At 37.9% G+C, this 72,089-nt stretch overlaps 3 protein-coding genes and 1 pseudogene across 3 annotated transcripts; 1 reads left to right on the top strand and 3 right to left on the bottom strand.

Annotated features, from left to right (window-relative positions):
* Nucleotides 1-13,396: 13,396 nt before the first annotated feature.
* Nucleotides 13,397-15,143, bottom strand: LOC145063979 (F-box/LRR-repeat protein At4g29420 pseudogene; annotated as a pseudogene).
* Nucleotides 15,144-37,064: 21,921 nt separating this feature from the next.
* Nucleotides 37,065-38,783, top strand: LOC145063090 (F-box/LRR-repeat protein At4g29420-like). Its single transcript, XM_079010680.1, has 2 exons — nucleotides 37,065-37,537; nucleotides 37,732-38,783. The coding sequence occupies exons 1-2, from the start codon at nucleotides 37,069-37,071 to the stop codon at nucleotides 38,622-38,624; spliced, it is 1,362 nt and encodes a 453-aa protein (XP_078866806.1). The 5' UTR covers nucleotides 37,065-37,068; the 3' UTR covers nucleotides 38,625-38,783.
* A 526-nt stretch (nucleotides 38,784-39,309) lies between these two features.
* LOC145061286 (uncharacterized) lies at nucleotides 39,310-43,401 on the bottom strand. Its single transcript, XM_079008721.1, has 7 exons — nucleotides 42,390-43,401; nucleotides 41,156-41,674; nucleotides 40,962-41,072; nucleotides 40,753-40,845; nucleotides 40,609-40,656; nucleotides 40,069-40,499; nucleotides 39,310-39,970 (listed from the first exon to the last, which is right to left on the bottom strand). Exons 1-7 carry the CDS (start codon nucleotides 42,877-42,879, stop codon nucleotides 39,338-39,340), a joined length of 2,325 nt encoding a protein of 774 aa, XP_078864847.1. The 5' UTR covers nucleotides 42,880-43,401; the 3' UTR covers nucleotides 39,310-39,337.
* Nucleotides 43,402-49,836: 6,435 nt separating this feature from the next.
* LOC145062475 (uncharacterized) lies at nucleotides 49,837-51,198 on the bottom strand. The gene is made up of 2 exons (XM_079010075.1): nucleotides 50,671-51,198; nucleotides 49,837-50,339 (listed from the first exon to the last, which is right to left on the bottom strand). Exons 1-2 carry the CDS (start codon nucleotides 51,032-51,034, stop codon nucleotides 50,188-50,190), a joined length of 516 nt encoding a protein of 171 aa, XP_078866201.1. The 5' UTR covers nucleotides 51,035-51,198; the 3' UTR covers nucleotides 49,837-50,187.
* Between the last annotated feature and the right edge of the window lie 20,891 nt (nucleotides 51,199-72,089).

Genomic DNA, 72,089 nt, shown 5'->3' with positions numbered 1-72,089 from the left:
GGTATGTGGTAGGTTGGGGGAGCTTACTAAGCTTCGTGCTTACAGTTTCAGTTTTGGTTTCAGGTACTTCCGCAAGCAGAGGGAAGAGCTCGGGATGATGGCATCGCACACACCATTGCTTCAGCTTTTATCCTGGGAGTTGATTTAGTTTTTGATTTTGATATGACATAGATATGATACAGTTTTCCGCACAGTGTTTTTATTATGTTTGGGATACATCACGTATGGTTTTATGATATGACACTCAGATTATGGTTTTTGGTTATATTGAAAAATGAAATTTTTGGGTCATATTTCTGGGTCGTTTCAATGGGCCCATACTACCTGCCACATCTACCCATACTTTCCACACGGAGTGTCCCAAATTTTCTAAGTAACTACTCAACCTTCTCGATCACCATTCTCATTACATATGCTCTCTCTCTAGCGAAGACTCACCTCTAAACAGTGCACTCATGTGTTTAGGATTACTCTCTAGGTTCTCACACTTCTCTGCCATCAGCTGCTGAAGAACTGCTCGTGATGCCAACCATCTACCTCCTGAATATCATCATATTCATTTAGTAGTTGACCCACATCATTCGAGAGTTCCACAAAGCACAAAGCAAGCAGCATTCGGGCATCAAATAACCAACACATGAAACCTCTCTGGCATACCACTCCACTCGCTGCTCTCATTACTCAAAAGACATCACCGAACTCTGGCAATCTTACCTCTCGTGGATCTCTAGCTACTATGATAGAAGATTTCTCAAATGCTCGTCTAGGTATCTCTCCTAGATAACTCCTCGAATCAAGACTCTCTCTAAAAGATTCCTGCTAGGCACTTCAACTCAGCTCATACAGAGCAAATAGCATATAATATCAATCAATATCATCCCCTAGGTCAAGGCATCAAGAATCAGGAAACTCTAACCCTAAATTCTAAGATACCTAGCCTATCATCTAGCATGCAACTCAAATATCTCATCAGAATCTCATGATACAAACAAATATTGGTATTTTGGGAAATCACCGTTTGGGCTCTGGCTGATTGTACACACTGGTCCATCTCGCTTTATCTTTAAAACTCTTACTTGTTTTTAAAAAAATCATTTCTTTTTAGAAATTTTTTTCTCAAATCCTCAGTTTGAGTTCAGAGATACCCGAGAGCACATCTAAATCCATCAAACCAAGGCTCTGATACCAACTTGTAACACCGTAAATTTTCAAACAAAATTGTCATTTTTAAATCATAAAAATTCTCATAATATATTACACAAAAATCCTTAATTATCAAATTCACAAAACACAAATCCATAATTGTTTAATTAATAATCCAGGATCCTCCAAAACATAACTCTTCATCTCGTGTGTACAATCGAGCCGTCGCCTTCCCGTGATCCTGAGAAGTACCTGAAACACATAACACATAACACGGTAAGCACAAAGCTTAGTGAGTTCCCCAAAATACCACATACAACACTTTAGCCACTCGAGGCTATAACTCTATAACACCCTCCGGTCTATGTGTCTCAGTGGGACTCTCCAGTCCCACGACTTGTTGGACCCTCTGGTCCGGTCTCAGTGATGACCCTCCGGTCTCACAGCTCGTTGGACCCTCCGGTCCGATCTCAATGAGGACCCTCCGGTCTCACAGCTCATTGGACCCTCCGGTCCGGTCTCAGTATCACATAATATAACATATATACCACACAGACACATGCACAACTCAAGTAAGCACATAAGATCAATATATACACAGATTACAACAACAACATAAGTCACAAAGACAATATGCACCTAACACATAACACATATAAACAAGTAAGACCCTCTAGTCGATAATGTATTAAGACCCTCCGGTCAATAATGTAATTAAGACCCTCCGGTCAATAACACGAATAAGACCCACCGGTCACACACAAGTTACCACACAAGTAAGTATAGTGAGAAGACTTACCTCGGGTGGCGAACAGATCCTATAAATGTTGCTGCTGCACTCCGGCTTCTAACACTGAGCCAAACCCACAATTAACCCCATTAGGATTTAAGACTAACCTTCATATATTAGGTCTAAATATGGTCCACCAATTCGATCCATGAATAACTCAAGCCCATTGGGCCCACCAAGGCCCAATACTAAATAGGTCCACAAAAGTCCACTAATGGCCCAATTTTCCAAATTGGGCTCAAACCCTTATATGGGCCCTAACTCAAAGCCCATATAAATACTCTAGTCCACATGAAATGACGATTAGGGTTAAGTGTTCTCACTTAACCCTTTAAGTACTTAACCCATCAAGTCCATTTTTCTCCCTCTAAGTTATCAAACAATAGAATTGACATGAGTCATATCTTCAGTTCACTAGCCCAGACACGGGTCCCAATAGGCCCAAACCAACAAACCAAAAATTAGGGTTTTCAAAACCCTAATTAGGGTTTCTAGCCCAATAACCATCCAATAAGCCCAGATCAAGCTTTTGGGCCGATTAGGGTTCACTATGCAAGCACCACTCACTACCACCCCAGGTAGTGGTGGTCATCGGCGACTCATGGCGGCGGCCACCACCTCACGGTGGTGGTGGTGGGGGTTTTCCGGCCACACAAACACCCATTCAACCTCATAATTTTTGAAAACAATCGCTACATTCAAGCACAAACTCATGAACACACCCGCAACCACCTTCTATGGCGGCTGGTGGTGGTTACTTGGCAGCAGGAGGCGGCATCCACCATGGTTGGCAGCCATAGTGGGTTTTTCTCGCCAAAAACACACACATAATTCCCAAGAACACAACAAACATCAAGTATAATCGAATGCTCAAACATACAGCCGCCGCCTAGGCAGCTAGAGTCGTCGGAAAAACGCACATAGCACCCCCCCCACGGCCACCAACGTCAACATTGACGTTTCCGGCATCGGTACCCACAGAAAGCAGCGAGGGAGAGAACAATAATGGATTGTGGATGGGCTTACCATGCATTTCTGGTGACTCGTGGCCTGCACAACGATTTCTCTCGATCCTCGGCGTTTCTCCGGCAGTAGATGTCGTGATGGCGACGTTCGGTGATCTCGGCAACGGCGTCAGAGCAGCGACGGAAGGATGGGTGGCGGCTGGAGCTATAAGTGGCGGCTGGAGTCTTTATCTAGGTTTAGGGTTACCAATATAACATGATGACGGGTTAAGAGCACCGGTTGTACCCGTGTTTCATTACATTTCTGGACTTTTACAAGATCAGCCGCTCCTCACCATATATTCTTCAACTTTAACCCAATATTTCCCTTTTTACCCCTTGAATCCATAAATTCATTACATTACAGGTCCTACAACTTACCAAATAACCCCTAACCTCAGAAATCTTTACAAATTAAATCCGGAAATTACCATTTAGCCCTTGCTTCCAAAAATATACTCGATTTAAGGTTATTACTCATTTATTAATTTCACATATTGATTTATTTAATAAACGGAATGTTACAATATATTTGATAAAAATCAACGAGCTTTGGTCGTAAAGTTATACCTAAACATTGTAATTAGGGATAAAAGAATTTAACACATAACATAAATGGAAATAAACTTTGATTTTAAATGAAAATTTTTAAGGTTTTTATTTTACATTTTCAATTAAATCAATTAAAAACTGACCATAAATACTTTTCCAAAGAAATGAACGACGTTGAATTAAATAATGTTTTATAAAATTTGGTACAAAAAATATAAGACAATATTATGAATTTTATTGCATTAAATAATGTTTTATAAAATTTGGTACAAAAAATATAAGACAATATTATGATTTTTTTTTTTCATATTTGTATAAACAGCTCCACCAATTATTATTGTAATTAAATATTTGTTTATAAATCTGTCACAAATGTCATGATTGTTTTATCGATCCTTTTTTCTTTAAGTATTGTAACTTTTTTTCCAATTTATTTATCATAGATAAAGATTGAATAAATCTAAGTTTAAAAAAAACAAAAAAAAAAAAAAAATATATGTGTTGTTTAGGTTAGAAGATGTATTAAAAGGTTTGAAGACTCTGGTCCACATCTTTGCAAAGAAGAGAACGTGTAAACCTTTTTAGGTCTGCTGTCTTAAAAAAAAAACTGTCTGCGAAGCCTCATGTCTACACGTGGTCTACATGACGCAGAAATAAGAGGCCAAAAAGATCTGCACAAACAACACCTAAATATGTTTTAGAGTTATCTCTCTATTATGTGTTTGTATCTAATTATAAACGTTGAAAATATTTTCTGTAATATCTTTCAATAGATCGGTATATTAAATCACAACTTTTTTTTGCTAGAACTCATTACTAAATTTGTTAAATCAAACTCACATGCGGATAATGCATGTCACTATAAGAAACATGGCCTTTACCTTTTAACGATGATATGCATTCACATGGGGTGTTATCGGCCATCTTCACATGTACCTGACCTTAATGACATATTTGTTTTACAGGGAAGTAGATGGAAATGATGGAACTAGACTGAAGATGAGAATAGATGTTTTACTGTGACATTGTGCAGGAAACTATTGGATGACAATTTCTAGAGATATTACTGTAAATATATGTGGAGCCCAAGATTGTCTCTCCAGAAGTGCTATTGTGAAGAGAAGGGTACTCCAACATATATAGTCACTTATAAGATCATGTCGCATCGATATGGGATACATTAACTCTTCTGTTGGTTGACAACAAAACAAGTTAAGAACTTCAGACAAATATCAAAACAAGTTATCCATAAGGAGGTTGTGTCTATTTTCTGGGGGCAGATACCGGAGCTTTTTGGGTCTCTCAATACCACGATGATGATGTTAGAGTAAATAGGGTTTATGTAGGAGATCTGGACACAACTTAGATCCTGTGAACACTTTCTGAACTGATATTTCTACCCTATGCTTGGGTTACAAGAAATTCAGCCTAGGATAACCCAATAGGACACCTACGATATTAGGCACTGAAATCGTAAGCCAAATTACTATAAAGATTCTCTGTTTGGTTGAAGAAAATGAGAACTAAAAATTTTGTTTGTCTTTTCTCAAAGAGAAGAGTCATCTATATAATAAACAAGATTAGGGTTTCTCCTAGGGTGGGCCGTCATGGGTTGCTTTGGAAGCAAGCTAGGGAAATCCAGATTTTTAATGGGCATGACCCTAGCCAGGGGCTCTGCCCCTTGGACCCCGCTAAGGGTGCTGCCCCTAGACCCTGCCAAAGGGGCACTGCCCCTTTGGAAACCCCATACCTAGGGGCATTTCCCCCAGACCCCCGACTTGTCGTCAGACCGACTTCTAATACGATCTTATACATGTGTGCACTCCGCACAAACCCGAACATATATTAGAATACAAATTATGAAGCCCCTTAGCTCACATGTTAGTTCCAATTACATAAAATGACATGGTGACACTAAAATCACCAACAACAGATACGCAGCCATTGCTGAGACTGCTGCTATTGTAGCCTCCATGGCCGTTGCAACTGCTGGGGTCGCTACAGGTCGAGTTTTTCAGTATCAGGACTTCGATAATATGAAGCCCCCGTATTTTGATGGATTTCAGGACCCGATTATAGCTATAAGATTGTTTTCTGATGTTGAGGGATGCTTTTTCACCTGCTCTTGCCCAGCTAACCAGAAGGTTAGGTGCGCTCTAAACCTTCTGAGGTCCGGAGCGAAGGAATGGTGGAGACTTGCTACTAGTTCGTTTTCTTCTAAGAAGAGGGCTACTGTTTCATGGGAGCAGTTCTCAGAGATGTTTTACTCCATATATGTGCTGCTAGTGGAGCGTGAAAGGTTGGCCCAGGAGTCCCTAGATTTGAGGCAGTAGATATGAACCAAAATTATATTGCTTCTCATTTCAACTGATCATTGTATGTACACTACTAGAAAACAAGGGGTTTTGCTACAGAAAATAGCTACAGAAAAGTTCTGTAGGTGATTACCTACATAATACCTACAGAATGGGATGCACTGATTTAGTAACGAAATAGCTACAGAATAGCAACATACGTAAATCCGTAGGTATTCTGCTGGTAATTAGCTACGGAATAGCGACATAAGTAGATCCGTTGGTAATTAGCAATAGAATAGTTACGGACAACCGGCGGAAGAGAATAGCTACAAAATTGCGGTGGATTTATTATTATTATTATTATTATTATTATTATTATTATCATTATTATTATTATTATTTATTTTTTTCATTATTCAAGTCTTAAAACTTTTTTTGAATCGTTTTTTTTTTACATATTTAAAACACAAACAAGTAAAAATCATACTAATAGTACTAATACTACTAATAATATTTCTAAACATAATGATAATGTAAAATAATGGTAACGAATGTGTTTAACACAGAAACCAACATAAAAACTATGTTTAACACATCAATAAGGTGAAATAATGTACGTTTAATGTATAAATAATGAAAAATGATGATAATTAGGGGAAATATGTATATTTGTATAAGTATGTATGTGTATGTATGTATGTCTATGAGTATATGTATGTATATTTATGTATGTGTGTGCTTATGTATATGTATATGTATGTGTGTATGTATATGTATGTGTGTATTTGAATGTGTATGTGTATGTGTAGGTTTATGTGTGTATGTGTATGTTTATGTATATGTGTATGTGTTTGTGCATGTATGTGTGTATGTGTATGTATATGTATTTTAAAAAAACAAAGTAGCTTGTTAGTGAAAGTGTAAGCATTACTGTAACATTCAAATGTTGAAGTATTTTCACTTTTAACCTTGAATGAATAAATATTGCATTTTAGCCCTTGAGTATAACAAAGAGTGCAAAATGGCCCATAATGGCATTTTGGTAATTTTGGATATTTGGGGAGTACGCTAAGCGTACGTTGTGTATGTTGAGCGTACTGGGGCACACCCTAGTATGCTGGGTACACACCTCGTACGTGGGGCGTACATGAATGAAGTGCAAACCCAAAGCTTTAGGGTTTGGTCCATATATATATATATATATATATATATATATATATATATATATATATATACACACACACACACACACCATTATAACCTCATTTCCGATTACTTCATTAGCCTCCCTTTATGAAAAACGACCCCAAGCAAACCCTAAGTGAGAAGAGTGCATTTTTAGCTAGTGGAGTGTTTTGGAGGTGTTCATGAAGGTGGTGGGAAGAGCTTGGAGATTGGAAGCATTTTGGATATGAGATTATCTTCTTGTTAGCAACCTCCAAGAGTATAAAGTTCACAACTTGATCACTCCATATTGTAGATCTAGACATTCGTTGCTTTAAGACACTTTTTGTCCCAAATATGGTGATTCTTAAGCATATGGCATGTTCTTGACCCAATAAGTCGTCCTTGCAGACCTTTGGAGGGGTCTTAAGTCATAAAATGTGGTATTTATGGTTAGTTTTTCTCCATGCATGTTATAGAAGGTCTTATGGCATTTAGATGTTGAGATTTTGTGTATTAAGTACTTAATGGACATGCAAAGTCATAAAGTTGGAAACTTTATGACTCTTGAGGATATTTTGGCTTTGGATCTGACTTTGGACGTGAAGATTTGGAGTATTAAGCTCCTAATGGGGAGAAGGATGAACAGGGCGCGTACGCTGAGTGTATGCGGTTAGCGTCACGTAATCCGGACAACCACTGAGTACATCCCGCATACTGAAGAGTACGCCCATATCTAGTCGAGGGAGTGGATGCAGGCACCGGTGTAGTTACAACCTACATCGAAGCGGTTCAAGGCCACTTATTCGAGACCTGGGAGTCAGAGGGGCCGCACTTGTGGCAAGTACGATAGGGTTCATCAGGGGTCTTGTTGATCTTCATCTCGTTGCCACAAATGTGGCAAGGATAGGCATTATGCCAAGGACTGCCGTTAACAGGTTGCAATATCGAGCACTACCATTGTAATCAGGTTGGCCATGTGAAAGCCAACTGTCCTTTACTCACGATGGGACTGGCACAGGCTCCAAAGCCAGCCAATTTGACGATCAGCGATGGGCGACAGGGTCTGGCGGAGCCCCCGAAAGCTCGTGGTCGCATTTTTAAGCTTACAACAAAGGAGGCCAGGGCAGTGCCAGATGTCGTGATGGGTATGTTTCTTATTTTTTTGTCGATTATTTTATGGTATGCTTATATATATATATATATATATATATATATATATATATATATATACACGTATGGTTCTGTTAGGTACCTTCCTAGTGAACTCTGCCTGCTCTTGTGCTTTTTGACTCGGATGTGAGTCAGTCTTTTGTATCCCAGACGTTCAGTAGGGAGTTTGATATGCCTATTTAGGAGTTAGAGTGTCCGTTGCAGGTTTATATCACCAACGAACACGAGGTTTCTGAATACATAGTGTATTAGGTTGTGTATTAGAGATCTTTGAGGTGCCTTATCCGATAAATTTGATCCCCATCCCCATAGGGTATGTATGGATGATAGTGGGGATGAATTGGCTGAGCAGGTTTGGTGTCATGATGGATTGCGAGGGTCAGCAAGTTGTAGTTCGAACCCCAAGTGGGGGAGAATTGGTTATCTATGGAGAGGGTACCTGGGTTGGTTCAAGGTTTTGTTCAAAATCTAGGGCTCAAATATATATTCAGCATGGGTTTGCGGGTTACCTTGCTTATGTGGTTGATACTCAGGTGGGGGAGCGGGTCTCGGTTTCAAATGTGCCAGTTATTAGGGAGTTTGCGGATGTATTTCTAGAGGAGTTACCTGGTGTGCCTCCCGAGAAGCAGGTTGAGTTCAAGTTTGATCTAGTGTCAGGTGCGACTCTGATTTCCAAGGCGCCATACCGCTTGGCACCGCCCGAGTTGCCCAATCTGCTGCAGGAGTTGTTAAGAGAGCAGTTCATCACACCGAGTATTTCGCCATAAGGAGTGATTATAATGTTCGTAAAGAAGAATGATGGTTTACATCGGATTTGCATCTTGGTTCTCCAAGATCGACTTGAGGTCGGGGTATCACCAGGTGAGGGTGAGAGAGGAGGACATGGAGAAGACTATGTTTCGTATTTCTTATGGGCATTACAAGTTCATGGTGATGCCATTTGGGCTCACCAATATGTCTGTAGTGTTTATGGATTTGATGAATCGGGTGTGCAGGCCGAGGCTCGACCGATTTGTTATTGTGTTCATGGATATTATCTTGGTGTATTCCTAGACTAGAGAGCAGAACGAGGAGCATCTTTGAGAGCTTTTAGGAGTATTGAGGCGGGAAAAATTGTATGCCAAGTTCTCGAATTCTGAGGTTTGGTTGTGAGAGGTCCATTTCTCAGGACATCTCGTTAACCAAGATGGGATTTTTGTCAATCCAGCCAAGATCGAGGTCGTGATGCGGTGGGAGGTTCCGAAATCTCCCTCAGATATCAAGAGTTTCTTGGGTTTGGCAGGATATTATCGGAGATTTATCTGGGATTTCTCCATGATCGTTGTATCCCCACTCGTCTGACGAGGAAGGGAGTGAATTTCCGATGGGTCCCTAAGCAGCATGTTGCTTTTGAGATGTTGCGATAAAGGTTATGTGAGGCCTCAGTGTACGGAGGGTGTTGAGGATTTCATGGTGTTTTGTGATGTATCCATCATTTGTTTAGGGGCGGTTCTTATGAAGAGAGGGCGAGTTATTGCATATGCTTCACGAAAGTTGAAGCTACATGAGGCGTGGTATCCTACTCATGACCTGGAGTTGGGGGAAGTGGTGTTTGCCCTCATGATTTGGAGACATTATCTATACGGGGTCCGTTATACCGTCTACATGGATCATAATAGTTTTCGGTATCTTATGGACTAGCTGAACCTGACCATGAGGTAGTGCATGTGGCTAGACATGGTCAAGGATTATGACTGCAAGATCCTTTACCATCAGGGTAAAGCGAATGTGGTAGCAGCTGCCTTGAGCCACAAGTCAGTTGGATCTTCAGCGGGAGAGATGTGTATGAGGATATCCATGATTCCCCACATTTATATTTGATCATGTTCGTTACCGATAGCCTGGGGTTGTTGACCCGGTGTGGTTGGGATTGGGTTCCAGTTTCGGGTGGGATCAGGCAGATAGTGGTAAAGAAGGCTCATAATTATCGCTTTTCTATACACCCGAAATGTTGGTCAATGTGTATGTTCGGGAGATTGTTGCTCGTCACGGGGTTCCGGTCTCCATTGTATCAAACCGAGATGTTTGATTCACTTCCCGATTCTGGAATAAATTCCACGAGGAACTGGGTAGGAGACTACATTTCAACACTGTTTATCATCCGTAGACCGATGTACAAAGTGAGCGGACCATCTAGACACTTGAAGACATGTTCCAGGCGTGTGTCATAGATTTTGGTGGGAGTTGGGATTCCTACCTACCCCTTGCAAAGTTTTCCTACAACAACAATTATCACTCCAGAATTGGTGCACCGCCTTATGAGCTTTTATATGGTCGGAGATGGCGTACCCCAGTTTGTTAGGGGGAGGTTAGTCACAGAGTCATGGGAAGGACTGAAGTAGTCCTTTATACCATGGAGCTTATTCGACAGATCAGGCAGAGACTGCAGACAACTCAGAGTCGGCATAAGAGTTATGTCGACCTTCACCGATCGGAGTTGGAGTTTCAGGTTGGTGGTATGGTGATACTAAATGTCTCACCCTGGAAGGGTGTGATACGCTTCAAGAAAAGGGGAAAATTGGCTCCCCGGACCTTTCCATGTGATCGCTAGGGTAGGCAGGGTAGCCTACCAGTTGGATTCGCCGAGTGATCTCAGTTAGATCCACAACACCTTCCATGTTTTGAAGTTATGTAAGTGCATGTTGGACAATGAGGTGGTGGTCCCATTGGATGTTATTCATGTCAATGAATGTCTGAATTATATTGAGAGGCCGGTTGTGATAGTGAAGAGGAAGATGAAGATTATGCGTAACAAGGAGATACCTTTGGTAAAGGTTCAGTGACAACATCGTAAAGGCTTCGAGTGGACCTGCGAGCCGTAAGTAGAGATGCGGGAGCAATATCTTGAGTTTTTTGCGACGCCCGACTTTGAGGACAAAGTCTAGTTAAAGTGGGGTAGATTTGTAACATTTCAATGTTGAGGTATTTTCAATTTTAACATTGAATAATTAAATATTGAATTTTAGTCCCTGAGTATTACAAAGAGTGCAAAATGGCCCATGGTGTCATTTTGGTAATTTTGGACATTTGGGTAGTACGTTGGGCATACACCTCGTACGCGGAGCGTATGTGAAGGAAGTGAAAACCCTAAATTTTAGGTTTTGGTCCATATTTTTACACCATAGCCTCATTCCTCATTACTTCATCAGCCTCCCTCTGTGAAAAACGACCCCAAGCAACCCCTAAGTGAGAAGAGTGCATTTTGAGCCATTGGAGTGTTTTGGAGGTGTTCTGGAAGAAGAAGAAGGTAGTGGGAAGAGCTTTGAGCTTGGAAGCATTTTGGATCTGATATTATCTTCCTGTTGGTAACCTTTAGGAGGTATAAAGTTCACAACGTGACCACTACATATTGTAGATCTAGACATTCCTTCCTTTAAGAAACTTTTTGTCCCAAATATGGTGATTCTTGAGCATAACATGTTCCTGACCCAAAAAGTTGTCCTTTCAAACCTTAGGAAGGGTCTTAAGTCATAAAAATGTGGTCTTGATGGTTAGTTTTGCTCCATGCATGTTATAGAAGATCTTAAGGCATTTAGATGTTGAGATTTTGTGTATCAAGCACTTAATGGTCATGTAAAGTCATAAACGGTCTTCTTCTCGTTCCAAACATTTTTATCTTCTATCTCCTTCCAAGAATGCACTAGAACAAAAGATCTTTAGCCTCTCTCTCTCTCTCTCTCTCTCTCTCACAACGATTACAGCTCGTCTAGGGTTTCTCTTAATGTGTCTAAATGATCATGGAGGCGGAAATGAGGGCTTAAGGTCCTTTAAATATGACACAAACCCGAAAAATTAGGGTTTCACTACATATACTCAACTTGTTGAATCCAGCCCTTCGACTCGACGAGTAGGCTTCATATCCCGATTAGCCAGCTCAGCTGCTACACGACGAGTCCGGACCAACCAACTCGTCGAGTAGGTGCTACAATGTGCATTATAACTCTCAAGTTTCACATCTAGGATTCGGGGTGTTACAAATGTCAGCACATGGTTTGTTATTTAGGGTGCTAGATGTCCGTGTGACTCTTGCATGTGTATGTGCTTGTATGCTTACTAGGCGGGGCCCAATGGTTATTCTGTATGTTAGTATCTGACTATGTGTATATGATTTGTATCTGGGCGGGGCCCGTTATACTCATTGGGTGGGGCCCGTTATGCGAGGTAGGGCGGGGCCTGTGATACTCATTGGGTCGGGCCCGTTATGCGAGTTAGAGCGGGACCCGTTATGTGTTATATATATATATATATATATATATATATATATATATATATATATATATATATATATATATATATATATGGTATGTGGTATATTGAGAAACTCACTAAGCTTTGTGTTTACGGTTTTCAATTTATGTTTCAGGTACTTCGATTTGCAATTGGAAGAGCTCGGGATGATTGCAGAGCACATACAACCTCGTTCCGCATTTTCTTGATAAGAAATGGGGATTGATACACTTGTTTTGTTTGGATTTATATAACGATCTTTTGGAAATTCTGGTTTTATAAATTTAAAAATAAACTTTTTGGGTCTTATATTTTTTTGGGACATTACATAGTGAAACAAATTTGAATTTTAGTAAGTTCTATATGATTCTGAATAAACAAAAAAAATAATTTGACATTAAAAATTCACCATAAAAAGTTGTATATTTATTTTAAGCCTATGCGCTTTTTTTCTAAATAATGCTGATGTTAATGAAAAAAAGGAAAACCTCGCATTAGAAGAAACTAAATAACAAATTCATTGGATCTTTTCGTTAAGAAATAGACGTCAAATGAAATACTACGAAATGCCAAATATGAGAAAATGTGTAGACATAATAGTAGCATTTAACAAAACTATACACATCTTAAGCATAAACATCCGCATTCGATTCATAACATTATATTTAAATCCTATCTATATAAGCATAATACCATAACAAGCAACATCATTCTAAAAGACACAACACCATAAAAGCTTTTTATATAAAAACATAAACACAATAAAAACTCTTATATGGAGACCATGGCTCCTGATGAAGCCACTTTCACTTCATTCAGTATCCATATCAATCTTTCCTTAAGAATGACTTCGGAGACCACCCATTGCTTTCCTACCCCTTAATAGATGTATATTTGATCGATCATACATTCACCCCTCTACAACTCTTGGTTCTTCTACTTCCTCTATATATTTCTGGTATCTTTGTTTCTTTATGTAAAAAATATAAGCCATCCCCAACTGCTTTTTAATTGATTTGTGCATTGGGTATACCATTGGTTATCCATGTATCTTCGGTTCCTTCCTCCCATGCCCCCCATCTCCAGTTTAGTCTAGGCCACCGAGCCACGCACCAATCCATAAAACATCTCGATACATGAGCAGCAGCATGATCACGATGGATGAGTAAAGAAACATCTACCAAGTTTTTGCATTGGTCTAACACACAAGCAACCAAGGAGAAAGTCAATGCAGGGTCAACCCTCAACAGATACCCACGAAAGGTTGTCAATCCTAACCTCCCGTCCAAACAAACCCGGTCAAATGATTCATAAAGCACCTCAAATGACAACCAAGCGCTTGTCTTAAAACATAAAGAAGTGACGGTAGGGAAATAAGTCAACATTTTCTTTAGGGTAAATTTGGAATCATCAACTTCCCCTACAGCCAAATCTCCTGAATTCAACGTCAGATTTTCTATAGTTTTTAAATGCGGAAAGTTTTTAATTAAGGAACAAATATAAGAAGACTTGAGGGATAATGATTTCAGATTTTCAAAAGTTTTAATTGAGACTGCGCCCAAATGGTCAATGGCAAGATGTAAATCACTCAACAAAGGAGCTTCAATATAGAGTGCAACAACCTTTCTACACTCGAGGCTGAGCGTGGTGAGGTTGGGTGTGATTAGAATCAAACATGATTGTGCATCAGTTATGGTCCACTGACAGGTTTTTAGGTGGAGAAGGTGGATTGTGGGTAGTTTAAGTCCTCTAACATCTATCAAGTTAAGAACTTGAAGATTAGGGAAGCTTTTGTTCAACTCGGTTAGGTTCTTGTCTTCTAATCGTATGAACTCCAGTGTCAAACTTGTTAGCATTGGCATTGGATTCATATTCTCTACAGAAAGCCATGCATGCTTCAGCTCTAATTCAAGCAAATTGTGACCTGAATCAACCAAAACAACCAAGTTAAAGCAAACTCAACTACTAACAATAGAGAAAATAACTAAAATAGAACATCAATTTTATCCATTTTTATTTATCCCAACATGAGGGTTGTTCCTGACAAACCATCTCCATATTCATCCAGACAGTAATAAGTAAGTAATAACATATATAGTAAGACCAAAATTTTATATATAATTTGATAAGTAACACCAGTTGAAATTAAGAATCCTCGAAAGATACATGATTTCCGTCATAGGACATTAGATCAATGGCATGGATCTTATCATTTCACAAAATATATAGCAACAACATCACTAGCAAATACAGAAATGAACAATTTCAGCATATAATGAACTTACAGCATGTGGAGACGAGGGGTAAAACTTCTGATCGACGCCAACCTGAATGGACCCAAAAATCTGATATAGAAAGGGATTTCAATGTTCCTGAAACCCTAGGGAGCCACTCCTTGACGAAAGCCCCATCTGTGAGGTACATATCATCGCCATAATCTTCAACGTCAGCGTGAGACACGTCTAGGGGCAGATTCTCAGCGCCGATATGCACCGATTCAAGAGATCTTGAGTTGGATATAAGATGGAGGATAATTTTCTTGAGAGGGGAAGGTAATGAGGAAGAACTAGAAGAATCTGAACCCCTACACCTTAATTCGATGTACCTTTTTAATGGGTACTGGAGATTGATCCATGGAAGGTCTGGAGCGACAGTATCAAAAGTCTTCCATGCTGCTCTGCAGCGCGCAACGTCCGCCGAGTCGTTGAGTCGACTCAGTATTTGGAACACTAGAGTTGCAGGAAGATTGTCCATGCAAGCGCCAAGCGGTGAATGAAGTACAAAGGAGACTGGAGTTGATGGGAGTTGATGTAGATATTTATGCCTGAATAGTTTATGTTTACCCCTTCATAGTTTGACTGGTGTTTATTATTGCCACATTAGGTACAACGATTTACACAAAAACACTCTTAAGACTTTTTTTTTCTTCTTTCGTGATTTTAATTTTAAAAAGTTAAGGCCCATTATTTTTTGCCAAGATGGTTTAGCATTATACGACATAAGTCTTTTGATATTTCCTTCTCTTAAAGTCTTTCTAAATTTATTTTTTGTTTTTAAACTCGATTTATATAACTCAAAGGTTAACAATCTTAAGTGTTGCGATATTTTCCTTTCATGAAAGTCTTAGCAAATTTGTTTTTTTGTTTTTTAAAGTAATAATAAAGTCAAGTCAGTCAAGTCGATTCAGTTTTTTTAAGGACGTCAAACACACACACTCTTTACCTTATTCCTAAGTCTATACATTTTGTTTCCAAGACTAGAATCCTCAACCTTTGATGACACATTTTCATCGACTTCTATTACCGCTACGCTATAAACTCTTTGGTAAAAGATATTTGATCATCTTTTATTATTTTTGTCAAGTATTTTGAACTTTTATTTTTATTCCATAAATCTAAGGATATCGATTAGTTTAATGCGGCTAGGTTCTAAAGCCATTACCAAAAAGTAGGTTCCTATAAAAGAGCAATATGTCCTTTCTTTACATTATGGATGTTTTTGTTATAACCGGATTCTAATGGATTGTATCAAACTCACATACCCATTAATGCATGCTATTATAAAAAACTTGGCATTGGCATTGACTATATCTCATTATAGTAATGTACTTTCTACTGACGAAATATAGTTCTTGAAAGACGACACATAAAACTATGGAAAAATTAGAATTTTTAACAAACATATGTCGTTACTATAGGGTTTGCCATAAATTTACCATAAAAAATATTTAATCGTTTAATTCAAACTAACATCAATGATAATGTGTCTCTAAAAGTTAATTTTTGTTATAACAATGATCAACAAAATAATTTTCTATACAAATTAGATTCTGATTACCACATGTTATCACATGTTATCATTAGGTATTACTTGTACGGAACTATTTAGTGGTGACATGTCAGCAAAAAGGTTACGCTCGACCTAAATTAGGTTATATATTTGCGCTTGATCTCCATTATCACAAAAATAGAAACAAATCAAGTATAACCCTCTACGGTGCATGATCTTTTCATTGTGTACTCTCTCCTTATTGGTGTATGCCCCATCTACAATATGTACCCTTATGATATCCTTTATCCAGCTATATGTATACCCTCATCTACCACTACTAGTAAAGCTTCACTACTTGTGGGCGATAAGTTTTTATTATTTCCATCTTGTTGTTATACATGATATAAGTCTTGATGTGGTTTTTAGGTTTTTCCTTCAAATTTCACATGTTTATATCAGTTTATAATTGAAAGTTGTTTTAGAGGAAATAAATTAGAAATATAAGTGTTATGGACAATGTTGGTTTATGAATAAATAAACTAGAAATGAATAAGACTTGTTGTTATTATATATATATATATATATATATATATATATATATATATATATATATATATATATATATATATATATATTGTTATTTTGTGTCAATTAACTTTAAGTAAAAATAAATGTAAGTATGTTGTTATTTTGTGTAAAGTAGTTGTAATTTATTGGGTACTATCATATAACCATTTTTTTGTTAAAACTTATGCATATATTTATCATATACATAATCTAACTTTAACAAAACAGTTATAATTATTGACATGAGTGTAACTCTATTATGAAATCGTAACTCCCAGGATTATTTGAATGGTGTTAAAGATTGTGAAAGAACATGTTAATAGTTACCATTGGTAACAGTCATTTAGGGATGCAACATGATAACTTAACCTATAATCAACAGGTGATAAATTCTTATGAAATAATATAATTTCATTAAAAATGATTTTGTTATGTATTCCCACACATATTATTTATAGTTGTCTATAAATGTTATGTTTGTTTTTGTTTTCACATGGTAGAATTGACAACATTCATGACATAACATATTGAGTGTGGAATATGATTATGTTTGGAAAGAGTGATTGTTATATGATCAGGCATAGAATGCAAAATGCATATAGTAGTGTATTAGTTTAAAAACCTAGAAGAACTACTATGATGGTACCTTCGGTCGTGAAGTAGTCATCTCCAACCTCCATTTTCTATATGACCATTAAAGTGTCCTAACATGGATATGTCTATTAGTATGTGTTCAATGCGGGATAGAGTAAATAATACACAATTTAGTCAAGATAGGCCCACTAGAGATAATTTCCTTTTGATTTCACCTAAAAGTAGGGTGGAATTGGTACGGTACCAATCATTTTTTCACTAAACTATATATCATACCAATTATAGTTGGTACAAAAATTTTGCTACCACTACCGTACCAAGTATAGTTGGTACCAATTTTTTTGACTACTATGAGTTTATAAGTTAAAGCGGTAGAGAAAATTTGGACACGCCAACATAAGTTTAAAACTTTAAACTTTACTAATATGGTAACTGTTAATATCAAGGCTCGTCAATCATAAACATCAAACCTAAGAACATTATATATATATATATATATATATATATATATATATATATATATATATATATATATATATATATATCAATTATGTAAAAATCGTTTAGCTCTAGCTTGGCGATTGACTGAGGTCAAACGATTAATTGTTTCGGTGCGTGGACCCTAAATTACTAATAAAACTACTTTAAAACTTAATATATCATAAGAAAATTAGTATTTAGAAATTCAAAATTTTGAAATTTTGAAAAATTGTTTATAATATTTGAAAATTTGAATACTTAAAAATTTAAAATTTTGAAATTTTGTAAATTTTGGTGTAGTATTTGAAATTTTGAAAATTTGAATTTTTTTAAAACGTTCATGCATAGAAGCGCCAAGGACCACTGAGAAGCGCTTAGGACCACATTCTGATTTGGACCGATATTGACCAATTTCTATAAAGCACCTGTAATCGTAATCAGTTGCAGACCGTCTAACGCTTAGGCCGATTTTTACAACATATATATATATATATATATATATATATATATATATATATATATGTATATATATATATATATATATATATATATATATATATTGAATTGGTTGGTATGGTACTACTGTGGTATTGAAAACTTTGTACAACTATCGTACCATGATAAACCCTAAATATTCATAATTTAATCATAATTTCATGAAAATCTTTATTAAAATAATAAAGTTTAGTGGGTAAAGTACAAGGAGGTGGAGTGTTGACTTATCTTTAACTTATGACACAAGCAACCTCCCATACCCACTCCATGACTAACCCACACACCTCCCCACCATCCCTAGCCACATCATAGTCCTTTTCCCACTCAAATTCAACCTCTCCCTCATTTAAAGAGCTGGAACAACTCATCCTCTCTCATCACTTCTCTCATTTGCTCTCATTTCACTAAGGATCCAACTCCACTTTTCTTTCAAGCTTATTCTCTCTATTTCGAGACTCCAAGACTGATCACCAAGCTTTATTACATTCTTGGTAAGTATAATTCATCCTCCTTGTGTTAATTACACTCCATTCTACTTCAATCATAGATTGCTTACTCAAATTCCATCATTTTGGTGTTAGATTCTCGAAAATCTTCAAGGCATCTTCAAGTGTTCTTGAGTTGAACATTTCCCTACTCCGACTTTCACCCATTGAAATCACTCAAGGTGAGTTCATACCCCAACATTTTCATGTTTTTCTTAAGTTTTAAGGGGGAGAATACAGGATAAATCATCAAGAACATAACTAAATTCTTCTAACAGCTTTCATCAGAAAAGTTACACCCCATTCACGGACTATTTTGGGCAACTTAAGCATTTTAGTTTCAAAACTGTTTTAAGTGCATGTAGTTCAAGTTTTTAGCTTTAAAATTACTACTTACACATCTCCATACAATTTTTCTATGATTTATGGTGATTTTTACAAAACAGCCTATCATTTCAAGAACAAATCGGGACCAGTCTGTGAATATGAACATTTTATCACAAGTTAAAGACTTCTAAAAATCATAATAAAAATTACGGATAAACTAGACCGAGTTTATGAACTCTCAGAATTTATGGATTCAGTTTTCTACTTCGTATGATTTTTCTATGATTTTTCTAAAACAGTGCAGAAAGGTTAAAAACTAGTTAACAGCTTATAACTTTCATAACACTTTGTATTATGTTGAGCAAAGTGTATAACAATAAGTTCTAAATATCGAATGTGTTTCCTGGTTAGTTTATCATGACAAACTGAAATTTAGTCATTCATGATAAGATTTTTCATTCATTTAAAACACATATTTTAAGCTATGATAAACATAGTTTTTGAATTCATAACACTAGTGTGTTTTCATAAAAGAGTTCTTGTACATTACAAATGTTTTGGGATAAACTATAATAGGTATAGTTTATGTATCATTTACTTTCAAACTTATTTATCAAAGGTTCTCAGTTTAGTTCACGTAAATCTGTTAATGAATAAATTTGTGAGTCATTCCCTTCGGGTTACCTTCATGGTAACAAAGTCAAAAAGTCCTATAAATTGTAACCAGAGTCTCTTGTAGGGAGAACGTGATAGTTGTGTATAGATCTATATTGGGTTTGACAAACCCACACCAGAGCTGCTTGCAACAGCTAGACCGGCAGGTCTGTGGTGACAAGTGTCATTTAACGGCGACGCCTGAAGAACGTCGTGTTACGAGGCCGTCTATGTCAAGTATGGTTATAATAGCTCACATGTGGTATTAACAAATCATAATATTTACGGGTTCTACTTTTAAATTAGCGAGTTATGTCGATTTAGCTCACAGAAATTACTTCGAGTATGGAAAAATACTTGTACGCCTTCATATCAAAAAGGGTTTTATGTCGATTTAAAACCACGTTTATATCATTAAGTATGGAAAATACTTGTTCATTCTCGGTCCTGGTATTTAGGATCACATAAATTATATAACGAAAATACTGGATTTTTCTTGGTAACATACAACTCATTACAAAGATCGATTTTCAAACTCTTACTATCAAAAGCTTATGAACTCACCAACCTTTGTGTTGACACTTTTTCAAACAACTTGTATTATCAGGTAATCACTAAACAGTAACCTTAATAGTTTTACTATAAAGGGAGCTGAGACTTTTAGATGGTACATAAGCACTGGGGAATGCTTAATGGCATTCAAACTTACAGGAAAAACACCAGTTCTTATCAATATTCCTTCCTAGGGAAACAGCCCAAGAGCATACTTATCAATTGGCTTGTTATAACCTGCTTTCCTAAGATGGAGGGCGTGCTTCCCCTCTTTAACAGTCGAGCTCTTTCTTTCCTCTCAAGGAGCATGAGCGGAACGGAACGGTATCAAGTCTATTAGTTGGAGAGGTCGTACCATCGAGTGAGTTGGGGAGCTCGACTAAAGCCGACCTGAGGGAGGCCTACAACCGTCGGTCTAGAAAGCTAGTAACTCAGATCTAGGACTAGGAAGGGAAGGCAACTACCCGAGTTCAGGGTCTGTTGGTTTAGAAGTTCTATATTGAAGTTTCGTAGTGAGATATTTCAGTTAGGTAGTGCTCCTTCTCGAATACCAGACTGAGAGTGGGAGATTGACATCCTTTCAATCTTGGCTAAGAGGACTATTCTAACCAAGTGCTTTTGAGGATGGGACGTTAAGGCGTCAAACATTTCATATTTTGTCAACATATTGTAATTGATTTTGAAACATGTAATTCATACAATGATGTAACTCTTTCAATTATATATATGTTGGTTGTGTTTACTTTCATCACTATTGCCATTGTTGGTATGATACTATACATGAAGTCCTCCACCCCCGGACGTTTCTGCCATCCTTGGTTTGGGGGTGTGACAAGAAACCAGGTACTATTTTGGCCTGTTATGGTCCTTGGTATTAGGACACCGTGGCCTAAACACGAGATCGCTAGGGTGAGGGCCCAGACCTAGCATTTGTGCCAGGTAACGACCGTCAAATAGGTCGTCTAATGGATAATCATCATGTTATCTTTGGCGTATTCTCGGAGGTATTCACTAACAAGACCCCTAGACTAGTAGACGCCACTGTTAGTCTTGGGTAGTTGGGTTGGTGTAGCTTAGATCAAGACATGTGTTCGGCGGGGATGGTTTCGACGTCTATTAATGTGACGGAATTAGCTGCCCAGAAAGTTTTCATCATTGTAATTGTTCGAATTTCCTGCCTCTCATTTAAATCTTTTTCTATTGGGGACGATATCATTTTTTCTTCACTCTACTGATATTCAACCATCTCTTCTTTTTTCTTTGTTTCCTTTCTCTTTCGTGTTGCATCTATTATCGGTAAGCAATGGAGATACTGATCACTGGAATCCAACCTTCAACAAAAGAATTTGAGTCCCTATAGGCCCGATTTGGGTTTCTTCCTGAGCACGGGGTGCAATATCCTCAAACGGAAGCACACATTTCCCGGCTGCCTGAAGAGAAGGTTGGAGTCCCAATCCCAATATTCGAGGCGGGTCTCCGGCTACCAATTTACCGACTTTTTTATGAGATCATACGTCAGTATGGCTTGTATGTTGAAGATCTGACCCCTAACACTCTCAACAAGATAGTTGGTTTCGAGATGGCCCGACGGGCTTTGGGCATGCTCCCTCAATTCTAGGCTTTCAAGTACTTCTTCAACTCCTTTAATCAATATGACGTACACGCGTTCTATCAATGGCGGGGTGTGCATGCGTTCATCATAAACCAGAAGGCCCTTAGAAAGAACTAGTAGGACAAATGGTTGTGGGAGTACCGCAATTTGGTTGGCTTTGGATATCCTCGCCGGACTGCTTTCACTGGGCGGATGCCCCAACTCTCGGGGGGGTAGCAAGATTGTGGCATAGGTGTTAAGAACTATTTCCTTTAATTGGGAGGATTAAGATGACTAAATGTTGGCTGTCGTCGGGATGAGCGCCGCCTGGAAGGCACACATGATGATGCCCCAGTTCTTCATGGAGAAGTATGTTAAGTGTGAATCTTCCCCCTCCCTTCCCTTTATTTTTTATGTGAATCTTGGTAGGGAGATGGCTTTTCCAATCCTTAAATGTGTGATTTGTTCCTTGTTGTAGGTCGTGAGAGGATCATTCCTTTTGAGATGGTCCTATGGGGTAGGTTCCAGGGCAATTTGCAATGCAGGGAAGTGCCTCTAGTGGAGATCCTTCCTCCACCAGTCAGCATTGATCGTGCTCTTGCTCTTGATAGACCTGGCGGTGCTATCGCACAAGGGTCAGGTGTGCATGCTGACCCGGAGTTGATCGGCGTATTTGTTGACGCTTTTTCTCCCGACGATCCTCTGCCTCTTTATCTAGAGGACGAGACGTTGGGGGAGTTGGCGACTGGAGGGAGTCGTTCATCTATCAAGCGACGATTGGATTGGTTAGACTCCCGAATTACTGAGAGTGTTCGTGCTAGCACTATTGGCATGCCTCTTTGTAATAAATGCAACATTGATTTTCTGTTGGGGGATTCATATGTGGTGGTGGAAATTCCCGATGATTACAATTCGAAACAGTCAGAGGGAATGGATGAAGAGGCGATGGGGCAACCTCACCTTGAGTGGATTTTGTGGATAGTTTGAAGTGATGAGATAAAGATTTCGAGCCTAGGATCTTAGATGGAGACGATAAACTTTCTTGGAGATGTTAGTATCCTAAAGATTTAACACATGATAATGTGTGTGAGCATGGTAAAACTATAAAAAAAAATTGTATAAAACACTAGGGTATTATGCTATACTTACCCAAAAACCCGAGAATCACTTGAAGAAGGGGAGTTCTTGGAGACCTTGGCTCGTTTTTGAGAGAAAGAGATGAAGAGTGAAAGAAAAGTGATTTTTTTGGAGGTAATGAATGCCTCTCGACCGAGGGTTTAAATGGAGAGGGAGGAGATGCTTTTCTAGTTATTTGTTGGTTATTTACATGCCTTGCATGGAGACTTGGGGGGGGGGGGGGTATGGAGGTATAGTGGCTAAAAGGATGCAAAGATGAGGTGTAGTTGTCACAACATCTAGCATTCTACCTAAAAAAATAATGGGCCGACATTGGTGCCTTCGACCCACGGATACAGTGAGGAGACTTGCCTCTAACTGAAGATAACTGAATCGCACACTCGAGTTGTTGTCCATACGGCTCCTCACACTAAAATATCCCAATGATAACCCTAATTAATAATCGGGATTAACCCATAAACAAAAGTTTATTTAATCCTTTGCCTATATAAGGGCAAAAGAGCATTTTTCCCTTCCTATTCATGATTTAACTAGTCAAAACCCAAAACCCCTAAAGACCTAAGGCTCAAAAATGGCCCAAGAGAATTTCCAGGTAGTACGTCCAACATACCACCTACTATGCTCTGCATACAATGCTCGATACATAAGGATTACGGGGCAACGATCACGTACGCGCAGCGTACGCAAAGTTACGCCTGATGTACACATCAGAAATCTAGACTTCCTAATAAGGTCTTAAAGCACTAAGACCTAACATCCAAATTTCAGATCTAGCATCCAACAAACATCTAGGATCATAAAGTTATAAACTTTATGACTTTGCATGGAGCAAAGAGGCTAAAAATACACCCCTAATTTAAATTATCAACTAAACTCCCCTAGCTCTTGCATGGATGAAAACCAAGGTCCAAGCTTGCATTTTTCTGACACTAAACAACCCAAAACGACTAAAAGGACAATTTAAAGGCCCTGGAGTATTCCATACTCACAAGGATCAAGATTTTGGGACAAAAGGGCTATAAATCTAAGCTTGATCAAGATCTAGAGGAATATGCATTAAAGTTGGAGCTTTATACCTCCAGAAGATGCACAAGGGAGAGTGATTGCTAAATCCAAAGGCTTGAGTAAACCCCACAACTTCAAGAGTCTTCCTTCACCACGAAGAACACCCAAAGTGACCTTCTAAGGATTCAAAACACATACACACACTCAATTAGGGTTTCAAAACGGAGGCTAAGAGAGGTGGAGGCTGGAGGTAGGGAAAAGTTAGAGTCTATAATTTCCTTTAAATAGGGACGGAATCCTAGAAATTAGGGTTTGTCCTCTGCTTACATAACCCCAGCGTAAACACACATATGCTCAACATAGATGAGGGGGATCCACGATCATCACTTTAGGTCCTACACCAAGCGTACCCAACATGTATGCCCAACGTATGGACCAATTTTGCGACTTTTAAGGAAATTAGGCCATTACTGAAATTACCTGGAACACTGGTGTTACAGAATTACCTTTTACAACCTACTTATATGTGAAAGAAATAGATGGAGAAGAAAAACCAACTCAAAGTTTAATAAAAGTTTGTATTTCCTAGCTTTGAACACAAGAAATGTCAGTGACTCTTGAACATTATTGATGTAAAGATACGATGAATGGTCTGCTTTGATCTAGGGTACATGGTTGGGCCAACCCACCTGATGAAGAGCACTTCGATCCAAGAAATGAGCAATCATAGAACTGTCGCTTGGATTCTTTTATGTCCATGATGCAACGAATGTTGTACGACGACCATGTGCACAAAACACCAACTTCAAGTTTCTTCAATGACAGAGATGATATGATGGAAATTAGAGTCATTTGGTGTAAACAAGAGAGTCATACTTATATATATATATATATATATATATATATATATATATATATATATATAGTAACATCTTGACGCTCATGTACTTCTAAATTTATCTCTTTAAGTTTATTATATTGCGTTTTGGTCCTTAAGTCCAAGGAATTGTGCATTGGAGCCCTAGTGGCATTTTCATAATTTTGGCAGGGAGGAGTACATCATGCGTACTAGTGGGTACGCTTAGCGTACTAGGTCGCACCCTAATACGTTGGGCGTACATCTATTTACGCATGAGCGTACTCGCTAAGTGAGGAAACCCAAATTTTAGGGTTTGGTTCGTATTTAAGCATTCTTATGGCCTCATTTCCCATCACCTTAACAACCTTCATCCTCTCTTTCATGAGTGTAACCCTAGAAGCATCTTGTGAGGTTGTTTCAAACATTAAAGAGTGTGTTTGTGTGATTAGAAGAGGAAGGAAGAAGATCAAGCTCAACTTGGAGAAAGAGGCACCTTAGATCTGGGATTCATCTTTCATTTTCAAGCCTTTCAAGGTATAAATCTTTCACCTTTTTCTCTTAATCTTGTAGATTTAGTTGTGGAGTTTTATGTCATCTTTTTGGTCCCAAAGGTATCATCGTGAGCATGGCATGTTCTGGGCGTTTTGAGTTGTCCTTTCAGACCCTAGGAGGGGTCCTTAGCCATAAAAATGAAATCCCTTTGGTTAGAATCACTCCATGCAACTTGTGGAAGGTCTTAATGGATTAAGACCTTATATTAAACACTTTTTGGACTTGTAAAGTCAAAAAGGTGGAAAATTTATGACTCTAGGGCGTGATTGAACCTTAGATCTGAAATATGGACTTAAGTGCTTAAGCCATTAAGCACTTACTTGAGTTTGGAGTTTGCAATGGTACGCCACGCGTAGTTAGTAGAAACGCCTCGCGTACGAGGTCAACTACCCCGATGGTGGTCGACTGCGAGGGTTGGAGTACGCCTAGCGTATCTTAGGAGTACGCCTCACATATACGTCCTGAGTTGACTCGGTTGAGTTAACTCGACTGGGTTGACTCAGTTGACTTAGTAGGTTTGACTAGTTGACTGACCAAGTCTGAGCTTGAGGATATTTTGGGTATTTTGGGATTTTAATGGAAATTAGTCATTGGTGGGAATAGGTGTGGATTAAAGAGATGAGATTCAGAGTCAGGCCTCACCAGTTCTGTTCAGTTTGCGAGGTGAGTTTTCCTCCGTGTACTTATGAGTCGAAGGCACCAAGGCCGGCTATTTGTATACTTGTCATATGATTGTGTGCTGTAGCGATCGTATGACTGTGTATTGTAGTGATATGTTAGATATGTATCCTGATAGATAGGATGATGTTATGCTTAGTGATCTGTAAGATCTGTCTATTTGTTATTGGTTGGTTATTTGTATGCTTGTTTGTTATATATGTGCGTCGACACGGTGTATGTGTGATTGGGTTGACGCGGTCCTGCTTTGTGATGAAGGCCAATAGACCCAGGGCTTCCCAGATAGACTAAAGGCCAGTGGGGCGTACCAGTCAGGCCGAAGGCCCGGAGAATAGTCCAGATAGGCTGAAGGCCCGATGTGGCGTACTAGTCATGTTGTAGGTTTTGTGAGCCTACCGGGTAGACTATAGGCCGGCGGGGCGTTCCAGTTAGACTGAAGGCTATGTATGCATGTTGTTTGCTGTTGTGATTATGTGATGTGTTGATATTTTGGGGGAACTCACTGTGCTTTGAGTTTAGAGTTTTGGGTTATGTGTCAGGTACCTCAGATGATCGCGGGAAGGCAAAGGCGTGATCGTGCACCTCATCGTGTTTTGTTTCATAATTTTAGGAAAACTCTGATATTAAACATGTTTTGAAAACTAATTTGTAAACAATTTGTGGATTGGTTTTAAAAGTTTTAAATTTTTATGAATTTTATGGATGTTATATATATATATATATATATATATATATATATATATATATATATATAGACACACACACACACACCGACCACATCCACAAAACACCAACTTCAAGTTTCTTCAATGACAGAGAAGATATGATGGAAATTAGAGTCATTTGGTGTGAAGAAGATATATATATATATATATATATATATATATATATATATATATATATATATATATATATATATATATATATAAAAGAACACACACCTTGGGAGAGTGAAGCACAAATGGGTTACTAGGTTGGGCTCACATTGCAAAAATTGGAAAGCACATGGACTCAGTCGACACTAATTGAAAACTTGGATTGAAATTATGATATTCACAAAACCATAGGGACCGTTTGTGAAATGTAATCTAAGAATATGAAAAAAAAATAGTCTTAAGAGAAACTAACCATATTAAAAAAAATTACAAAGTATTACCATAAAATAACCACAAATTGGAAAATGAACAAATCTACCACAATTTTTTCATGTCATTATGTGCAAAAATGTGGACGGCCTGGCAAAACATTTATTTTCTTTTGGAATTTTCATAGGTGAAACATTTCTTTTCTTATAGAATTTTCGTAGGTCTTCACCTGCGAATTCTATGTGGCACGCGGAAAAGTTTTTGTTCTTTTTTATTTTTTTTCACATTGTTGTAGGTTACGTTTATGATTGGGAGAACTCAAATCATATAAGAACTATGTTGAAGTTCTTATGTGAAAACGTTTTTTAGGTCACTTTAGATTGGGAGAACCCAAAATAGTACGATGATTGTTATGAAGTTCGTATGATTTGAGGATAACTCACCTTGCAGATGTCGACTCGGAAGATACACTCCAACTCTCGGATCACTTGACACAGACTCCACCACCTATGATCATAGTACAATATACTCATAAGTCCTTAACATTATAAAGTACCCCATAACCCACCAGTCAACCCCTGGTCAAAGTCAAAGTCCTCAGTCGAGGTCAACAGTCCATGTTAACCCCAACTCGCCGAATAACCTCAGCTACTTTCCGAGTTCCTTGAAGTACAATCCAACTCGCCGAGTCATCGAGGTGACTTCGCTGAGTTCCTTCGATTCTCGATTAAACTTTAAGGTCACCCGTCGAGTTCCCTCCTTGCAACTCGACGGATACACACGCATACATATTCTAGGGAAAACTCATCCGACACCCCGAGTTGTTCTTCAACTCGTCGAGTCTCATGGTAATCTTCATCGGACTCGCCGAGTTGTTCATTCAACTCGTCGAGTTCACGGCCATCTTCATGTGACTCACCGAGTCCATTCAGTCCTCTTTCCATACAGACTTGTTTTGAGCCATGCAGCGGCTCCAAATCACAGATCCAAGCTTCTAGGGCGTGCTTATCACGTAAAGTTGCAAACTTTACGTGCATGCATGGCTTTAAAGGCTCTAAATGCCTATTTTAAGTTCTTAATGGAACTTCATGCTCAAGAGGGACCTTAATCATGACCAAAACTGAAACTTTATGCTTCTAGAATCCAAGGAGGGTCCAAATCTAAAGTTACAACCTCAGATCTAGCCCATAGCTCATCTTTCCAACTTAATATCTCACCAAAAACCCTAAAGCTCAACCAGTAGAAGATATTCATTAGGAAAAAGGCGATATGGTTACCTCCAGAAGATGATAATTGAGATAAAAGTTGATTCCCACACTCTACTTGCTCCAATCTCCTTCTCCTTCAAGCCTTCTCCCTCCACAGATCCTCTTTTCAAGCCTAAAACACACAATGGGCACACATACATGCGTATTAGGGTTTTAAGGAGCTCTCAAAGACAGCAAAGAAGCTAAAGGAGGCTGAGGTTCCTTTAAACAAAGGTGCAAACCCTGGGATTTAGGGTTTCATCTGCCAGCTCCTACTCGCCGAGTCCTAACATGGACTCGTCGAGTAGGTCACTTAACACGCGATCCCACCCCGCTGCTACTCGACAAGTAGGTCAACCAACTCGTCGAGTAGATCGTAACCCAAAAAATCTTATTTAAGCAAGAGCTGAGAATCGGGGCGTTACAACTCTCCCCCACTTGAACTAGACTTCGTCCTCGAAGTCCGTTGGAGTAAACAATGCGGGGTAATGCTCGCGCATCTCCGCCTCCGGCTCCCATGTCCACTCGGATCCCCTCCGATGTTCCCATTGTACCTTTACTAAAGGTATTTCCTTGTTCCGTAGAATCTTCTTCTTCCTTTCCAAAATAGCCGCAAATCTCCACATAGTTCAGGCGCTCATCAACCTGAATGCCATCCAACGATACCACTACCCCCTGGTCCATAATGCATTTTCGCAATTGTGAAACATGAAATGTGTTATGGATCTGGCTAAGCTTCTCCGGAAGCTCTAGCCTATAAGCCACCATGCCAACCCTGGCCATAATCCTGGCGACCCAATGTAATGGGGACCCAATTTTCCCCTCTTCCTGAAGCAGATCACTCCTTTCCAGGGTGAGACCTTCAGGAGAACCATGTCACCCACCTGAAATTCCAGCTCAGATCGGCGTCGGTCGATATAACTTTTTTGTCGACTCTGAGTGGTCTGCAGTCGCTGTCTAATCTGTTGTATCGTCTCGGTAGTTTGCAAGACTACCTTTGTCAGACCCATCGCCCTGTGCCCAACCTTGCCCCAGCAGACTGGGGTCCTACACTTCCGCCCATACAACAACTCGAAAGGCGGGGCGCCAATACTGGAATGATAGTTGTTGTTGTAGGCGAACTCTACAAGTGGTAGGTGGGAATCCCAACTCCCACCGAAATCTATGATGTACGCCCTCAATATATCCTCGAGGGTCTAGATGGTCCGCTCACTCTTCCCATCAGTCTGCGGATGGAACGTCGTACTAAAATGTAGTCTCGTACCTAGTTCCTCGTGGAACTTCTGCCAAAATCGGGAAGTAAATCGGACATCCCGATCGGAAACAATGGAAACTGGAACCCCATAGCGAGAGACAATCTCGAGGACGTACAGGTCGGCCAACTTCTCTACCGACGAACTCTCCCGTATGGCTAGGAAATGGGAACTCTTGGTCAATCGAATCACGATTACCCATATAGCACCGAACCCCTTTGTCGTCTTCGGCAACTTCGTAATGAAATCCATCTTGATCTGCTCCCATTTCCACATGGGAATCTCCAGATGCTGCAGCTTGCCATGCGGCCTCTGATGATCGGCCTTGACCATCCTATAGGTCAAGCACCTCTCAACATACCCAACGATTTCTCGCTTCATGCACGGCCACCAGTAACTCAAACTCAGATCCCGGTACATCTTGGTGGCCCCCGGGTGTATAGACAAGCAAGACTTATGAGCCTCCTCCATCCCCGTCTGTCGGACCCCTCTGGACATCGGAACCCAAACCCGACCGTAACGAGTCCACAATCCGCGGCTATCCTGAACAAACCGGGCACTTTCGCCCTTAATCCTCTCCAACTTCCAGTTCTCTGGTCTCATACCCTCAATCTGAGCATCCTTGACCAAACCCACCAACGGGGAATCCACCGCTATCCTCATACACCTTGCCGGGGTTGAAGACCCAGCTGACTTGCGGCTCAAGGTGTCCGCAATCACATTCGCTTTACCAGGATGGTAAAGGATCTTACAATCATAGTCCTTGACTACATCCAGCCACCTGCACTGCCTCATGTTCAGGTTCGGCTGATCCATGATGTGTCTCAAACTCTTGTGATCCGTGTATATAGTACACCGGACCCCGTACAAATAATGCCTCCAAATCTTGAGGGCGAAAACCACCGCTCCCAACTCAAAATCGTGCGTAGGGTATCTCATCTCATGCGGCTTCAGCTGCCGCGATGCATAGGCTATCACCCGTCCCCTCTGCATGAGGACCACCCCAAACCTGTGATGGATGCATCACAAAATACCACAAAATCCTCGACTCCATCGTGGAGCGTCAACACGGGCGCCTCACACAAACATCGCCGGAGGGTCTCAAATGCCCTTTGCTGCTCAGAGCCCCACCGGAAATCCACCCCCTTCCTCGTAAGACGAGTGAGGTGTATTGCAATCTTGGAGAAATCTCGAATAAATATCCGGTAGTACTCTGCTAAACTCAAGAAACTCCTAATGTCCGAGGGAGACTTCGGAGTCTCCCACTGCATAATTGCCTCCACCTTGGCCGGATCGACCAAAATCCCCTCCTGGTTAACGAGATGTCCGAGGAACTGGACCTCTCGTAACCAAAACTCACACTTCGAGAACTTGGCATACATCCATTCTCGCCGCAGAACCTCCAACAGCTCCCTGAGATGCTCCTCATGCTGCTCTCGGGTCTTGGAATATACCAAGATATCATCTATGAACACAATGACCGAGCGATCGAGCATCAGTCTGCAGACTCGGTTCATCAGATCCATTAACACCGCTGGCGCATTGGTGAGCCCAAACGGCATCACCACGAACTCATAATGACCATAACGAGTCCGAAACGTGGTTTTCTCCACGTCTTCCTCCCTCACCCCGACCTGGTGGTATCCTGATCTCAAATCAATCTTGGAAAACCAAGATGCACGCTGCAGCTGATCTAAAAGATCGTCTATCCTCGGGAGTGGATAACGGTTCATCACCGTTAACTTGTTCAACTCCCTATAGTCAATGCACATCCTAAGCGAACCGTCCTTCTTCCTGACGAAAAGAATTGGTGCTCCCCAGGGTGAACTACTCATACGAATAAACTGCTTACCCAGCAGATCCTGCAACTGAGATGATAGCTCCTGCATCTCCGACGGTGCCAAACGTACGACGCCTTGGCGATAGGGGCCGCACCTGGCACTAGATCAATCCTAAACTCAACCTGCCTCACCGGAGGCACTCCGGGTAACTCCTCCGGAAACACATCAACAAACTCTCTAACCACCGAGACCTCTGAAACTGAGAGTTGCTCTCTAACCTGCATATCTACCACATACGCCAAATAACCAGCACACCCATGCTGAATATACTGTCGAGCCCTGGCCGCCGAACAAAACCCTGATCCCGACCTAGTTCCCTCACCATATACTACCAGTTCTCCCCCACTTGGGGTTCGAACCACCACCCGCTGTCCCTCACAGTCGATCATGGTGCCAAAATGGTTAAGCCAATCCATCCCTACAATCACACATACATCCCCCATGGGGATAGGAAGCAAATCTATCGGGAAGGACACCTCGAAAATCTCCAACTCGCATCCCCGGTAGACCGAAGAAGCAGAAACCCCGTGCTCGTTGGCGATCGAAACTCGCAATGGACACTCAAGATCATCTATTGGCACACTGAACCCTCTAGAGAAGGTCTGAGATGCAAACGAACGACTCGCTCCCAAGTCAAATAATACCAAAGTGGGCAAAGAATACACTAAAAACATACCTAACCACAGGTACAATCAATAAGCATAACACCAATACAATAATTGAGACAGAGAAAAGAAACGTACCAGCAACCACGTTCGGTGCTGCCTTGGCTTCCTCGGCCGCAAGCTGGAAGGCGCGACCCCGAGCCTTCGGAGGCTCCACCTTCACTGGCCTCCCATCTCCAATCCTCACAGTAGTTGGCGCGGAACCCAGCGCCGGCTTGACGGCGAACTATAGACAGTTGGTCTTCACATGACCAACCTGATGACAATGGTAACAAATCATCATATCTGCTGGAGGGGCGGACTGATGGCAGTCCCTGACATAGTGCCCCTCCTTGCCACATTTGTGGTACCCACCTCCCGTTCGACAAACTCTCGAATGACACCTGCCACCACTTTCCACAAGTGCGGCTCTACTGACTCCCAGATCGAGTATCAGCGGTCTTAGACCGCTTAGGCGCCGACTGAGACTGTGTTAGTGCCTAACGATGCTCCTTCAGCTGCAGCTCTATCTCCAACTCACGCCACCTCGCGGCTTCCTGTAGATCCAGGAGGGTCTCACAACACTGTGTAGCCACAAACTGTCGTATATCCGTCTTGAGCATAATCAGATAACGAGTCATCTGAGACTACTCTGATGCAAACTCCGGGCAACACATAGCCCTCTCAATGAACATCTGGGTAATCTCCATCACATACTCCCCATCCTGTCTCAATGTCAAAAACTCCTAAGCAAGCCACTCCCGTTCCACGCGTGGAACGTAGCGGGTGCGAAACATATCCCGGAACTGCTCCCAAGTAATAGCAGCCCGCTGATCATCAGAATATGAACATGTTGTCACTCTCCACCAGTTCTTTGCCCCGAGCCTAAGCAGGTTCAGAGCACACCTGACCTTCTGGTCAGCAGGACATGAGCACGTGAAGAAACAGCCCTCCACGTCAGACAACCACCGCATAGCTCTGATCGCATCCTGTGTACCATCAAATGTTGGGGGCTTCGTATTATCGAAGCCCCGGTACTGGAAATCCCTGCCGGCTCCTCCTCCAGCCCCCGCTGCAGTTACAGCCAAAGTGGCTGTAGTGGCTGCTGTCTCTACCAGAGCTGCATATCGCTCATCAAAATACTCAACCATCTCGGTCTTGATCGACCCAAACATCTCTGGTAGTTGCGCTCGGAAAGCTACAACGACCTCATCGTGCATGATCTCCCGGATCCTGGCATCCAACTCCTCGATCCTTATCTGTACCACGGGCTCAGGTGCTACTGGCACCTCCAACCCTCTGTCTCCCGACCCCGATCCTGATCGTGATTTGGATCCAGAAGCAACACGTCTCATCACTACCATACTGAAATATATAAATCATCAGATAAATAACATAATATCGGGAGACCAAAACCCACAAATCCTAGGGGTTGTGACTTCCTTACTACGCGTATGGGTCCTGTGCTTCCAGTAGTACGGGCCCATACTACCTTCCACACCTACCCATATTTGTCTCAAGTATCCCCACAACGCCCTAATACTATACTCAACATAATGTACGCTCAACCCTCACTACTAGGGGACATCGCTTATCTTACAACTGATCCCACAGCTCTGCACAACTCACACCTCCATGGAACTTCCATCAGCCACTGCAGCGCTAGTGTATGCTAGCCGCACATAACGTTGGACCCGATAGACTTTCGAATATCCAATCCTACTCTAAGGTCGAATCAGACATTCTCAGGCTATAAGATCTTGACTATATACAGCCGTGATGCATATACTAAACATCTACAATTATGATGTTAATTCTATATACAAGAAACCCTAGGCTAATAGGTATCATATAATCAGACAAATCTATCATGCGATTCCTGAAGATCCCTAGCCTAACACTAGCATGCTGTTCTAACATATCAGAATATCAAATAACTGTATGGTATTTTGGGGTTTACTTACAGGCTCCGGCTGATCGTACCCTCTGCATCCTCCATCCTTTATTTTGAAAACCATTTTTAAAACTTACTTTCCGAAAATCTACTTGATTTGAGACTGGATTCACACGAGTGTTCCTCCAATTTACTCAAAACAAGGCTATGGTACCAACTTGTAACATTCATAAATTTTACGCCAAATTTAAACTTTTTTTTATCATAAATAAAAATCAAATAGCATCGTTTACAGAATGTTTTCAAATCAATATCCATCAGAGTGTCCCAAAATTATAACATAAGGATGAGGAGCGGTACGGTCACGCCTTCGCCTTGCCATGATCTCCTGAAGTACCTGAAACAATAAACTGAAAACTGTTAGCCGAGGGCTTAGTGAGCTACCCCCAAAATACCAATACCACACAGACAATGACATATCACCAACAATCAATCAATCAACATGCATACTGGGCCATCGGCCTGACTGGACCGCCCTGATGGGCCTACAGTCTATCTGAATCTATCCCGAGCCTTTGGCATGACTGGTCCGCCACGTGGGCCTGCAGTCTCCCCGGACCGCTCATAGGGTATGATGACCTACAACACAAAGCAGGACCGCCTCAACCCAACCCACAAGCAAATAACCAAGTGCGCATAACTATTATATACTGGCATATACAAGCATCAAACATATCTATCACACTGAACATCAATCATAGAATTCTCTCGTAACTAGAGTACCCACCTAGCAGGTCACTAACATACCAATCCTTACGGATCATAATAGCATAAAATACTGTCTACCCTGATTCCGATCTAGCAGATCATAATCACATGCAACATACCACAACAATAACAACTAAAGGGTCGGCCTTGGTGCCGTAGACCCTATCGATATAGTGAGGATAACTCTCCTTGCAGATGTCGACTCGGAAGATACACTCCAACTCTCGAATCACTTGACACAGGCTCCACCACATATGATCATAGTACAATATACTCATAAGTCCTTAACCTTATAAGGTACCCCATAACCCACGAGTCAACCCCTGGTCAAAGTCAAAGTCCTCAGTCAAGGTCAACAGTCCATGTTGACCCCAACTCGCCGAGTACCCTCGGCTACTCGTCGAGTTCCTTGAAGTAAAATCCAACTCACCGAGTCATCGGGGTGACTTCACCGAGTTCCTTCGATTCCCGATTAAACTTTAAGGCCACCCGTCGAGTTCCCTCCTTGCAACTCGACGGATACACACGCATACATATTCTAGGGAAAACTCATCCGACACCCCGAGTTGTTCTTCAACTCGTCGAGTCTCATGGTAATCTTCGTCGGACTCGCCGAGTTGTTCATTCAACTCGTCGAGTTCACGGCCATCTTCATGTGACTCGCCGAGTCAACCTTACGACTCGTCGAGTCCATTCAGTCCTCTTTCCATACAGACTTGTTTTGAGCCATGCAGCGGCTCCAAATCACAGATCCAAGCTTCTAGGGCGTGCTTATCACGTAAAGTTGCAAACTTTACGTGCATGCATGGCTTTAAAGGCTCTAAATGCCTATTTTAAGTTCTTAATGGAACTTCATGCTCAAGAGGGACCTTAATCATGACCAAAACTGAAACTTTATGCTTCTAGAATCCAAGGAGGGTCCAAATCTAAAGTTACAACCTCAGATCTAGCCCATAGCTCATCTTTCCAACTTAATATCTCACCAAAAACCCTAAAACTCAACCAATAGAAGAGATTCATAAGGAAAAAGGCAATATGGTTACCTCCAGAAGATGATAACTAAGATAGGAGTTGATTCCCACAATCTACTTGCTCCAATCTCCTTGTCCTCCAAGCCTTCTCCCTCCAAAGATCCTCATTTCAAGCTTAAAACACACAATGGCACACACACACACACGCATGTATTAGGGTTTTAAGGAGCTCTCAGAGACTGCAAAGAGGCCAAAGGAGGCCGAGGTTCCTTTAAATAGAGGTGCAAACCCCGAGATTTAGGGTTTCATCTGCCAGCTCCTACTCGCCGAGTCCCAACATGGACTCGTCGAGTAGGTCACTTAACACGCGATCCCACCCCACTGCTACTCGACGAGTAGGTCAACCAACTCGTCGAGTAGAGCTTAACCCAATAAATCTTATTTAAAAGCAATACCTGAGAATCAGGGCGTTACAACATACATAAGGTTAGGGACCAAACATGCAACTTTGACCAAACCATAGGGACGAAAAACGCAAGAAAATCAAACTACAGGGACGATTCGAGTGCAAAAAAAAGTTAGGTACCAAACATGCAATTTTAACCAAACTATATAGACAATTTCAGTAATTTACTAATTTTTTTTAGCGTTTTTCAATTTCTTAACTATTTTATGGAAACTTTTCTTGGAAAGACTTTGAAAAAAGAAAAGATTATGATCAATTTCTCTAGTCTTAATTGATAATTTTTTTTAGGTAAAATAAAAAAATTATTAAGTTTATATATATATATATGTATATATATATATATATATATATATATATATATATATATATATATATATATATATATATATATATATATATATATATATATATATATATATATATATGAAAAGTTCAATAGAAAACCATAATTATTATTGGTTATTGAAGGAACCAAATATTTTTTTTAATTTCTAAAGCTTATTATTTATCAAAAAATAAATCTAAAAATATCTAAATTCATATATTAACATTATGAATGTGAAAAATATATTTCGGATTCACCGTGTGAATGTGAAAAATATATTTCGGATTCACCGTGTGAATCCGAATTCACGTTACGTATTTTCAAAGATTCATACTGTGAATTTGAAAAAAAAAAAAAAAAAAAAAAAAAAAAAAAAAAGAAAGGGACATAAGTATTTCTAACCCCTTTTTTTCTCTTTTCTTGTGTATCTCTCAGTCCATGGACAAACTTCCCGATGATATAGCCCTCTATATACTGAGTCGACTCGACGACTCGGCCGATGTAGCTCGCTGCCGACTAGCTTGGAAGACGTTCAATACTGTCTCTCCAGAACTTCGATCAATCAATATTCAATGTTCATTGGAAAGGTACATCAAATCAAGGTCTAAGTTATCGAATTCTTCAAGTTCGTCACAATCTGTTACTCCCTTCAAGACAATTTTCCTCAATCTTGTATCGAATTTGAGGGTTGTCGATTCGGTCTGTATAGGCACCGAGAAACCACTCCGAAATGTGTCGTACGATGACGTTGAGGACGAGGATGATGATCTGTACCTCACCCATGGAGATTTTGTTAAGGAGTGGCTACCTAGGGTTTGCGGAAGGTTGAAATCGCTTTCAATTTCTGACTTTTGGATTCAATCTTGTTGGCGTCGATCGGACCTGTTGCCTCTAGTTTCTGCGTATTGTAAGTTCATCATATATGCAAGAATTCTTATTCATGTTCTTCATCCTCTGCTGATGCTGTTCTTATATTGTAAAATTCAATTCTCTACTGATGCGAAATGATAAAACCCCCCTCTATAATCTGACAATCAATTAGGAAGATCATGTACCTTCAGTTCTCTAATTAATCGATGCACTCAATTTTGATTGATGCAGGTCATAATCTTCTTGAATTAGAGGTGAAGAACGCATGGCTATCAGTAGAAAACATGAACCCAATGCCAATGCTAACAACTTTAACACTTGAATTCATAAGATTAGACGATGAAGACCTAAACATGTTGAACAAATCCTTCCCAAATCTTCAAGTTCTTAACTTGGTAGGTGTCGGTGGTCTCAAACTCCCCAAAATCAACCTTCTTAACCTCAAAACCTGTCACTGGACTGTATCAAATGCCCCATTATCTTTAACCCTAATCACACCCACACTCATCACACTAAGACTCGAATGCATAAGACCCACTTCACTTTACATCGAAGCTCCCATGTTATCTCATCTCCATCTTGCCCTTGATCATGCCGACTCATTTACAATCAAAAAGTTCCAAAATTTAAAAACCCTTTGGCTCGAGTCTTTATACATCAGATCCTTACTCTTAAAATTCCCATTTACAAAAACAGTCGAAAATCTAACAGTGGATTCACGAAAGTGGGAGAGAGGGGCAGTTGGGTTTTCCAAATTTACCCTTGAGAAGGTGTTCACGGTTTTCTCGAATGTGAATTCTTTATGTATTAACTCAAGTCTGTGGTCGGAATTAGAGGCGTGTTATGATGTGGATAGTTGGGAGACATGGGATAGGAGAAAAGGGTTGAAAACATTTTGTGCATATTTGTTGTTGGTTGACCCTTTGTTGACTTTTTCATCGGTTGCTTCTTTGTTGGATCAATGTGTGGGGTTGGTTGATGTTTCATTGCTTATACATCATGATGTTGTTGCTAATGTATCGAAAAGCTTTATCTTAAGGTGTACATCTCGGTGGCCGGAAGTGAATTGGAAATGGGGAATTTGGAGAGAAGGAATGGAAGTTTCTTGGATAACCAATTGGTAATTTTTTTAATAATCTTCTCATGGTTGTTGGATCATAAAAAATGATTTTTTGCTTGTCTTTGTGTTATATTTAGATAAGTATTTTGTAAATACGATCATATGTATGTTATATCTTTGGTTTTACTAGATAATATAGTAGCTGGTATCTATGTTTATGGTTTATTGGTTGCAATAGATAGTAGTTGATCTGTATTGGGGTGGACTACCTTTCTAGGGCTATTTTTATTAGGAGGATGAGAAGGGTCTTTATGTCTTTTTGCACAAATGGACGATTGGGAGTAAGTCTTTATCACCACATTATTCGACTTCTTTCGATGAGACAAGAAATTGCATTTTTTTTTGTTCGATTGATATGGTTGTTTCTTTTATTACTTAATTTGAACAAACTATACATGGTTGTTTATTTGGACTTAATTTAGACAAAATGACATAATTTGTTCCATTGAAAAGGTTGTTTCATTTCTATATTATTGACAAACTTTTTTTTTTTTTTGTGAAATTATTATTTTCTGAAAAATTAAGAGGACTTACTATCATTTTTAAGGTAAAGTATCATAAAAAAAAGGGTACGAAGATTTATTTCATAAAGTACGTTGTTATTTTTGCGAAGAGATTATTATGGACATTATTGATGGAGGGAGATAACTAGATTAAAGTTACAATGCATTCCACAACTTCCACTATCATTTCGATCTCTAATTTCCCAATTTATTATCAAATCAATATTTGTCTCCTCAAGTAAGAAAAACTTCTGTTCACACCAAAAATACTACGACCATATGTGGCACTCATCAACTCTAGGACTAGTGGGAACTGTAGGGTCACAAAAGAAGTAATTGGGAGGCATGTCAAGACAGCTATTGGAATCAGAATCTTTGAGTTTCGTTGGCCAAACACAAGATACAATGTTGCACCAAATGCTACTATCATAGCTGTGGTTGAGATAAACAATGTGGCTAAACCAATTATCAACTTTGTAGGCAACTTGAAGAGAAAGTCTTGTTCAGCAAAACGTGCAGTGAGGATCGACAAAAACATTAACAATGAAGTAACAGCTGCAAACAATGATACGGCATCTGATATTGCAAACACTGTGAAGGCGGTGTTGTTGGTAAAAATTGGTATCCCCTTGTTCTGATCGCTTCCTCCTGGCACTGTAATTGCTGCTGCAAAGACGATGGTGATGATTAATGCAGCTGTAATCGTGTAGGATTCCGCAGTGGACTTCATCCATTTTTCTCCTTCAATCACTAACTCCTTGTGTTCTCTAGTAAATACCGTTTGTGGTGTTTCGTTGAAAGAGTTCTTTTGTACGATGCTTAAAGGACAAATGAATCTTTCCACTTCCTATAAGATTACAATATGTTAATTGTTACATATGATTGAAAAATACTTATGGTGTTTAAATATCAGGTATGCCAATTTTGAATCATCAAGATTCATACCTTAAACCATTGTAGTTCGCGTTGTATTTGTAAAGCTGCTCCCGATATAAGATTAAGTTTGTTCTTAGGTGCCAATCTTGCAGCTAGATGCAACAGGTTATTCCCATGAGAGTCTCTAATTGTGCGATATATATTCCTATCTTCGCTCATCTGAAAAAGTAGGTTGTAAACCTTTTCTGAGCGATTTATCACAGCATACTGGATAATGTTGTGACCATCTTCGTTAGCACTCCAAATTGCATTTGGGAACCAATTCAGAATTTCTTCTACAACTTCGTATGCATTTTGTCTGGTGGCTTCAAGAATCGGATTTGTATAATAGTGATGGTAAGAGGTGGGAGTGTTTTCACTCTTTATCAATCCAGATACACGCCACAATAGTCTCCTAGCATCTTGATGAGTTTCAACTCTCTCTTTAATTAATAACCACACTGCAACATATATAGATCCAAATGAGCATCTCAAATAAAAAAATACATCTTTTTTTTTTCTCTCTTTTGTTTTTAGTAGTAATATCACGGTACTTGTTGATCATCTTACCTAACATTCCAGGGATAAACAGCAAAAGCATAGGCATGAAGCCAGTCACTGCATCATGTGATAAAATGTTTGTTAGAATGATGGGGTTATAGAATGTTCAACCAACAAGTTAAGAGTCTAAAAAAAGATAAAATCTGGACCTACCATTAATGATCAACCTGAAAACCCGTCTGCTATTAATAATATTGCAAATGGTTCCACAAAAGCCATATGCACACCGAACTAAATCACCACTCCCTACAATTAATATAAAAAGTGGTGTGCAGGAAGTTTGGTGATGAAGTGATAAATAGTTTGATAATGTAAAGGAGCATACAGATCAATTAATTAACGATAAAAATAAAACGACAAACCTATAAAATTTTCAAATAGGTTGAGTTCACGTGGGAAATTTTGAGCTATAGCCATCAGCACAACATCACTATTCAATGTTTTGTAATGCTCCAACAGTTTTATTGCAAAGCCTACATATATATTCCAAGATCAACCATATCAATTAAGTGTGTAGGTTTTCCACTACTGGAATTTGTGTCCAGTTGACACTTACGGAAATCTTTAGAGGAAATAAGGGTAACTAGAAGGCCATCACCAGTTGTGCCAGAAAACAGAGCCTCCTTTTGTCTATCATCATTAGTATCATTGATGTGTTGCAGCAGATGTCGGGCTGTTTGGGTGTTCATATTTGAAAGAGCCAAGGCCAGTGGTGTCTGACCTTCATTGTCTTTTGCGAACAACAACTCTGGGTTTCTTGCAACCAAGATGTCAGCAGCTTCAGTGTTGCCAATAATGGCAGCCACATGAAGTAGCGTGCTTCCATCTGAATTTCTTAGATCCAGTAGTTGTGTGTTCTCCGGTGTCATTCCCAACAATTTCTCTAAGAGTTTTGAGTTCTTGGAAATACCGACTGCTACATGGAGCAAAGTGTTGCCATTATTCGTGATTTTGTCCATCACTGTAACCCTTCCCCGACTCAATATTTGTTCGACCCAAACCCAAATTCCAATGCGAGTGTAATTGTACAATCTCTGGAGCTCCTCTGCTATGTCTTTATCTTGTAGTAGTGTATCTATATTTGCATAATTTTGTTATCAAGATAAAAACTACGAGATACAAAATATGTGCTCTGATGTAATCCAATCTAATCTAAACCTTAGGAATTTTAAAGGATGATGAAAAAAAAACACCTTGTTTGTATATAATACACTTTTATCCATTTTGTATATTGTGTTTCTTGTTTGAACGAGTGCTTGGGCGACTCATCTTTTTAACGACTATACAGTAAAAGCTTGTTACTGGTTTACCCGTTATGTCTGTATAAAATTTTCTTTTTTATTTAAATTTAATTCAAATGTCTTGGCTTAAAAAAAAAAGTAAAAGCTATATAGCCATATTTTACTGTACAAGTAGTGGTATGCTTTATATTATCTGGATTTGCTTTTCTCTGTCTCGATCTTGTAGTGTATCTATATTTGCATAATACGTGAAAAAACTACAAGATATAAAATATATGCTCTTATGTAGTCTAGTATATTATGGATTTTAAAGGAGGATGAAAAAAAAAATCTTGTTTTTAGGCAGACTTTTTTTATCCGTTAAATTTGTATACTTTGCATCTCTTTTAGCTTGTTTGTTAAAACAAGTGCTTGCTTGACTCACCTTTTGGGTTACTATACAGTAAAGGCTATACATTTTCACTATATAAATAGTGGTATGCTTTCGTTTATCTAAATGATCACCAACCCAAAATAATGATAGAATAGCAAACAAGAGATAGGATGAACCTTCAACAACAGGTGACACTCGCGGAAGAACAACAGGACCATACATAGTCTGCAGTTCATGCCAAACATCTTTTGCACTGAAATCATGATCTGCATTTCTCTCTTGATGGGATTTTTCTGTGAGGCGATTCAGAACATACCTGAGTGTTTCTTCGGATAAAGAACCAAGAATCCAACCCTTCACAAGGGCATCTGATCTTGTCCACAGCTTCTGATGAGTCTGATGCTCACCCACTTTCTCCTTCCCGGAATTACTACTACTACTACTACTGGCTTCATGATCAGGGCTTATGAATGTTCCATCAATGAAACCAAACATATCATGACTCTTTAAGAGACATATCATCTGTGTTTTCCACATACTATAGTTATCCCTACCACTAAGCCTCAAGCTAATAAAACTTGGGGTATAAACATTTGATGGGTATGGGTATGTGTTTTCTTCTCCAATTTCCACTGTCACATATTCATTAGAGCTTGAGCTTGCCATTTCTTTTTCTATCTTTTTTTTTTCTTTCTTTCCGTGAATACTCCTTCCAACTTATTACATTTTTAAAATAGAAAGATAAGATGAAGTTGATTTGTGAGGTCCACCAAAGCCACTATAGGATCGCATCATTCCAAAGTAATCACCACATATAAAAAAGTTTCACGAGGTAAAGAATATTAATTACAAAAGTTATTTACCTGAAGATTTTACTATGACATTTATTCATCAAAATATAATAAAAGCATCGTGAACTCATTCTTTTATCCTAAAGGTCAGATCTGTGGTGCCCACAAAAACCACTTTAAAGACCTCATTCTTTCATAGCAAAGAAGAGATTTGTTGTGCACCACAAGATCAACATTATTGACGCTAGATCGGAATTTTTTTGCAGATGAAGCACTTTAGTCAAGAATAAAATGTTTAAATAATTCAATATTCGCAAACTACTGGACCACTAACGTTATCTGCCATATAGGGCAGTCTCGTTCAATGACACTATTTCTAATAATGTGCTTCAATAAAGACTATTATTTAAATAAGAAGAAATATGGTGGGGTAATTTGCATGTTTGCTCCCTAACTTATTTTTTTAAGTCGGATTTTGTTATGCGCTTGGTCTCTACTATCTGTTTTAATTACGTGTTTGGTAAGAAGAAATATGGTGGGGTAATTTGCATGTTTGCTCCCTAACTTATTTTTTTAAGTCGGATTTTGTTATGCGCTTGGTCTCTACTATCTGTTTTAATTACGTGTTTGGTTCCTGTCTTACCTAAAAAGACTATTATTTAAATAGGAAAAATGGCGGGGTGTGAGAGGGGTGGGGTTGGGGGTGTTTATTTAAATAAATAAAAAAAATTAAGGGCAAAATTGTCTTTATAGGTATGACATGGACCAAACGTGTAACAAAAACAAACAGTAAGAACTTTTCGAGTTAAAAATTAAGTTAGAGACCAAATGTATAAATTATCCTAAACCTTAGGGACCACTTGTGTAATTTACTCTTTTTTTATTGTGTAAACTAACATGGGAGTATTCTAATAATCTGCATTCCAGCCATCTAGGTCTTAAGAGATGCCAACTTTAGCAGGTTTTGCTAGATTGAGATATAGGTGTCGGTTTTGAGGCACATGAGGATGTTGAAAATTTGATTGCTTGGATTGTGATCAAATTAGGTTTATCAGTTTCCTTGAAAAATATTTATACGTCCGAGTTTCAAAGACATTTTCTCATGATAAAAATAATGACGCACAAGGAACGTCGCAGGAGTTGTATCAAATTCTTTAATCCAAAAAACCAGAGTATCTCTTATAATTAAACTCACAAAATGGATAAGGACAACAAAATACGGCTTTAGAAAGTTATTTTTGGTTATCAACAAGTTGAAACTTTTTTCTAGAAATTTTGTACTGTTGTACGTACAGTCAACAGGTTTTTGAACAATCCCATTAGCTGTTGGAGAACTTAGTATCGCAGGTCCGTATTAGGCTTTGCGTTACATTACAAGATCATATGATCTTTTACTATAACTCCATACTTTTGAAAATGTTTTTCTACTGCATTCTAACCAAGTTAAATTGGGAAAATGACTTACAAGTCCAACCAAGTCCAACGGAGTTGTATCAAATTCTTTAATCCAAAAAACCAGAGTATCTCTTATAATTAAACTCACAAAATGGATAAGGAAAACAAAATACGGCTTTAGAAAGTTATTTTTTGTTATCAACAAGTTGAAATTTTTTTCCAAAAATTTTGTACTGTTGTATTTACAGTCAACAGGTTTTTGAACAATCCCATTAGCTATTTGAGAACTTAGTATCGCAGGTCCATATTAGGCAACTCTTTGCGTTACATTACAAGATCATATGATCTTTTACTATAACTCGATACTTCTGAAAATGTTTTTCTACTGCATTCTAACCAAGTTAAATTGGGAAAATAACTTACAAGCCCAACAGAGTTTCCAAAGCATTCAAAAAACTTCATTCATGTTTTGTCTGTTCAAGAAAAACCCAAGGAACTTAACCTTTTGTCTAAAAAACTCAATGAAGTTTTCAAACCGTAAAAAAACCACAATCATGTTTTGTATGTTCAAAAAGGTTAAGTTTGTTGGGTTTTTTTTGAATAGACAAAACATGATTGAGAGTTTTTTGAACGGCTTGAAAACTTCGTTGGTCTAACAAATCATTTTCCCGATATGGTAATAAGCAAAGTCATGTGTTTCTCTTCTTTGACTTCCATAGAATTGAACAAAAGTGTAACTTAGTTGAACTTTTTTAGACAAAAGGTTAAGATTGTTGGGGTTTCTTGAACAAACAAAATATGATTGGGGTTTTTTGAACGGGTTGAAAACTTCGTTGGACTCGTAAGTCATTTTCCAAAGTTAAAATCCATCTTTTACATTAACTCGCCAGGGTCTTACCCCCACAGTTTAAACGTCAGGGATCAAATTCGCCACTAAAAGTGTGCCTTTGGCAGCACCAGACTTGTATTAGATCATAACTTTGATCCCAGTTCAAACTAGCTAGTAAAAATTTCTGTTACACTTTAGTTAATCTCATCATCCATTCCTTCCAACTATTCATAAGTACCAATGAAAAAGTGACGAAAAGGTCAACCAACAAGAAATATATGCACATAGTGATTTCAATTTTTTCCTCTCCTTCCTTGTCTCCCAACTTTTTGGATCATAAGTCATAACACGGCTCTATTTCCGACCAGGTATTTGAGTTAATAAAGAATTCCAACTTCAGAAAATAGTAAACACGTCCTCAAGGGTAAGTTGGAAAACCCAACTGCCCCTCTCGCCCACTTTAATGAATTGATTCTAAGATTTTCAGTGATGTACTTTGTTAGACGTAAGACATATCTTTTGTTATATAGTTCTAATACATTTGGTTAATATATTGAAATGATAAAAGTATCCAATAAAAATAAAAGTAAAAAGAAAAGCGGTGTAACTAGAACGTAAAACTAAAATATTCTGTGTTCTGATGGGGAATATTATATTTTTATAAAATTCTTTTAATAAAAAGTTACTTTTCTATATGAAATCATACAAAAACATTGTTAATAATTTTTTGTGATAAAAGTAATTAAATATCAAATATATTCTATATTGGTATAGTTTTTAAAGTATTTATGATATCTTTTTATAATTTGTGACAAGATATAAACATTTGTTATATACTTTCAATAGAATAAGTTGATACATTGAAATGCAAATATATATATATATATATATATATATATATATATATATATATATATATATATATATATATATATATCAGGTTCATTTGAGACCATTCTAATTTTGTGAGACCATGAGACCAAATCTAAAAATAATTTTAAAATGCAAAATAAATGGAAAAATCCAAAATTCTTTTTTTAAATATTATTTTCGGAACTTGAATTAAAAAAAAATAAAAAAAAATTAAAAAAAAAATAAAAAAAAGTTCCGTTTTTTTTAAAATACGTGAAATATTCTAAATAGAATATTACACTGACATATTCTAAAACATAATTTTAAAATGCAAAATAAATGGAAAAATCTAAAAATTCTTTTTTTAAATATTATTTTCGGAACTTGAATTAACTAAAAATAAATAAAAAAAAAATTCTATTTTTTTTGAAAAATACGTGAAATATTCTAAATAGAATATTACACTGTATGTATTCTCAAAATAATTTTAAAATGCAAAATAAATGGAAAAATCAAAAAATTCTTTTTTTAAATATTATTTTCGTAACTTGAATTAACTAAAAAAAATAAAAAAAATGCGTCTCACGGTCTCACAAAATATAGGTGGTCTCAAATGAACCTAACCCTATATATATATATATATATATATATATATATATATATATATATATATATATATATATATATATATATATATATATATATATATATATATATATATATATATATATATATATATACTAAATAATAAGAACGTGAGGAACTAACTAGAAATCTTTATGTAAATAGAAGGGGAACACCAAAAAGACCTTTTGGTTTATTATTGAACCTGGTGGGACCATCGATAACACTGGAATGGATTTAGGCATTTAGCACATAAGGTAGTGAATGCCCTCTAGAAAAACAAGAAATTAAAAAAAAAAAATTGTTTCTCATTTTTTTTTTCTAAATGCAATGCAATACATAAAATGTATAAAAGAATCTCGAAACATTTAATTGAAAAACTAAAAAATTTAAATTTTTTAACAAAAATGCAAATTTTGACTACTAACCTCTTCCCAAGCATGAAATGAAGCATTGTTCTCAATGCTTTGAGTGAAATGCAGAACTTAATAAATCATATAAAAGAAAAAGGTGACAACTAAGAAAGAATGTACTTGATATTAGAGATGCACAAACCTAAGATCCGATCCGATCAACAATCCGATCCGGTAAAATCCGATCAAGTCAACAATCCGATCTGGTCAAATCCGATCTGGATTGGTCAAAATCCGATCCGAGTCTAGTCAACAATCCGAATATGATTTGAAACCGGTTTTATCCAAAATTTGTGAGCTTTTTACCAGATTTTTTGACGATTTAAGAACCGGTTTTTGTAGAATCCAGTTCGTGATCTGGGGGTCAATCCGATTTCGATTTCGAAAAGTCAAATCGATTTGAATCCGATAACCGGTTTAATCCAATCCGATTTGGTCAAAACCAGTTTTGACCGAAACTGGTTTTCGGATTGGATCGGTTTCATTTCGAGGATCCGAATTTTGTGTGCATCTCTACCTAATATGTTTTGATATGTTTGAAGAAATTTCTGATTTTAATGAAGGTGTTGGCGAAAATCGAAATTTCAGCAAATTAGAAGATCCTATAATTTTCCCAAGATTACTTTGAGTTGCGATCGACTCTTATTCAAACGGAAAATTAAACTCAACATCGGGTTGCCTCCCAGAAAGCAGCCTAAAGTCATTGGATCGACTTTACCCAACAATATTTATAACCGGTGAAAATAGGGTTCTCTATCAACACATCTTTTTTTTTCTTTGACTCTTAATCCCTTCATATATGCTAGAATTGTTGGATCCGGTACTTGCACACAAGGCTGGAAAATCCTCAGATTTTTATTGGATAAATATTTCTTCAAATTTTTTAGTCCTTTTCTTTTTATGATATTCATTCCTTCTAAAAAATCTTCTTTGCTTCCTCCCCAAACTCGTTTCTTTTCAGCTCCTTTGATGCGTCATTACCTAATTTTCTTTCTAAAAATACTTCTTGCAAAACACAATTAGACAACTCACAACAGTCTTTAGGCAAAAGGCTTATGGTATCCATAATATTAACAGGAAAATCATCAAAAGGAATATCAACATATTTTATTTTAAAATTGACAATATCCCCGTTAAACTACAAAGAGAGTGTACTAGCAAAAACATCAATTTTGGGTCTAGCAGTTTTCATAAAAGTTCTTCTTAAAATAATTGAGTTTTTATCTGATACGTCAAAATTGCTCATGTCCAGAATGTAAAAATCAGCAGGAAAAATAAGTACTCTTAGACTAAAACATCCCACAATACACCTTTTGAATATACTATCGAATGATCAGCCAACTGAATAATGATCCTAGTCTTTTTTAAAAGTCCCCATTTTAATTTTTCAAAAACGAAAAATGGAAAGACATTGACTGATGCACCTAAATAAGCATGACTTTTGGAACACTTAGGTTACACACTTTACTCACATACATGTGTTAAATGTATGCCGTAATTGGTGTTAACTAGCTTTATTTAAGTAGAATAAGATTGTTAGAGTTAATATAATAGTATAATACACATCCTATCCCTATGCATACTCAAATGCAATGATTTTAAAAGGCTAAATACAAAACCTCATATAGACATAGATAATATATTATCCGGTGGATCTACTTATTGACATCCGATAACATTGCTTACATTTACAACTTACTTAAGTGAACATTACAGCATAACAATAGAGAGTCACTTTGTATGATGCCAAAAAAGTGAAACAATTAAGAAAAACTTGGAAATTTATATATATATATATATATATATATATATATATATATATATATATATATATATATATATATATATATATATATATATATATATTTAAGTTCAAATGTTTTTCACATCTATTGTATGCTACAATGCACCAATAGGAATTTAGTATTAATTATATGTATATTAAATGTTATCCATACTTATAACTCATTTTTATGGAAACTAATTAAATTCGTCATTAATGTCAACAATAATATTCTTTCAGAATAAATTTATATCTAGAAGAATGAGGGTGTATTACAGTAGAATGAGAGTGTATTCTAGTAGAATACACTTTCGTTCTTCGTATTCCATACAACTTTATTGTATTTTAAGTGATTGAGTCTTGAAACAAAGTACAAACTCATATATAAAAACCTAGATGCAAATTCATTCTGAAAAGTATGTTATTGCGGCATTAACGACGGATTTAATTAGTTTTCATAAAAAGATAATTATAATTATGGATATCATTTAATAATAAATATTATTATGGAAATCATTTAATATCTATATTTATTTAATTAAATAATTATTTAATTTACGAAATTTCTATTGATGCATTCTAGCACACAATAAATATAAAAAACAAAATAACCTCTATATATATATATATATATATATATATATATATATATATATATATATATATATATATATATATATATATATATATATATATATATATATATATATATAACATCTCCCGCTCAAAGCAAATTTCTAAAACAAAATGAAAATTGGGTCAAAGTTATAATAATGAAAGTTGGGGAAATATATAAAAAAAAAAAAAAAAAATTGTACAAAATTTGTAAAAATGATTTAAAGTCGGGCCAACATTATAAACTGGAAGTGGTGGTGAGCATTACCAAAAAAAAAAAAAAAAAAAATCAAACATGGAGATAACATTTAGTGACAAGTCTAGAACATAAAATCATGTGGTTCACTATTTAAGTGAAACGTAAAAAAAATATTATTTGCGGGTTTGGGACTGGTTGTATAAGCAAAAAAAAAAAATATTACAATTGTGTCTGATGAGGTCTTATATCTTGATATCAACGGTGGCGGTGGTTCGGTGCCCGACAGATGACGTTGTGCAATTGACGGTATATCAACGGTGGGAGAAGAACAACGTGCAATTGACGGTATCTCAACGGTGGGTGAAGAACAACATGTTGAGAACGATTTTTTTATTGTTTTTTTTTTTCTTTTTTTCTTTTATTTATTTAATTATATTGTACTTTTATTGGGCTATTTTGTATCCGATTAGACCTTAAATAAATTGGGTGCCATTATTGCTGATTTTGTCTATCACTGTAACCCTTCCCCTTCTCAATACTCTTTCGACTGAATTCCATATTCCAGCTTGACTAAAATCATACAGCATGTGGAGCTCGATTGCTCTCTCTAGATCGTGTACTGTATCTATATTTGCATAATTTTGTTATGAAGGTAAAAAACTACAAGATGGAAAACATATGCTCTGATGTGATGTAATCTAATATAATCATTAGTGATTTTAAAGGAGTATGAAAAAACAACCTTGTTCACTTTTATACGTTTTGGATGCTACTTTTTAGTGACTATACAGTAAAAACTATATATATATATATATATATATATATATATATATATATATATATATATATATATATATACATATTTTACTGTATAAGTAGTGGTATCCTTTAGTTTATCTAAATCATAAACCCAAATAAATGATAGATTAGATTAGCAAACAAGAGATAGATTGTACCTTCAACAACAGGAGACAGTTGTGGTTGTGGAAAAACAGCAAGACCATACATAGTCTGTAGTTCAACCCATGCATCTTTTCCACTGAAATCATCTGCATTTCTCCCTTGATGATGGAGTCTTTCTGAGAGACGATTCAAAACACGCCCGAGTGTTTCTTCAGATAAAGAACCAAGAATCCAACCCTTCACAAGGGCATCTGATCTTGTCCACAGCTTCTGATGAGTGTGATGCTCACCCACTTTCTCCTTCCCGGAAACACTACTACTACTACTGGCTTCATGATCAGGGCTTATGAATGTTCCATCAATGAAACCAAACATATCATGACTCTTTAAGAGACATATCATCTGTGTTTTCCACATACTATAGTTTTCCCTACCACTAAGCTTCAAGCTAATAAAACTGGGGGTATAAACATGTGATGGTATGGAGATGTGTATTCTTCTCCAACTTCCAGTGTGACATGTGGATTAGAGCTAGAGCTTGTATTTGCCATCTTTGTATATTTTTATTTTCCTTTCTTCAGTCCTCCTGCTTCCATCTCTTAGATATTTAAATAGAAACATGGAGTGGATTTATTGTGGACTGTGGTGCCCACAAAAGCCACTTTAGGAATAAATCCTCCCAAGTAATTCCCTCACGTAATAAAGATTCAAGCAAAGAATATTATAATTGCAAATTTTATTTACTAACTATTATACTTATTTATCAAATCAAAATATATAATACAATATAGTGAGCGTTATTTATTTATTACAAAAGAAAATAAAGAACAAGTAATTAAAACCCATCTTAATTTGCATTTGCTTCCGTTGCATCACCAGTCTGTCTTCTCAGTCCTTCATACATTCATAGGCAAAGGGAATCATAACAAGACCTCTTTATAACTATCCAAGAATACACTCGAAACTGGAAGGAAACTAGGATAGGAACATATTTTTTGGTTATCTGGTCTTTCAACAGAGTCATCGTTGCAAACGTCTAGCCTACTGTACAAACAGCATCAATACTTGCCTTCTGGTGTAAATATTAACTACCAACTTTTTATTTATCAATATTCCCACCATCTTCTTACATATCTTAAAAAGAAAGATGTAGCTGATTTGTGGTGCCCACAGGCCACAAAAGCCACTTAGTGTGTGTATATATATATACACACAATAAAAGCTTCAAACAAAGAATATTAATTACAAAAGTTATTTACCTAATGATTTTACTATCAACTGTATTTATTAAAATACATATAAGTATGTACCGAGCATAATTTTATTAATTACAAAAAATTAAAATAAAAGAACAATATGTGCGTCATATGTATGCAGCTCAAACTCCCACCACTAAGATTTGAATTAGAGCTTATTGCCCAAACAAACTGAATACCAGTGTAAAATCTTAATTTGGTTTAGACAAAATTGCAAAAATGGTCCCTGTTGTATGCATTTTTTGGGGGTCTTAGTCAAAACCTCAATTGTTTTGGATTAGTGGTCCTTTTGAGCTAGTTTCATTGCGGATTAGGTCCCTCGGTAAACTGAATGACTATAATGCCCTTCTGATTTATTTTTTATGTTTTTTTCTATTTAATTTAAATGAAAAAAATTAATTAATTAATTTGGGCCTACATCTCTCTCTCTCTCTCTCTCTCTCTCTCTCTCTCTCTCTCTAAGAAAAAATCCACGTATCTTTTTCTCCCCACCTCACCTATAACTCAAAGTCATTAAAAATCAGATTAGTAAAAAGGATGATATTAGAGAAACTAGAGTGGTGGTGTGTTGGGGTTTATCAAAAGGAAAGAGATAAGTTTTGGGGCTCGATTCAGTTTTTTTATTGATAGAGCTAAAGGGGGAGATGGAGGATCTGTGTGATCTACAGGTGACGAATAAAAGTACTGAGGGTTCTTGATGGGTGATTTCAGAAGGAGACGACGAGAGGGGATTTAAGTCAAAGATGAAGAACGAGATTACGACAACGGAGAGGGTCGTTGATTTAGACTGGAAGATGAGAAAGATACGAGAGGAGTGGAGAAAAGACAATAAAAAACATCATTCCTCAATTACTAGCACCTGCTTCATCTTCATCCAGTGGCAACCTCTCCGATGAGATCTAAAAAGTTTTTCTGGTGATCTGCTCCGATTGATTCAGGGGTAAAAGGATAAATCGAGATGCAACTATTATGTGTTAAAGAACTGATCATAACCCAAATCAAAAATCGAAGTTGTAGGTGTTTGAGGAAGATGATGATGGACCACGAAAAGAACCAAATTAGCTAATGGGAACGATTCTGATGATGCTAAAGCTTTTGCTAATTTAGGTATTAGTGATGTTGGCACTGGACTAGAAGATTTGGGGAAAGTAGGTGAAGCTTCTTATTTTATTGATGGGGATACCAAACATGCGTCAATCCACAATCATTACAACACCAGATTGAATCGTTTTCTTCGTTTGAGTCAACCAATTTGATAATCAAATTCACATGCCAATCACTTTGACGATATCATTACATGTGAAACATAAATTTTGACTATCCAAAAACTTCTTTAACTAATTAGTATTCAATTTTGACTATCGCTTCATCACATCATCAATTTTGATAACCAAATCCACATATCAATCTTTTTCTTTAAATGTTTGTATCTGATGTCAACAATCGGAGGTTTAGAGTATGTTGATGTTGTTCTTCATTAAAAGGTTTTGTTTTTCTTGGTGAGCAACATGGAATTGGGTTCTAATGGTGACAGGATGATGAAGGTGAACGTCAATGGTGATGACGATGCTAGTGTTGATGGGTTTTTGGTGAGGAAAAGACGAAAGGAATCGTGAAAGAGTGTTTTAACCAATTCATGAGTTTTTATCTAGAGAGAGAGAGAGAGAGAGACAAGGTGGGCCCCTTCTTAATTTATTAACCCAAGGGTATTATAGTCATTTCACTATTCAGAGGGACCAAAAACGCAACAAAACTAGCTCAAAAGGACCACGAATCCAAAAAAGTTGTGGTTTGGACTAAAACCCAAAAAAAAATGCATACCACAGGGACTATTTTTGCAGTTTTGTCTTTGGTTTAGTAAAATTTATATGGTGGATATGAAAGTCCACAGCCACAAGCAGGTTATGGTCAATATGCCACTAGTTTAAGTTTTAACTACTTCTAGCCACAAACAGGTTATGGTAAATATGCCAATATTCTAAGTTTTAACTGACGTCTATTCACAAATAGGTGGTGTGTTTTTTAAGTTTTACCATCTCAATTAATTATGACTTCTGTCTCATACATAAAGGGTCTTCTTTAACTTAATTCTGCAATGCAAGTTTTGTTTAAATGTCATGAATAGGGTGCTTTCCTAAAATAACAAATCTTGACAAACTTCTAATGTGATGGTGTGTTTTCACTAGCCTAACCCACATGATCCTTAAGGGTCACACATTTTTTTTAAACAAACGACTCTCATTTACGTTGCAGAAGTATGTATGTTTTTGTTATACTTTCTTTATAAAATTTGTTTCTATTAAACACAAATACTTCTTGTTTTACATATGATAGGGTAAGGATAAAAAAAAAGGTGACTCTAGATACTTATGGAAGGGTTTCATCATTATTTTTGTTAATTAATATCGACAATACATTCTAGTTAATATGTTGATTTTGGGCATGTATGTTATAGACAGTCGGGTCCATTGCTTTTTTACCCGGAGAGAGATAAGAATTTTATGTCCTTATATATAAAAACTTCATAAAATAATAAAATGCAGTAAATTTTATAATCAAACTGAAACCTACAAAAATCACCTAAAATGATTATGTACAAAAACATTATTTCAAAAGTATAGTTCATAAATCAGTGTATCCTAAAATCCAATAACATAAAATCTGAAGGATGTGCATGATCATGCCTTCTCCTTACCACGATCATCTGAAGTACCTGAAACCATAATTAAAACAATAAGCATGAAGCTTAGTGAGTTCTCCCAAAGTACCAACACACACAACATATATTGGGTCCACATGTAAAAGACTGGATTACCCCAAAGCCCACAATATGAGTCTAGCTTGCCTATCGGGCCCACAACTCATATCTGGTTTGCTCCTGAGTCCACATCATAAGTCTGGCTTGCCCTCGGGGCCTACAGCTTATGTCTGGCTTGCTCCTGCATTTGTTGATTACTGCACCAAGCAGTACAACCTCAACCTAACCATTCTATGTCGACATATACATAACATAATACATATATCCAGCAACAGATAAATGTGTAACCAGTCATCAGACAAACAGGCTGATCTACAGACCACTACTGCATACTACATCTTATTTACTTGGATACCGATCTAACAGATCACTATAACATATCAACATCCTCTATACCAGGATACACAGTCTAGTGGACCGACATTGGTGCCTTCGACCCACAAGTACAATGAAGAAAAACCACCTCTCGGTCCGAACAAATAGTTGAATAAATCTCTGCTCTGAATACCGGCTCTACCCACCACCTATTATTCAAATCATGGCCCAACTTAACTTAATATCAAAATACCCACCATACCTTTTGGTCAAAATTGGTCAAATCCTCAAAAGTCCAACTTGGGCAACAGTGTTGATTACGCCCAAAGTACTCAGCTTGTACGCTAATCATATGCAACTTGACCAGAAAACGGACTGGTTGACCTCGAATGCCCAACGCTCCTGGGAACGCCCAACGTTAGCGACTATGTCTTTTCCTTTCCATTAAGAGCTTAATCCTTAAGCTCTTTTGTCCAAAATCCAGATTCAACCCTAAAATAATGCCCTTAACCATAAAGCTTTCAACTTTATGGTCTTGCATGACCATTAAGTACCCAAGCACAAAAACTCTAACTACTTAACCCATTAAGACCTTGTAACTCGTGCATGGTAAAAAACTAACAACCAAGATCACATTTTTATGGTTCCTAATAAGTCCATAACGGATTAAATTTCCAACTTTATCCATTAGAATGGTCCAAACCACCAAGATCTAGTCTTTAAGTCTCAAAGGGACCAAAAGTGCATCTTTTCCAACTTAATACATTAGGTCCAAGTATCCGACCTTTAGATCAGAATCAATATGACATTTAGATGGATAAATTTTCCAACTTTATCCATAACAAGGTCACAAACTTTCAATGTAACACCATGTTTCCAGGTATTTACACTTTTAACCTTGTTGTGATCATTTTTGGCACTTTGGTCCAAACATCAGGCGTTTGGCATAAAACGTTAGGCGTTCAATGATGGACGCCAGACGTTTGCACGCAGAGACCAAACCCTAATTTTTAGGGTTTGCACCCTATTTAAAGAACATTATCGCCTCAAAACCCTTCACCACTCCAGCCTCCATCCCCATTTCGAAAACCCTAGGTGTGTATGAGGGTTTGAATGCTTGTGCATCTTTTTGGTATCATTTTAGTGCTCTTGATAGAGAAGGAAGATCATTGGAGTGTTGGTGTTGCTCTCAAGCTTGTGGATCTGGAATTTTGGCATCTTGGAGCATCATTATGTGCTATAAAGTTCCAAGCTTGATCATCATATCTCTAGATCTTGTTTATGTTAGAAGTTTATGCTTATTAGACCCATTTCCTTAATCGTTTTGGGTAGGAGCTACCTTAGACCAAAGGAATATTCCTTTTGGACGTTTTAGGGTAGATTAAGTGATAAAAGTGTGATCTTGGATCTTCCTTTCACTCCATGTAAGTTTTGAGGTGTCTTAATTGGTTATGGAGTTGGAGTTTTAGCTTTTGGGCTCATTGTAGCCATGCATGTCCATAAAGTTTGCAACTTTATGGATTTAGATGTTCTATTAGCTATGGATCTGAAGTTTGGACTTGATATCTTAAGCCATTAAGTCATTAGTTTGGAAGTTCGTGAACAATGAGTGAATTCCAGGCGTTTGCATGTGAACGCGTAGCATTTAGACGTTAGGCATTATAGGAAGAAACGGCAGGCGATCTGTGCAGAAACCCAATGGGTTGATTTTTGGCCTTGGGCCATTAGGGGTCTTGGGCTTAGTCTAGTTGTGCTTGTATAAAAAGGGAAAAATGAAAATTTTCCCTTATCTTGATAAGGAATGGACTAGACCACGGGTTTGGGTTAAACCCTAATTACTTATTAGGATTGTTTTTGGTTTTTGTTTAGCGTGAGGAGCAGTGTTCGCAACGGATCAAAGGTTATTCCAATTGTCATCAGTAGAGGTGAGTTCTCCTCACCATGTTTAGCGGGTTGCATGCACCAATTTCGGCCCATGGTTTGTTACGTTAGGATGTTACATGTCCGCGTTACTCTTGCATATGTATGTGCTTGTATGCTTACTAGGCAGGGCTCGATGGTTATTGATAGTTAGTTTTGTTTACTTCTTTTTATAGTTTATTTTAGCATATTTCATTCATAATTTAGATAATTTCCATGCATATTTTCCCTTTTGTTATTTTATGACTATTTCGGGCACTTTCTAGTTTCGTGAGCTTTATTGCAGATTTCATGGAGACTAGTGGAGCGGGAATGTTCGGGACGTATGGAAAGCGATGGGAATTGGTGGAAAACAAGGATCTTAGGCTTGATGGGTGGTGGAGATGATGCATGGAGCGAGCTTGATGATTATTTGAAGGCTTGGAGAGAAATAAACATTTAAATTTACAAGATGCGGGAGTGTATTCAAGCATGCATAGATTATTAATCGGGCGAGTTTACGAGCTATGAATCATTTGGAGAAGCCAAATTGGGCTTAAAATGAAGAAAAACTTGAAGAAAATGGGCTAGGAGGTGATTAGGCTCGCACTGGGCCAAGTGGGCTAAGCTATGGAGGCCCAAAACCTCAAAGATGCTACATTCAGGGACCACCCGCGCAACCCACCCGCGCAACAGCACGCGGGTCGCGCAAGGCTCTGCAGGGGTAATTTCGGAAATCCATTTAGAAGGCTATTTGAGGAAGGTTGGTGCCCATCTTTTGGATACTCTTGGAAATCCGATTTTTGGAGATTCTCTCTGGAGTTTTGAAGACTTTTGAAGGCCAAGAACACTTGAAGAACATCATATTTTTACCTCTTCATTCTTGCTTAATGTTTGGTACAATTTTCTCTAACTTTGTTTCTTTGGGTTTAGCCATGCTTGGCTAAACTAATCTTGGTTGACTTTTGGTTAATCCTTTGAACTTTTGTTGAATGTTGAAGAATCCATGAACATGTTCTTAAATCTTTATGGGAATGTTTTGTGTTTTAACATCTTATCACTACTTGTATGTTTTAGTTCATGAGTTTAAATGTGTTTGTGGTGATTAGTTGGCTAATTTCTTGATTAAGTAAAGGATCCTCAAATTAGCAAGCAACAAATGATTTTTGTGTTGTTTTTGCTTCACACAATCATAAAAACATTTCCTCCAACATTGTGGTGAAAGCATTTGACCCCTCTTGGATTTGGTGACTTTTTGGTTCTTAATGCTAGTTGACTTTCACTAATTACATGCTATTTGGAATTAGTGACTTTGACTAAGGAAATTGTTATGAGCTTCTCTAGCCATTTCAACAATTAAGAAAAGTCTAGGTAATCTCAAGCTCCTTGGATTACTATAGCCAAATTAAGGATTTAAATCAAAGTATTGCACCATTGGATTCTAATGATATGTTCATCAAAAGTCAAAGTGAGGAAACTTTAAGTCAACCATCTCTCCCTTATTGATTTTACATCAAACTCTTATTTTTGTTGCATTTGTCTATTTAAATCATAGTTAATTCTAGTTTGTTTCAAGTATTTCAAAACACCAAAACCCCCCATTTTATTTTTATTGTCATTTTACAAGTATTTTTACAAAGAGATTTTTCATAGAGTTATAAATTGAACCAATCTCCGTGGATTCGATCCCTTTACCACTATACACTATTTTAGTGTGTAATATTTAGGGTTATTATTTGTGTTGGCCTCGACAACCACCAAATTTTTGGCGCCGTTGCCGGGGATTGGTTTTGATTTAATCAGTTTTTTTCTCTATGCCTAGATCTCATTGTGCAGGTACTCTAATTTAAAATCCAGAAATTAAAAAAAAAAAAAAAAAAAAAAAAAAAAAGAGTATGGTTCGGAAATGAATGCTACTTGCACCGAAGACCAACTTTCTGAGCTAGCTCAGTTAGTTATGATGATTGAAAGTGACCAAAGTGTGCAACCCACACCTCTTCTTTGCGATTTTTGTGCCCAAAATGGACATCATTCCGACACATGTCCATATTTACAAGGAGAATGGGAAGAAGTGCAAGATAAGGGAAGCTACTACCGGTCAAACCAATGGAGTTATGATCAGCCTCAACATGATCAATGGTGGGACAACAACCAAGTTTGGGGAAATAACCATTACCAAAACCCATACCAAACATGGGGAAATAACCAATACCAACCGACTCCACTATTCCAAGAACCCTATCCTTACCCTCCTCAACAAACTGAAACGCTAAGCATGTCCTTAGAGGACATTGTGAAAAGCATTGCCACTTCTACCCAAATTTTCCAGGAAACAACTCAAGCTAGCCTCAAAAGCTTAGAGCAACAAATAACACAAATTTCTCAATCATTGAGTATAGTGGAATCTCAATACAAATTACCATCTGAAGAGAGCCCATGTCATAACGCATGTTGCATTCCATTTAAAGATGAGAAAACTTTTGATGCCCCAAGAGTGTTATATGAAGAAGAGGAAGAAGAAGTAGAAGTGGAAGAAGTTGTCAAAGAGGAAGAAGAAATTAAGAATGTTGTCAATGAAACTGTAAAGGAAGTAATAGGGGTTAACAAAGGAGAGGTTGAGTCACCCACTACCATTGAGAAACTAACTCCAGTGGTAGACCAACCACAAGAGCCACAAACGATAAATTTGTCGGACTCTTCAAAGGTTACCTATCCCGAGAAAGAAGACGCCCAACCGGTCACCTACTCAACCACCATGTCAAAGAGGGAAGAGTTGGTCACCTTACGGAACAAGTACGAGAGAGAATATGGTTGGATGATTTCTATTATCAAAGGTCTAAGTCCGGTATGGTTCTCCCGTAAAAAGAAAGTCAAATACAAGAAAAGAGTCCCAATGGAGGTGTGGAAATTAAAAAATGTAGACATGGGGCAAATTTGCAAGGTTAATGGACATCGATTGAAGCCATTCAATGAAGGTTTTGATTCAAATGGCCAAGATGTCGTCCATTTGGACGCCCCAAAGTGTTAAAGTGAAGTTTGGAGGCGTCTCGCCAAAGACGTTAAAGAAGGGCATTTTTGGAAAGCATTGTGTTTTCGTGTTTTTAATTTGAACAAAATGAGTTTTGAAGATGTTTTTGGGATATAAAAGAGTTATTTTTTTGAAGAAATCAAGAGTTTCTAGGTGTTTAGGGCTGTCCGAAGCAAGAACGGGTGAAAAACGAAGAAAAATGGAGCGAAAATGAAGATCAGCATCAGCGGGTTGCGCGACCCGCGTGCTGTTGCGCGGGTGGGTTGCGCGGCCAGGTGTGATGAAGCGACATTGGCCCAAGACTTAACTGCAAGGTCTGCGCGACCCGCGTGCTACACTGCGCGACCCGCGCACTGTGCTGAGCAATTTGGGCTATTTTTGGCTATTATTGGACCAAGTGTTGACCAAAGGTTTTAATGAGTTGACCTTTTGACTTTTCTTGACCAACATTGACCGAAATTGACCCTTTTTGACCCATAGATTAAAATGTTCAGCTTCCCTTCTTCCTCATTTAATCATCTTGACCTCCCACTCCATTCCTCTCATATAACCTTCCAGCACCCACCTCGCCGGAAAATTCAAGATTGTCGGAGTTCTACTGGTCATAATTTCACAAAACCACCGCCACAAACATCTCCCATCATCCAATCCTCCGATTTAGGTCATTTTTGCCCTTACCTTAAGCATTGAGGACAATGCTTGTTCTTAAGCTTGGGGTGGGGCATTTCATTTTCTTTTTATATATTTTTTTTCATGCATTTTTAATAAGGTTGCATAACATTTTAGATTTAAGCTAATTTTCATTCATTTTTTTTAAATCCAAAAAGATTTTATTTTCTTCTTTTCTACTTTTATATTTTTGCATAACATTTAGCTTAGGCATTAACATTCATGCATTTTTGTTGTCTGTTTATTCTCACCCCCTGGATGCCATGGAATAGGTTCACAGTTATTGTATCATTATTGGTCCAGGATCTTGTTGTTATCTCACCCATCGAACGGGGACCATTAGCTGTAGTTTGGGATCTCATACTTGGGATCAGATGCTGGTAGCTTAAAGGGGTAAGTGATCATGGACAGGTAGTTTTCATGAAGAATTATGCATACAATACTAATGACTGTAGGATATACTATAGCAATGGATGTCTTAGCCTTGCGGTCACTACCGCCGAGAGGATCACACTTGATCATGTTTGAACCGTTAGGATGAAGCACTAGTGCTTGTCCCCGAGTAGAATCCATATCCGGTCTCTTTACATCACCATATCTTTTTGCGATTTTCTTAGGATTTTGGAGAAGTCTTTTAGTCCGCATGTGGACATTTTCATTATTTTTGGAAAAAAAATTCACAAATTTGAAGAGGAGCTTACATTATATCTTTATGCTCCACACATGGTCATTTTCTCGCTTAGACCATTCGGATTATATTACTACCCTTTCGGTTCCACTTACACACTTTAGGAACCAAATTTTGAGTCAAAGGGTTGTTATTACATTACCTTCAACTATAACAAAAAAAAACAAAAAACAAAAAAAAACAAAAAACAAAAAAAAGTGGGGCAGGCAAATTCCCAGCTGCAGAAATCTGAGAAGGGCGACCGGTTCAATTATTGAACTAAATCTTCCAACATTTTGGTCACCCGGCGTTTGATATTCATTTATTTAGGTATGTTTTATTGTATATAGATCGAGTTGTTTTTCGCAAATTGGTGATGTTAGGGAGACTGTCGAGTCAGATACTACGGGAGGTTTGGGCCAACACCAAGTGATCTGATTCCTACAACGGTGCCCGAGCGATTAAACCTAGTTACACATGAGAGAAACCGGCAAACGTGAGATCAGAGTGTACATTTAAAGAAGAGCTCCACCCGAGCCCATCCAGCTGCTTTCTCCCTACTACAGATATCTTCATTGTATGCATGTTCCATTGAGGCTACGACTGCTCATCCCTCCTTACTCACCTAAAGGAGTTGTCCTGGCTATGGTTTATGGTACCATTGTCATCGGATGAAAAATTCCTGAGGTAATAGCAAGATCAATTCTGACCATGTTGACTAACGGTGATCAGGTTCTGCGGCTCTATCCATTCTTTTTATTTTCTCTAGGATAGTTCATCCCAAGTTCATTTTAGTCTTGTCTTACTTGAGGACAAGTAAGGTTTAAGCTTGGGGTGATTTGATAGTTAGTTTTGTTTACTTCTTTTTATAGTTTATTTTAGCATATTTCATTCATAATTTAGATAATTTCCATGCATATTTTCCCTTTTGTTATTTTATGACTATTTCGGGCACTTTCTAGTTTCGTGAGCTTTATTGCAGATTTCATGGAGACTAGTGGAGCGGGAATGTTCGGGACGTATGGAAAGCGATGGGAATTGGTGGAAAACAAGGATCTTAGGCTTGATGGGTGGTGGAGATGATGCATGGAGCGAGCTTGATGATTATTTGAAGGCTTGGAGAGAAATAAACATTTAAATTTACAAGATGCGGGAGTGTATTCAAGCATGCATAGATTATTAATCGGGCGAGTTTACGAGCTATGAATCATTTGGAGAAGCCAAATTGGGCTTAAAATGAAGAAAAACTTGAAGAAAATGGGCTAGGAGGTGATTGGGCTCGCACTGGGCCAAGTGGGCTAAGCTATGGAGGCCCAAAACCTCAAAGATGCTACATTCAGGGACCACCCGTGCAACCCACCCGCGCAACAGCACGCGGGTCGCGCAAGGCTCTGCAGGGGTAATTTCGGAAATCCATTTAGAAGGCTATTTGAGGAAGGTTGGTGCCCATCTTTTGGATACTCTTGGACATCCGATTTTTGGAGATTCTCTCTGGATTTTTGAAGACTTTTGAAGGCCAAGAACACTTGAAGAACATCATATTTTTACCTCTTCATTCTTGCTTAATGTTTGGTACAATTTTCTCTAACTTTGTTTCTTTGGGTTTAGCCATGCTTGGCTAAACTAATCTTGGTTGACTTTTGGTTAATCCTTTGAACTTTTGTTGAATGTTGAAGAATCCATGAACATGTTCTTAAATCTTTATGGGAATGTTTTGTGTTTTAACATCTTATCACTACTTGTATGTTTTAGTTCATGAGTTTAAATGTGTTTGTGGTGATTAGTTGGCTAATTTCTTGATTAAGTAAAGGATCCTCAAATTAGCAAGCAACAAATGATTTTTGTGTTGTTTTTGCTTCACACAATCATAAAAACATTTCCTCCAACATTGTGGTGAAAGCATTTGACCCCTCTTGGATTTGGTGACTTTTTGGTTCTTAATGCTAGTTGACTTTCACTAATTACATGCTATTTGGAATTAGTGACTTTGACTAAGGAAATTGTTATGAGCTTCTCTAGCCATTTCAACAATTAAGAAAAGTCTAGGTAATCTCAAGCTCCTTGGATTACTATAGCCAAATTAAGGATTTAAATCAAAGTATTGCACCATTGGATTCTAATGATATGTTCATCAAAAGTCAAAGTGAGGAAACTTTAAGTCAACCATCTCTCCCTTATTGATTTTACATCAAACTCTTATTTTTGTTGCATTTATCTATTTAAATCATAGTTAATTCTAGTTTGTTTCAAGTATTTCAAAACACCAAAACCCCCCATTTTATTTTTATTGTCATTTTACAAGTATTTTTACAAAGAGATTTTTCATAGAGTTATAAATTGAACCAATCTCCGTGGATTCGATCCCTTTACCACTATACACTATTTTAGTGTGTAATATTTAGGGTTATTATTTGTGTTGGCCTCGACAACCACCAAATTGTTGAAATGGCTAGAGAAGCTCATAACAATTTCCTTAGTCAAAGTCACTAATTCCAAATAGCATGTAATTAGTGAAAGTCAACTAGCATTAAGAACCAAAAAGTCACCAAATCCAAGAGGGGTCAAATGCTTTCACCACAATGTTGGAGGAAATGTTTTTATGATTGTGTGAAGCAAAAACAACACAAAAATCATTTGTTGCTTGCTAATTTGAGGATCCTTTACTTAATCAAGAAATTAGCCAACTAATCACCACAAACACATTTAAACTCATGAACTAAAACATACAAGTAGTGATAAGATGTTAAAACACAAAACATTCCCATAAAGATTTAAGAACATGTTCATGGATTCTTCAACATTCAACAAAAGTTCAAAGGATTAACCAAAAGTCAACCAAGATTAGTTTAGCCAAGCATGGCTAAACCCAAAGAAACAAAGTTAGAGAAAATTGTACCAAACATTAAGCAAGAATGAAGAGGTAAAAATATGATGTTCTTCAAGTGTTCTTAGCCTTCAAAAGTCTTCAAAACTCCAGAGAGAATCTCCAAAAATCGGATTTCCAAGAGTATCCAAAAGATGGGCACCAACCTTCCTCAAATAGCCATCTAAATGGATTTCCGAAATTACCCCTGCAGAGCCTTGCGCGACCCGCGTGCTGTTGCGCGGGTGGGTTGCACGGGTGGTCCCTGAATGTAGCATCTTTGAGGTTTTGGGCCTCCATAGCTTAGCCCACTTGGCCCAGTGCGAGCCCAATCACCTCCTAGCCCATTTTCTTCAAGTTTTTCTTCATTTTAAGCCCAATTTGGCTTCTCCAAATGATTCATAGCTCGTAAACTCGCCCGATTAATAATCTATGCATGCTTGAATACACTCCCGCATCTTGTAAATTTAAATGTTTATTTCTCTCCAAGCCTTCAAATAATCATCAAGCTCGCTCCATGCATCATCTCCACCACCCATCAAGCCTAAGATCCTTGTTTTCCAGTTATTCTATATGCCATTTCTTGTTATACTAGTATGTTTGTATGCTGGGTGGAGACTGTTATGGGAGTTAGGGCGAGGCCTATTATATTCAGTGGGCGGGGCCCGCTATACGAGTTAGGGTGGGGCCCGTTATACTCAGTGGTTGGGGCTCGATTTGCGAGTTAGGGCGACACCTGTTATACTAAGTGGGCGGAGTTTGTTATACGAGTTAGGGTGGGCCCATTACACTCATCGGGTGGGGACTATTATATGTTTGATATGTGTGGTATGTGATATTTTGGGGAAACTCACTAAACTTTGTGATTATAGTTTTTAGTTTATGTTTCATGTACTTCTAGTGCAAAGGGGAAGAGTTTGGGGTAATTGCAGTGCACACACTATTTTGTTCCGCATTCTTATGATTACTCTGATGTTTTATGACTTAGATGATACAATTGGATTTACTATGGCTATGATGATGTTGGATAATTGTTTTCGTAATTAAAAATTTATAATTTTTGGTCTATACTTTTGGGACGTTACATTAAAGATATAAACTTTAAGCACTAAAATGACCAAAAGCTCATAGAACCCAAAGCTAGCTAGATCTAACATATGCATCATGAAGATTCAAGTTATATACATCTAGAAGAATGATCAAGGTGAACAAAGTTTAGAGCCACAATCTCTAAGCAATCCAACTCTTCTCCAATGAGTTCTTCTTCTTCTAAATGCACCAAAAAACCCATCAAAGTCACTCAAAAGCTCAATAATCTTCCATATGAGGCTAGGGTTTCAAGGAAACAACTTAAGAGGGTGGGAGCTGAAGGTAAGGAGGTTTGGAAATGAGATAAGGCCTTTAAATAATGTCTAAGACCCCAAAATAGGGTTTGAGTCTGAGTCGTAGACGCCCAACGTTCGTATGGTACGCCCAATGTTCCCGAAGGAACCTTCACGATCACCCACCCATGAATGCCCAACTTACATTCCTTGTACGCCCAACGTTCCTGGCTAGCCCTTTTACCATTCTAACTTTTGAAGGCCATAACTTTTGCGTCCCAAGTCCGTTTTCGGCGAACCTTATATCCACAGAATGGTGTTGAGGAGCTCTACAACCCTATCTATTTACTTTTGACTTAAAGAGCATGAAACTAAAATCCTTGAATTCAATAAAAGGTTTGAACCATTACTTTACCAATATACCCTTGTTCTCCAAAGCACAAACCGAAATCTTGGATCACAAAATCTACATTACCCACATCCAAATGGGTCTAAACATCTCTTTCCCCAAGGGCCGATGCCTTATAACAATTGATCTTCGGGTCACAGCCCCGAATTAAGAAACGACCTCAAAACAGGGTGTTACAAGGTGAGGCAGAAGTACTTTTAGGATGTCCAACATTATCTGATGGGTTAATAACAACATGGGCTTAAGTAGGAAAAGTTAGTCGGTTGGGAGGAGTACCAAGAATGTTATGTGTTGGTTTGGACCAAGTATATTGTGGGATTGAGTTGAAGGGCATGTAGTAAAATTGTTGAAGTTGTGGTTGTTATACATCCGGTTCGATCACCCAACCCAAAGGAGAGAACAGTCATTGATTTCCAGCGGAGGATGCCACATGTTGTTGATTTTCTTAGGATGGCTGGTACAAAGCCTGTGTTGTTTCCGACGGTTGTCATTATGGAAAGAGTTATATGGAGGATTATTTGATCGAGAATGCAAAATACAGGGTGAAGAAGAGTGGTTGACATGAGATTGTGGAGGGACATTGCGCTTTGTCAAAATATGTTGTTCCTCGAGCAACAACATCGATTGCATCTCTGAAAAAGATAAGAGAGGTTTGATATAGCGGATGATAACAGAGATGTATTCAAAACGGCTGGAGAGACCATTAATGCCATAATTGACGAGTTGTTTTTCATTAACCTTAGCATCGACATGGAGATTCAAATTAGAGAGGCATGATTCTGAATCTTGGTGCAATATGCAAGCACCGACATGTCACTTATAGAGATGTTTCGGAGGTCGTTATCAAGTTGCATAAGCTTCGATTCAATATTGTTTCAGAATATTTTTTCGAGATTCACCCACACTTTACAAGCACTAAAATTTGGAATGAGAACCAAGTCGAGGAGGGACTGAGAAAACGTGGAAAAGATCCACATCTGGACAACAACATCAACCTTCATCCATTATGTGGTGGTAGGTGCGGTATTAGGTGAATCATATGTTTTTTCAACATGATCCAATGCATCATAAGCTTGATAGAAAGTTGAGAAGAGATGACAACATGAGTCATAGTTTAGTTGTTCAAGGTCGAGGATCAATGGGATGTGTGACTTGATATTAGCAACAATGAAAACCTTGTGGATAGAGGTTGTACAAGGTGACATGGAAGGAAGATAGTAGAAGAAAAATGGTGGAATGATGCTGTTGTGGAGGATTTAGGTAGTCAAGGGTGGTAAAGAGGTATACATGGAAAGAAGAAATTAGAGAATAATTTTAGGAGATTAGGTAGGCAGTGATACCATAATGAGAAATGGAATCATGGTAAATTTCCTCATTCAAGAATACGATATACAAGCGCATATATATATATATATATATATATATATATATATATATATATACACACACACACCATTACCACAGGGACTATACTATAATAAATATACATGAGCTACATATATATAATGGGATATACAAATACATGTTAGCAGTTGAGAGTTGCAGTGACGTTCTTCTCCGCCATTCTAGAGGCAGGAGTACTAGATCCATCGCCGATATCAAATATGATTCTAATTCCACCACTTCCTAAAGCTAAAACATCGTCAATTAAGAAATCGTTTTTAACTCTTGATTTCACAAATCTTTGATTCTCGTTTCCATTAGCGAGATCAAAGAATCCAACACAATCACGATTTAATTTCTTGCTGCTTAAATAGATGAGATTCTTGCAACCTAAACCACTATAGATGTAAATCTTTTCCCTAACATTTCTCCAAAGTGAAAGTGGATGAGGATGAAGACCAACCTTTGGGATTGTTTTCATGAAGCATCTTCTTCGTGGTAAAGGCTCGCATCCTTTCGAAATAAGAAAGACTCCAATCATCAGGGAAAGCTCCGTTAGGTTTGTAATCCATGTATTGCAACAAAAAAATCCCACGATTTGTAATGTGAATGTCCCACAAATGCCACCATTTCTATGATCCGAGTTATTGAATCTTGAATTTTTTTATTTAAAAAATCACATCATTAAGTATGACTAGCATGTCAACAAACACAAGTGGTTACGTGGCATATTAAATCGGTTGTATTAGGTTAGGAGCAAATGAATAGGTCAAGACCTATTTTATTCATTCATAAAGCACGCAAATAAGTTAAGAGATCGAAAAGGAAAATTCGAAATATATTGTTTGGCTAATGTCACTTTCCCAAATGCATCCTAGCAACATTTAATCTTAAGCAACAATTATATGTTTCAGACCTTCAATATCAATACAGTCGTGTATAACGATATTATTTTATAATTATATGTTTCGATATTGACAACTCCATGTTATTGTACGTTATGATTTCACAACAACTATTTTCCAAGAATCAAAGCATTACAATTTAGTTCACAACTTCCACTATTATTCCCATCTTAAATACATATATCTGAATACTCTAAACTACATTAAAATCTAATCTGCACTAACCAAAATACAATTTCATTGAAATGATTTTACAATTAGGTAAAATCTAATCTGAAACAAATAAACTACAATTTTGTTGGATCATTTTTTACAATTAACACTACAAGAATAACAACTATTAGCGGCGAAAACCATCAATTGTGTTAGTTGTCGCCGCTAATACTTTTCAACCCTGATCTATGTGAAAAGCTGAGCTTACACCGTATCATTCGATTTTGTTGCAAATCTAACGACATGGACCCTCGTTGCGTACAATACCAATAGCGGCAACACTAATGGCGGCGACGGTGTCACCGCTAATAGTCTAAATAGGTGTCGCCAAAACTCCCTTTAGGCACCTGTCGCCGCAATTAGTTATCCGTTGTTGCTAATACGCTTGCGTCACCGCTAAGGGGCGTCGCCACTAAAGGTTTGCACGAATATTACCTCTTCCACTTTCTTCTTTCCCCTTCTGTTATATGTTCCTAAAATGCACTCCACATACTGAAGATTTTGTTTTTCCCCTTCACCTCTGTGATTGAGCCGAAATTTGACTGCCAAAAAAGATCCAATTGTGACTCCCCATTACCGGCAACCTCCAAATCGGCGACCCTCGTATCACCGACGACGTCCCTAAGCTTCTGCAGGTGAGGTTTTGTTCTTCTTTCTTCTCTGTTTTTCCTGCTTTTCTTTTCCTTTCTCTTCTCCGCACTGAAAACTTGAATTTCCATCTTTTCTTTATGCGAATTTTCCAACTTTACTGTCCGGATTTGGAGCCCCCTACTGGAAAATCTTGAAATTTGGAACATAAACAATCTTCTCCACCTGATTGCACGTCGATAGGTTCTTCATCAACATTTTATTTTTAATTTTGTATGTGGAATCTATATTTTGTATATGTATGTATATATGTGTTTTTTAAGTGTGTTATTTATGTGTATAATGTATGCATATATGTGTATGTGTATTTGTATGTGTTTATGATATGTGTTAATTGTACTAGCTTTAATCCTACTAACTTAAACACAAAGACAAACACATGAAAGGCAGTGTACCTATCGATTAGTAGTATAGTTCAGGCAAGTATGGTATCGAACTCAAGAAACGGTAAACAATTAAAATTAATACTAATATTATCTAAATAAAACAATATTTAAAATGGGGTTTTCTCTAGTTTTGCAAGAATAGAAACTTAAGCAATTACTAAGCACTTAAACAAAGGACAATTAACAACTAAAAGAGAAACAAAAGACAACTAGATTCAATAAGATAAAAGAGACTTCCATTTAAATTCAATTCCTTATGCTTATGGTTGATTTTGTGGCAAGTGCAATGGATTAGTATATCAATGGTTACCGATTTCTAATATGATTAGATTAATGTTCACTGGAAATCTGCGAAAAAGTCTCAATATTTTAGGTCAGTTTACGATTTAGTCCCAAATTAAATTTTGTTTACAAAAATGGACAGATTACCGGCTAAAACTTCGGATTAACCTTTCGTGGCCGGTTTCACAGATTTAGCCAGTATCTCGTCTTTTTTCGTTAATTAATCCAAATTTTGGGGCTTTTGCATTAATTAATCAAAATTTTAGGGCTTTTTCATTATTTATTACCAATAAACCAAAATATTTGGACTTTTCTGAAGATTACCATTAAACTAATATATATTATATGATCTAATTTAATATGTACTATTCCATGTCTTCTTTCTTATGCTCTTCTAGGCTCACCGCTAGGTGGGTGGCTGGAGTATATTTTGATACCGGATGTGGGTGTGTGTGTTTTGTGAGGCTGAAAAGCTTGGGCTGCCACCCTCTACCACCACCGGCCACCACGGTGCGGTTGTGTGTAATTAGTATGTGTTTTAGTGGTTGCGTGTGTTAATAGGGTAATATTGTAATTTGTAACCAAAGTGAAATAATGAAAAGAAGAACCTAACCACCACCGTAGAGTGGTGGTTGCCGCCTCCTGCCGCCACCGGCTATCGTGTCGGGTGGCGGTGTACTTTGATTGCGTTTGGACCTCGTTGGGGGATGTTTAGACAATGTGGAATCAAGGAAACCCTAATGGGCCTAAAGAAGCCCTAGTGGGCCCAATGGAACCCTAATGGGCCAATAAGGCCAATATGACCTAAAAGCCCAACCAATGGACTAATGGGCTAGTATTGGGTTGGAAAACCTTAATTAGGGTTTGGAAAACCCTAATGGCATAAAACCCTAATTTTGGGATTATGGGCTTAGACTTATCGGGACCCACTTTTGGGCTATTAGAAGCGAATTAGGTATTAAGCCCAATCACATCATATGGCTTATTTAGTAAAGTGAGGGACTTAATGGATTAAGTCCTTAATGGGTTAAGTGAGAAACACTTAACCCTAATTGTCATTTTATGTGAAACTCTAATCTGACTTGGCCTTCGTGTTGGGCCTTCCTATTGGGCTTTGGCAATTGGATTATTAATGGACCATCCAAGAATGATCATATGGACTAGAATATGTTGATGAGCTTTAGGGTAAGGCCCATATGAGAGGTTAGGCCCAATTTGGAAAATTGGGCCATAGATGGGCAATAGTGGGGCCTTTATGATTATGTGATATTGGGCCATGGGAATTGGATGGGAATAATTGGATGGGCCTTAAGGAAAGACTGTGAAGAGGTCTGGGCCCAATTTTGAAAATTGGGTCATGTGTTGGGCTTTGGCCCATTACTTGACTATTGGGTTTTGTAGTGTGAATTGGACCTTAGGCTTGGAACCCAATTATTAATTGGGTATTGTTTGATGTTGACAGTTCGGGAAGCTGTCAACTAGCAGCAGGAGTTTTATCCGTGGGACTTCAGCAGTGCCAGGTGAGTTCTCCTCGCTATATCAATAGGGTCTAAGGCACCAATGTCGGCCCTTATCGGATTTGTATTCGAGTTTATTGCATGATATGCTTATTGATTTGCATCCTGGTAATTGGGATGGTGGTATGTTTAAGGACATGGTAGTTAGGGTGTTGTCATGTTATTATGATTTGTTAGATCGGTATCCTAGTTATACTATGATTGTATATCGTTATGATCTGTTAGATCGATACCCTGGTAGATAGGATGTTGTTATGCTATTATGATTGTTATATCGGAATCCTGGTATATAGGATGATGCTATGTTAGTGACCTGGTTAGGTCGGTATCCTAGTTATAGGATGTTACTATGATTGGTGATCTGTTAGATTGGTATGACTGTTATATATATATATATATATATATATATATATATATATATATATATATATATATGCAAGTGTATGATATTTATGTACACATGCTTGTTTGATTTGGGGTTGGGTTGAGGCGGTCTTGCTTTGTGCTGGAAACCAACATACCCAGGGCGGTCCGGATAAACCGAAGGCCCTGCAAAGGGATTCAGTCAGACCGAAGGCCCGGCGAGCGGTCCGGATAGGTTGTAATCCCTGCGAGGCGGTCCAGATGTGTCGAAGGCTCGGAGAGAAGTCCAGATAGACTGAAGGTTTGTGAGGTGGTCCAGTCAGGCTGATGACTCATTATGCGTGTTGTTATGTATTGGTTATATGATATGGTTATGCTTGTTTAGCATTGATATTTTGGGGAAACTCACTAAGCTTCGGGTTTACAGTAACTTCAGGAACTTCTGATGATTGCGGGAAGGCGAATGCGTGATCGTGTACCTCCTCATATTTTCACGATTGATTCTGGGGATACTCTGATGTCTGAACTCTTTTGAAAACAAACTGTAATAACTTAATGGTTTTAAAATGTATTGAAAAGTTTAAATTTG

This window comes from Lactuca serriola, chromosome 7 (genome assembly GCF_051521515.1).
Source record: "Lactuca serriola cultivar US96UC23 chromosome 7, Lser_US96UC23_V15, whole genome shotgun sequence".
NCBI lineage: Eukaryota > Viridiplantae > Streptophyta > Magnoliopsida > Asterales > Asteraceae > Lactuca > Lactuca serriola.
The sequence above is the reverse complement of the archived record's forward strand: the minus strand, read 5'-3'. Positions and strand labels throughout refer to the sequence as shown.

What these genes read in the sequence shown, in the direction of transcription:
- LOC145061286 (XM_079008721.1), bottom strand. Translation starts at nt 42,879, where the DNA reads ATGGCAAGCTCAAGCTCTAATGAATATGTGACAGTGGAAATTGGAGAA. An exon ending in TTTCAGGTTGATCATTAATG is followed by an intron (nt 40,657 to 40,752) that starts GTAGGTCCAGAT and finishes CACATGATGCAG; the next exon opens with TGACTGGCTTCATGCCTATG. An exon ending in GCGAACTACAATGGTTTAAG is followed by an intron (nt 39,971 to 40,068) that starts GTATGAATCTTG and finishes GTAATCTTATAG; the next exon opens with GAAGTGGAAAGATTCATTTG.
- LOC145062475 (XM_079010075.1), bottom strand. Translation starts at nt 51,034, where the DNA reads ATGTGGAAAACACAGATGATATGTCTCTTAAAGAGTCATGATATGTTT. An exon ending in ACTGTCTCCTGTTGTTGAAG is followed by an intron (nt 50,340 to 50,670) that starts GTACAATCTATC and finishes ATGCAAATATAG; the next exon opens with ATACAGTACACGATCTAGAG.
- LOC145063090 (XM_079010680.1), top strand. Translation starts at nt 37,069, where the DNA reads ATGGACAAACTTCCCGATGATATAGCCCTCTATATACTGAGTCGACTC. An exon ending in GCCTCTAGTTTCTGCGTATT is followed by an intron (nt 37,538 to 37,731) that starts GTAAGTTCATCA and finishes TGATTGATGCAG; the next exon opens with GTCATAATCTTCTTGAATTA.